Below are 72089 nucleotides of genomic sequence, written 5' to 3'. Positions count from 1 at the left end.
AGCGACCCTCCTCGATTGAGGCAACAACCTACCTTTTTTTCTCCCAATGTTCTAGTCATCCTTATGGCCAAAGGTCTCACTAGTACACAAAGATGCATGTATCCTTGCAATCACCATGAAAACTCATAACAAACACTTACAATGCATGCATGGCCACCCTCCCATGGGGCCATCCCTTACCTTTTGGTGTTCTTTAGATTTGAAGTGGTCCTTCTAGCCTCCAATCCCCTTGCTGCCAACTTTGTTACTCAAAAGAAACCTTAAGACAACAAAGAGACTAAGCCAATTTTTGAAGAGAAATAAAGAAACTAAAACTTTACACACCATTACAAGGAAGAATTCTTACATTTTCTTCCTCCTCTTTCTTCTTCTCTTTTCTTTCCTTCTTTCCTTTCTTCTTTCCTCTCAATTTTTCCCCTTCACGATGGAAGACTTCTTCCAATTCCTCTCTTCAAATTTCCTTTTTATATCTCTCAATTCCAAGATCCAATCCTAGTCATTGGATTTAACTTTATGAGAACAAATCTCATCCCTCCAAAGTAGCCAAATCCTATCCCTTCCTTTTACTTTATGAGGATAGATCTCATCCTTCTAAATTAGTACAATCTATGTGCTTTTGGGAGACTAAATTCTAGCCATTGGATTTACTTTGGAGATTAAATCTCCACCACATAGAGAAAACAAAATTTATGCCATCTCAGAGACTTTAATATAAGCCATTGGGTTATCTTTCACCTTTCTCAAGACTTGATCCCAACTATTGGATCCACTTTTATCTTCTAGCTAAAATAATTAATTTCTCAAGATTAATTTAATTTGACTATTTTTACAACCCATCACGTGAGAGATATAAATCATTCTATTTTACATTTAAACAATTCTCCCATTTTCATCCATTAATGAGAGACTAATTTAGTTTCATTTGCATTTTCTTTTAATCCCCATAATGATGACTTTCATAAATGCAAGAATAACTATTTTTCCTTTTTCTTTTTGGATTAATATAACACTAACTTGGCCTCCACGTTTCAATCCAAGCCATCCATTAATTCTCTAATTTCTCCATAAATTCAAGAGAAAATTCCACACATAGAAATCCCATAATGGAATTATTTTTCAAATTACCAATTTACCCTTAATAGAAATATTATCTATTTTACTAAATTGCCCCTTCCTAAGGCACCTTTAGTTCCATTCATCCATTTTTCTCCTCAAGGGCATTTTTGGAAATTTTCATAAATCTCCATTCTTATTTGTTTTCTTCTTTATTATTTTACAACTCTCGTAACATCGGGTGTTACATTCCACTCTCCTTAAAAAGAATTCCGTCCTCGAAATTCACTTTTCCCACTCATCGACTTCATACATAGGCACATACCTAATCAGTTGGGTAAACTTAATATCATATTGAGACACTGTCATTTCTTCTGTTTGCTTCAATTTCATAAATTCCCAAGTCTTCTCTTCTCTCCAACTTCGAGGAAAATACTTAGCATCAAAAGCTTCCTTAAATCTTTCCCAAGTCATAGGTTGAGCTTACATAGGCCTTGGTTCCTGGTTTACTTGCCTAGGTGTCCTTTGTAAAGCCCACCGAGTCGATTGCCACCATCTCCCAGCTTCTTCCTATAACATGAAAGTGGCACAATTAACCTTCTCCTCATTATTGCATTGCAAATGTTGGAACAACTTCTCAATTTGCTCCATCCAGTACTCATCCACACTAGGGTCATCTCCCGCCCTTCCTTTGAACACCGAGGGTCTTTGTCAGCGATACTGATCCAGTACATGGGGGTTTGCCTTGGTGGCTCGTTTCTTGCTACATGCATTAGCATGTTCTCTAGGATCATTTCCATTCGATCAAGCCTATCTTCACTAGAGCCAAATCCCTTTTCTCACCGTCCATTGCTCGTGGCATGATTCCCAAAGCGACCATGGTAATTGCTATCGTTATCTTTCTCATCTCATCCATTGAGATTCATGATTCTCCAAGTATTCACCATCTGAAAAGAAAAACCAAAACATTTTCTATTGAAGAATTCATCACTCAAAGAGATAAGGTTCTTTACCAACACTTTCCAATCACCTTAACCATTGCTAAACTTTCTTAGAGGTAACCTCAATCTCGTGAATGGTTTTTGGGTCCCATGCGATTGCCTTAGGCGTAACCTACCTATACGTCTCATCTCAAGATCGTACCCAGACTCTTGATCATCATATGTCTTCTTTGCACTTATATACTATCATCTACAAAATTCATACCACCATCCTCCAAATTCATAATAACTCTACACATATTGAACTGTAAATCAAGTCCCAAATCGGGGACAACTAAAATTTCTAACTCGAAACTTTTTCGAGGCTCAAGACTACACCTTGGCCATTTCATCCTCTAAGTTAATACTAAACCAAACATACATGACTCGTTCCCATGACTCATTTCCTCAAGGTAACCTTACCTCAATTCTCATATCATCAATTTCGAGATCCTTATTTCAATATCCTTATCATTGAAATCTATTTTTTAGAATCCTTAAATTATATTCTCAAAAACACTTATCGAACCATCCTAGGTTTCTTATTTTGGACCATTCCCTAGGATCCTCGATCTATACCAAATCATTCATACACTCGAACCTTGATGATTCATACCATCATTCACAAACCTAATCTTGACAACTAGGTTATGTCACAACAGACTAACCATCCATGACTCGATCATTCTCAATTTCCAATAGTATCCCTGAGTCTCTAATCATAGTTTTTATTAAGTTTGCTTTGATCAGAGTCCCTTAAATTTCAACTTCGCTCTAATACCACTTGTAACACCCTGCTTTTCTCAAGCGTGGCATTAACTTGGGATTTTGGGAGTATTTTGATTTTTCACATACACTTAATCAATTCCCAACAATCTCGTTCTACCTTCTTAGCATATTAAACTTAGTAATCAATAAGCTAAGATAAGTAACACCATCACATATGCAGAAGCAAGATCGAAACCTCAAATAGTACATAACCGTAAATGCTTTATTTATAACATAGAACCCGTACCCATTGTTTAACATGATGTCTTCAAAACAAAATACATAGAGACTTATCTCTCTCAGAAGTAATAATTTAATACCTCAAACATAGTCAAAAGATATGCTAAAAATCACCTACGTAAACAACAACTACATCTCGATAACCTCTTTTCCCTTGGCACTGCTGCTTTCACTTGGAACGTTTGAATATTCTAAGGACAAAGTCCAAATTAGATATTGAATCATCTAAGTGGAGATTCAAAAATATTTTCATGAATATATGCAAGACCATGAATAAACTGACATATCTTGACATGTCCTAGTCCAAGAAAATCTCATACAGGGCTTAACCCATACCACGAGGAAAGGGCAATCTCTCTAAAGGCAACATAACCACATTAACACATTGACATAACACATCACAACCCAACCCTCCACAAGAGGATCACATCGGCGCTAACCTTGGGAATGCAACGTTCTCCTCGGAAACAATTCTATTGCTTAAAGGAACCTAGAGTGGTATCCACTCTCAACCCTGCCACTTGTGGACCATCCGAGCTGGTGTCCACTCTCAGCCCCGCTACAAGTGGGCATTAATCCTTGGAGCGCATCCTAAGTGCTATCTCAAGGGCCACATCCCAGGTTAATATCCCACATCCCACATGGACAATACATAATTAAACATACCAATGCCACTGACACATACCATGATTTGATGCATTATATAAATCAACATTTCAATGCTCATAATTTAATACACAAAATTCAATGCATATGAATCAATAAAACAGTTTTGGGATTGAACCACCCACATGAAACCAACCATTCGCAGGTTAAACCATTTATATGAAGCTAAATCAAGTTTTCAGGAGAACCGCTCACAATAAACCAAATTTTAGGCAAGAACACTCACAATAAACCAAATTCTAGGTTGAACCACTCACAAGCCAAAACCATTTGCATGAAACCAAATCAAGTATAGGGTCGAACCAGTCACCTTGAACGTAACTCAAAATACCTCAATTCTCGTGCCCAACCTCGATTCTCATGCTAGGGCTCAAATAATTGTACTATTATTTAATTTGAGCGTCAATGTACACTGGCCATCATATTTATTCAAATAAGTATCAATATTTATTCTTTCATAATTTTCTCTTATTTCTTCTTATTTTTCCATTAATAATTCCAAAATAAATACCTCATCAAGGTTTTTCTCAAATTTTCCACCACCATAATTCATAAAATATTTTTTTCAAAATAATAAAAATAATTTCAGCATTTAATACCTCACGCGTTAGGTGCATGTACTACGTGTGAAGACTAGCATGTGCACTTCACACGTCAGTCATCTTTTCTGACTTTGGCCACCGGCGAATGCTGGGTTTTGCTCCTACCCGATTCTCCTTCACAACTTGATCACAAAAGTGCCTTTGAATGCTTGAAAAAACCACCGAAAGTGGCTCAACCGGCCGTTTAAAGGTTCGACCGAGGCTTCCGTTGACTTTTTCAGCAACCTTTTGAAACCTTCTCAAATCTAAATGAAAGCATACCAAACTCTTCAGAAAAATTCTACAAGACACGAGGAACAAACTCCCCTTATTCTCAACACTCGATTCACCTTCTAAAACTTCAAATTTGAGCTTGAATTTGATGAAAAACCCTCAGCCATCAACCTCTTTTTATACTTATTTTTTAGCCTCGAAACTTTTGTTGTTGTCAAATCCGAGGTCTCGAATGCTTTAACCAGCCTTAGATCAACCTAAATCCTCCATCATTATCCTCAAACGAGGGGATCACAGAGGCTGAATTCCCAGCCATCTCACGGCCGTAATTTCAATCAAATCGATTGTCTACATGGTAGTTTCTTTACCGTGGGTATGCCCTGACGACTCTAAGCCTAGCCTTGATGCCCTTGAGTCCCTCCTAACAGCACTCCTGCGGTCAAAATCGGTGATGGAAGAAGCGGCTGGTGGCTAGTAGTGTTCACACTGCTAGTCTTTTAGAAATTACACTTTTGCCCCCTTCGAACTTCCAAATTCCATTTGGGGGTTTTCATGTAACCCTTTGAGTTTCTAAAAATTCCACAATGAACACTTGAATTTCTTCTGTCACATTTTATCCCCCAAGTTTCGTTTTACCACTTTTAGCTAAGATTCATAAATTACACTTAGGCTCGAAAATCACAAGTAGGTATATCCTCTAAAAATTCCCATCCAAATCTACTTAAGGGTTGTTCCTACTGCAAAACTTGAATTCCCTCATGGTTCCATTGACTTTTCGAAAGTCCCTTACGATCATTCGATTTTTCAGGCTGAATCATAACTATACCGAAAACTGTCTTTGTTCTGATTTCTTTTAATGCCATAAATCTCGTCTCAAGATGGTCGTCAATGACGTACCTTTTTCCTTAGATATTTACGTTTCGAGGTACTCCCTTCCATTGATTCAACAATTAATTAACTAATTTTTCAAGTCAATTTTTAGTTCCTTGAACTTACTTAACACTACACAATATGGGGTATTACAGTTTGAACCCTGGTTGTACTTAAGAGCTCATTGAATAAGGGAAATTTCTTGGTATGAGCTTCATTAGGTACCATCATCACCTGCTTTTTCTCCAACGTTTCTTCTATGAGTCTTTTAATGCCTACTACGCTAAGTGACCCTTGTTCTACTTCTTCCCTACGAGAAGGAAGAACATAAAGGGCCCTAGAGGGGGTACTTTCTACTATTTCATCGTACATAGGGTCTTTTTCAACTCGTCTACCACATTGTTTTGGCAGATCTGCCAGTTTGGGGACCCAGATATGTGGCCTTGGTGTTCCTATCCTTATCCCATGTTGAGCCATCCTCGAGGGATAGTTTTAACGTTCTCATCACCCACCTCCTGTGTTCGTGAGCCCTATATAGGGAATGTAGATATCAGGCATCATTTCCCATAGTAGGGTTGTGATCCCCTACATTCTTTTCATGTTCTCTTCATTGTTCTTCCGAAGCTTTTCATTCTTCTACTTTAGTTCTTCATAATTCTTTTAGAGTCGCTCATAATCAATGAGTAAAACCATGGGAGGTGCGATTATGGATGGACCAGGGGGTCCGTTTATGGTCACAATTGGATTTCTTTGGGGAATTGATGACTGTTCCAAAGAGTCTTGCTCTTGGACTGCAAGCACTGGGGGTGGGGCGTGCCTTCCTTGTCTAACTATATGTGCCCCAAAATTAGTGTACCTCTCCTTACTCTGATTGTCCCCTGCCTACGGCCTTGACAACTGGAATATCCCCCAGTCCCGCAATCTAATTGCACCCCAACTGGGGCCTGTGTCTCGAGTGAATTGTCACCTCTTGGTTGGGTTCCAAAAGTCTTGGCGATGAAGGTCGTGCTGGGCCGGACTCTCCTGTGGCCCTTGTCCTAGAATGGGTGTTTCTCAGCACTTGGGTGGGCAGGTTGCCCAAGCCAGTTGATCTCGTGGCTTTCATCATCTTGGCTTTTTGTTGTGTTTTCCATAGACGACGCTAAATTGTTGTTGCCAAAAATATAACAATTAGAATTTTGGTAATGTAAGGGAAACTTGCGTGCAAGGTCAATAGGGATCGTCTTTGAGAGGATTGTGGCCAAAATGACTGTTACTGAGAGAATTGTTTCGAGATGGTGATCTTCCAAATCTTGAGGTTGTCTTATAGGCCTACTCTCTCAGAAAGGAAAAGTAGGGGCTATTGAAGGGATCTTCCAGAAATGAAAGGGATCTCTCGAAAAAGGTCTCCCAAAGAATTGGATTGTCAGGCGAATCAAGTCATGAATCGGCTCTTAGAAAGAATTTTCTATACCTTTCGGAGAGGATGAGTTCGGCTTCCGAAAAGAAATTAAGACTTCTTTTGGGAAGGTGTTTTGATGAACCCGAAAAGGACTTAAATCGTCTTGGGAAAAAGGAGTTTGGCTTCCAAAGAGAGCTGCAACACAAAACAAAAGGTTAGAAGGCTTGCGAGGATGTTTACCCATAAAAACCCTCTGACGCTCAAGTTAATATCTTAAAGAAAAGTCTTGAATTTACTGATGATCCAAAAGTCCATTTTTATCACTGTAGCTTGGCTTTTATACGGGCTCGAATTTTGAAATCTCGATGAGGACACATGTCGAGGATCTAGAAGGGCACATGTCCTCACATATTATCTTTCAGAAAGAACCTCTCTCTGAAAGATTCGATTTGGATCTCACCTAAAAAAGTACTCTCGGGTGTCCCCCGAAATACCCATTTCTGAGAGAGCCGGTTGTTTCTTGCACAAAGGGATATTACTAATTGAAAAGCCTTCTTCCCGAGAGATCCTTTTTAGAGACAATAATCTCTGCCAGAGGTGGTACAACACTTAACAACGACAAATCCCTAACACTGACATACAAGACAATTGTATTGCCTCTAGTCTAAGGACTAGTAACACAATCGAAGCCTATGATAAATCATAGATCCTCTCAGCCAGGTGATCTGTCATGTGTGTCACATTCAGTAGATGTTCCACTAGCATTTATTCACATGTATACTATATCCATCTCATGGATTATGGCATGCGACTCACCATCCTTTATCATTAGCATCTCATACTAGTCAAATATAGTATCCCACATGCCAGTTTGTACTTAACTAATCATAGTCCCCTTTTGAGAAGTTTAAGGACTGAGAATTAACCTTAAGATATCCTTAATACAAAGGTCATTTATCACATATTCTTAATACTTAAGAATAAGTCCTTTAACATGAAATCTAGAGACTTATTCATATATAATGATTAGAGAGTTATGAATAAAGATATGACCTGAAAATACAAAAAGATATTTTATTATGTTTACAAGAATTACATCATTAGTCCTATTATTACAATTTCTAAATGCCATCTAAATCTAATATTAAGGCACTAACACTAACAAGCAAAAAGGCGGAGCATCGGAGGAGTGAGAGGATCTGTAAGACAAAAGATAGTTAGGGGGCCCGCTCATGGGCCCCCCTATGTGTAACGCACCGCTCCCACCTACGGGTGTTACTCACGAATAGCCAACTTACTATTCACACGCTAGGGCAAAGATGAAGAGACGGCTACGTTTCAACGGGAAATGACCTAGGTGGGAACTAGGCTTTGCCCTCTCTTCGCTCCGCTCGAGGGTCCGGGAATTATCAATCGACCTATTAAACCCGAGACCTCGCAATCGTCACCCCTTCTCGAGCTCTTTAATGAAGGCTAAGGGTGACCTACCAGGATCAAAAGGAAATAAGCTAACTCTCTAGCTTAAAATAATTTATGGCATAACGCCTTAATTATAAGAAAATAGATTTTTCCTATCTTTGCCCCAACCATTAACCCATTTATCTCACTTCCAATTCCTTTGGAAAATATTTGGATTAATCTTTCCTTAGAAAAATTTAAATAAATTTTTCCTCATTAAAGCTCAATTGATTTTCCCTTTTATTTATTTCAAAATTTCCATAATTTTCCAACCATTAGGAAATTAATTTTTGAAATACAAATCTCAAGCATCCTCATCCAATTTCAAAATTTTAGAAAAATAATCCATTATTTAATTTCCCAAAATATAGAAATTTTTCCCACAATTGCCTCAAATTTACATTAATTTAAAAAATTAATTTAGAGGCTAAATACTCATTTATTTATTTATTTATTTAAATTATTTCAGAATTTCATAATTTATCAGAAATAACTAAATAACCCCAAAAATATAAAATATAAAAAAAAAAGGAAACTTCACAGCAGCCAAAGGGGGGGCGCAGCAGCAGCCGCGCCCCCCAGCGCGCGCAGGCCGCGCAGGCCCCGCGCGCGCTGGCCGCGCGCCCACGCACGCTGCGCGCGGCCGCGCCAGCCTCGCCCTGGCGCGCCCTTGGCCGCGCCAGCCCACTGCCTCAGCCATTTTTTTTTCAAAAAAAAATATATATATATTTTTAAATACCATATTTTCCAGAATACATTTCCATACCAAGGGGCTTCCAAAACACTCAAGTTTACCCCTTTTTAACCACATTTACATACATTCCAAGTTTAACAAAATAATACAACACAAAAAGACAAAACTACATAACCATTACACATAGTTTCCTCTTTGCTTCAATACCTTCACCCTTGCAAAACTCCCTTTCCCTTGGATGATTCTCCACCTACATTGAGGTCAAAGGACCTTATGAGCCAATGCTCAGTAAGGGTGCTATGCAAATGTAAATGAAGTATGAGAAACATAACATGTAATGCAATGCAATGCATATTAAGGGTAGTTCTCCATGCCTTCATAACCACTTAGGTTAAGGCACCAACCAACCCCTCACTCCCCTCACAAGTCCTCCTTATGGCCATAGGTTCACTTGGGCACACAACATGCAAAGAACCATCACATGCAACTCATTCATACATGTACAAATGCAAGCAAAACCCCTCCACTTGGGGCTATCCCTTACCTTGTTTCCTTGAAGCTTTACACTCTCACAAGCCAAGAATCCCTCTTAGACTTTGAAGCTTCAACACCTCCACAAGCTAATACTCACCCTTAAAGAAAAAATAACAAAGGGATTTTAGCTCTTAAATACAAGCATTCAACTATATCAAGGGAGAAAATTAGGCTTACCTTTGCTAGTCTTTCTCTTCCTTCCCTAGACTTGCTTGCTTTCTTGCTTCTCTTCTTGCTTCTTCACTTCACAAATGGGAAAAAGTTTTGAACCAATTTCTCACTTCCTATTTATAGAGCTTTCTTCTTAATCCATGCCAAATCTCAAGATCACATCCTAGCCATAGATTTTTTTCTTATTTCAAGAGACTTAATCTCTACCTTTGAACATTAGCACAATCCTTGTGCTTCTCCCAACTTAAATCCTAGCCCTTGATTTTAGGAGAACTCTTGCCTAGATACAAAAGAAACACAAATCCAAGAGACTTATCTTATTAAATCTCATCCCTTGATCTCTCTTTGGAGACTAAATCTCCTCCCTTGGATCAATCCCAATTTTCCATAATTCTCCATTTTCCAATTAATTAAATCAAGACTAATTTCCAAGATTGACTAATTTCCCAAATTTGCATTTAATTTAAATCCACAACTTTTCAAGCATTTAATGGAGACTTAAATAATTTCTTTTTGATTTAAATTTAAAAGCTCTTGAAAGACATAATCTAATTTCTTTAGCATTTATTTAAATCCACCATTTTCCAACATTAATGCTTGACAAATTTCTTTTTATTATTGATTTTCTTTTTAATTTTCTCCATCATGGCTCTCATTAATGCTTGAGAGACTAATTTCTTTTTCCTTTTTCATTTATTAAATATCCCTCTTGGTTCACAAGATCATGCCATGTGTCACCAAATTCTCTCAATTAAATAAATCTTTATTCTCCAAATTAAATTAAATCTCTTCCATAAGAACTTGCCAAGTGTCATCAATCTAACCATACTTGGTTTTCCAATTTAATTCCTAATTATCTATGCACTTAATCAAGAATTAAATTCTCCAACATTTATTCTCCAATATAAATAATTTCTCCAAAAATAATTTATCTTCCTTTGGGATAAAATTCCAAATTACCATTTTGCCCCTCACAAGACATCCAATATTTCATGGCATTTTCTTTAATTCAAGGGCAATTTTGAAATTTTTCATAGACTAAAATTCTCTTAAATGATAAAATTTATCATGACTCTTTAAGGGTATTACACTATGTCTAAGTCAATACAAGTCATATAGAAGTAAGAATATAGTATGATGTAGTATGCACTGTGAGGAGGTGCACGGGTGAGCAATATGAGTGGACAATGTAGATAAACTCCTTATGTAGGTGATATAGAAAGATATTGTAATACCCTATATTGCGTAGTGTTAAGTAAATGAATTGGAAATTGGTTTGAGAATTTAGTTAAGTAATTGTCGAATTGATGGAAGGGAGTACCCCAGAATGTAAATATCTAAGGAAAAACGTATGTCATTGACGAGTGTCTTGAGACGGGATTTATGACACTGAAAACAAATGGAATAGAGACAGTTTTTGATACAGCTAATTTCGAGCCTGAAAAATCAAATGATCATAAAGGATGTAATACCGGAGATTTTTAGATTCAAATATTTGAGAAAATAGGACATTTCAAAGGATTATAAAGTCTAGAGATAAAAGTTCAATTTCTGAGTTGAGGGTAAAATCGTAGATATTGAAGTTTGGATAAAAATGTAATTTACCTAAAATTTTGGGGTATTAGCGTAATAAATCCTTTCTCTAGGGGCATAAGTGTAATTAAAAAATAGCCCAGGGACCAAGTTGAAAGGGGTCTAAGTGCAATTACCTAGAAAAGTTTGGCCAAAGTATAATTCTTGAAACCTTTTTCCTAGGGCCATCTGCCAGATTAAGGATAAAGCCTCATGATGATTTTAGAGATAAGGTAAAGCCTCATGGTGATTTTAGAGATTAAGGATAAAGGCTCATGATGATTTTAGAGATAAGATAAAGTCTCATGATGACATTAGAGATAAGGATAAAGGGTTATGATGACTTTAAAGATAAAGATAAAACTCATGATGACTTTAAGAATAAGATTTGGATAAGATTTGATTGGATATGATTTGATTTGGATAAAGAATTGATTTGAATAAGATTTGATTTGGATAAGAATGATTGGAAAAAAATTTAGAAGATTTGGAATAATTGTAGAAAATCTTAGAAGATTTGGAATGATTGTAAAAGATCTAAGAAGATTTGGAATGATTATAGAAAATCTTAAAGATTTGGAATGATTGGAAAAAATCTTAGAAGATTTGGAATGATTGTAAAAGATCTTAAAAGATTTGAAATGATTAAAAAATGTTATAATATAATGACTTACTTGGTGGCCAAGCTTCAAGGCCTATAAATAGGAGGCACCATTTGGAGAAGTTGGGAGAAGAAATGGAGAAATAAGAGATTAAATGTTGAATTCCTTGAATATATACGATGGTCAGTGTACGTTGGGACTCAGGTTTAAGAACCATTGGAAGCCTAGCACGAGAATCAAGGTGGGGCACAAGATTCAAGGTGTTTTGAGTTTCTTTTAAGGTGAGTGTTCTTACTTAAAAACTTGATTTATTGTGAGTAGTTCTATCCTGAAACTTGACTTTGTGTCTACCTAAACTTGATTTGATTACATGCAAAAGGGGTTTTTGTTACATGTGAACGGTTTAACCTGTGATGTGGCACTTGAGTGATAGCACTAGGGAAGCGTGCCAAGGATTAATGCCTACTTGTGATGGGGGTTGAGAGCGGATACCACTCTTGCGAGTCGACAAGTGACAGGGCTGAGAGTGTACACCACCCCGGATCGGCTTAAGTGGCGGGGCTATGAGTGGACACCACCCCGGGGCCTTTGAGTGGTAGCATTATTTTTGAAGTGGACGTGGATTATTAGGAATAGTGTTAATCATCTTGTGGCTAGGGTTTGTGTTTGACGTGATCCGAAAGCTTTTGAGGTGAGATGTAATCCCTGACATGATTATGGGGTGATTCCCTGGGTTCCAGATGTGGTAACAATGGTTTTCCGTTATGTCAGGGTAAGGCGTTGATGTTGACCTCTTAAGCTAGGATGATGTTATGCCAATATGGTTATGTTGCCTCTAGAAAGATTGTTCTTGTCCTATGGTAAGGGTTAAGCGTTGTGTGGGATTCTCTTGGGATAGGGCTTGTTGGGATGTGTTGGTTTGTTTTATGTCTTGCATACATTCATGAAAATATTTTTGAACTCTCACTTAGATGATTTAGCATCTTATTTGGACTTTATCCCTAGAATATTCAAACATTCCAAGTGAAAGTAACGGTGCGAAAGGGAAAAGAGATTTTCGAGGAGTGACGACGATTAGTAGTTGGTTCATAAAATGTCTTTTGGATTTTATGTATAATATCTCGGTGATGTCATGTTAATGATGATACGATTTTCATGTTATGAATAAGAAGGTTTCGGTTATGTACCGTTTGAGGTTTTAATCTAGCTTTCTCATTTTGATGATTTACTTGTCTTAGCTTATCGATTCTTATTTTGGTATGCTGAGAAGGTGTAACAAGATTGTTGGGAAATGATTTGTGTGGAGTTTATGTTGGGAAAAAAATATATCCCCGAAATCTTACGTTATCTAACGCCCTTGGAAAAGTGGGGTGTTACAGATATAAAGAGAGATTGGGCAGCCAAAATGGTGTGATTGGGATAGGTGGTTGGCACGTGACGTGTGGATGCATGGAGTGCGATACTCTTATTGCACCTAGTGATCTCAAGGTTAGGCATACATGAAGGGCCTTGTTGAGAACACCCCCCATAGGAAGGGTCTCAAGAGAAAAAAAGAGCCTTATGAGGCTGGCATGATCACTATAAGGCGACAAAGGGTGGCATGCCCCATTGGTCATTGAGGCCGAGTCTCTGGATAACTCGGGTTTTTTGGAGAAGAATAAAATTGTACTTTTGTTTTTGAAATGGTTCCTTAATGATTAATTGGCAACCCATGGGATTAAGAGCTTTGATTGGGATAATCAAGGAGGATCATCGTGGTTGAATTAAGAGGTGATTTATGAAAAATAATTTGTTTGTGATTTATTAATGATTTACGGACGTGAGGAATTTAATGGAAAATATTTAATTTATTGTATTTCTAAATAAAAGGGAATTAGGGAAAAAGATTATGGAATTTCTTGGGTTTAAAATATAATTTGAAGTTGTTATAAAAATTAATTTGTTAAGGTTATGCAACGAAGAAGCTAGTGGCCTGGCAGTTGTGTGTGTAGTGGTAGTAAGAGGTCTTGGGTTCGAGTCTTGTGAGGAAAATGTTGGATTTTATTTTCAGGCGGCTACGCGCGTGAGGGGCAGCCGAGGGATACGGGTTCGAGCCAAGGCGTGTTTGCGGGTAGGGGAGAAAAAGGCTAGAATTATTCTTGTCACAAGGCATCAAAACAATGTTGTTTTAAGGAGGTCACGCGGTAGCCATGCTCAGCTACTAGGAAGCCTTTCCTAGGCGGCCAAGTTGTAGTGCTTTTTCCCCACCTATTTAGGCTTTTTCAGCTGTCGATTCCACCCCCACTATAAGAAGAAAAATTACAGAAACTCTACCAGTTTATACGTGCAAGGGAAAAATATGTAAGTGAGATATATCTAAAATTAATTTGGTGGTATTTATTGAAATTATTCTCGTGCCTTACTATATCATTTTATGATAATTTTGGTTAGAGAATTTCAGGACGCGACATCGATAATTTTGATAGTTCAAAGAAAATCTGCAAATAGAATGATAAACGTAAATTCAGTAAGGGTTTAATATGTTTTGTGTGTAAATTATTTCGCCATGACTTACATATGAGGATAGGGGAATGCCTAGCCATAAGGCTATGGATTTCTGACCGTGTGAGTCTCGAGATGGGGTCCTAGTAGAAACCATTTGGGGCCACCAAAATCATTTAGGGTGCGGTGGATAGGCCTGCATGTATAATTCACTTCACATTTTTCTATATTTATCATAAGGTTTAATTCACTATATTACATGTTGCCTTTATTAAGTCTCAGGACTTACCCTATTTTTTTCCCCCACTAACTGTATAGATGGCTCAGGACCTAGGAAGGGGAAAGCAATACTAGCAGATGAACCATCGATTGATGAGGATTGCAAGCTGTGAGAGAATTTGGGTCGAGTTTATGTGTTATTTATGTAATTTATCTATTTTGTATTAGACTTGCTGGAGATGGTTGAGACTCATGTTAGTGGAATATTGTGTGTGTTTGTTATAAATTATTTTAATTGTAGGAAATTGGATTTTATCCTAAGGCCTGGTCAGGTGTGAGACTTGAGTTCTCGTCAAACAAAGGCAGCGAAGCCTAGTCCCCACCCAGAGGGCCTATATTATATTATTTCTTTTGTTGGTAGGGCCTAACTGACGTTCAACATAGGCTATAGCTATAACCTTGGGTTACGGTGGCACCCGAGAGTGGGGTCAGGGTGTCACACGGGTCTTCAGGTGACCTATGCGTGGGTGAGACTTATTAATCTCCTAGCTCTATCTCTGTAGATGCGAATTCCCAAAATATAGCTCACATTTCCTAAATCTTTCAGGGAGAATTTATTGGACAACCATAATTTAATTAACACCAACAAGCTAATGGCATTCCCCATCAAGAGTATGTCATCCACATACAAGATCAGAAAGGCTCACGCACTCCCATTGACTTCTTGTCTATACAAGGTTCATCCGGATTTTTAATAAAATCAAACTCTTTGATCTCATTATTAAAGCGAATGTTCCAAAACCTTAAGGCTTGCTTAAGACCATAGATGGATCTCTTAAGCTTGCACACTTGATTTGCATTGGAAGACTTAAAACCATGTGGTTGTTTCATGAATATATCTTCCTCAAGATAACCATTCAAGAACACCGCTTTGACATCAATTTGCTAAATCTCATAATCGTAGTGTGTTGCTATGGCTAGCATCGTTCTGATGGATTTAAGCATCACATCTGGCAAAAACGTCTCTTTATAGTCAATACCATATTTTTGATGATATCCTTTCGCCACCAGTTGTGCTTTGAAGGTTTACACTTTCTCATCAGGACCAATCTTTCTCTTATATATCAATTTGCACCCTATAGGAACTATTCTTTCAAGTGGATCTACTAGACTCCAGACTTGGTTGAAATACATAGATTCCATTTCTGATTGCATAGCCTTCTGCCATTTCTTAGAGTCGAAGTCTAACATTGCCTCTTCATACTTAGTAGGGTCAACATCTTGATTGCTATCTCCATATAGAAACACTTCCTATATCTTCTCCATCACAAAGCCATATCATTCCAGTGGATGAGATACTCTACTAGATTTACGTGCCTTATGTGGAATGACAATACTAGGACTTGCTTTTTTTGGATTGACTTCTTCATTGGGCTTGACTTGTGACTCAGAAAATACCTCTTCTAGTTCTACTTTCTTCTCGGTGCCACTCTCTTGAAGAAACTTTTTCTCTAAGAATATGGCATCCCTACTGACCAACACTCTTTGGTTGCTGGGAAAATAGAAATAGTACCCTTTGCAATGCTCAGGGTACCCCACAAATCTTCCTTTGCTATAATGAGATTATAGCTTATATGTCTTGAGTTTCTTATATAGGCAGGACAACCCCACATCCTAATATGCTTAAGATTGGGTTGCCTTCCAATCCATATCTCATATGGTGTACTTGATGAATCACATGATAGTTCTATGATTCAAATATAAAAGTTTTGGTTTTAATGATGAAATAAATCTCTCGCTTTTGCAAAATCTCATATATTAAAAAGCGATTTGTCATCTCCAAAATCAAAGCGTAGTCTCTTTAGAAGAAGTTGTAAAAAGGCCATTAGGTATAAGCTTCTGTTTTAAAAATTCTGTAAGCCATCTGTCGACTAGTCAATATGATCTGTCGACCGGTTTTCAAATTTTGGATCATCTGTCGACCGATGGTTTTCCATCTGTCGACCGACAGAATGAGTGTTTCTTAAAAGACCTTCATCGGTCGACATAAAGAATCTGTCGACCGACTTCAGTCTATCTGTCGACCGTTTTGCTCATTTTTGCATATCTGTCGACCGATTAAACGATCTGTCGACCGTTTCGATCGGTCTTTAAAAAGAACGGGCAACCACCCGATTTCTCTCTAAGCCCTAATTTCTTTCAAAACCGATTCTCCCTCTCTCAAATCGTTCTTTCCTCAAGATTCCTTCTTTCGTTCACCAATCTCTCTCATTCATCATCATGACGCGCACAAAGAATCCAGAAAAGGAAAAGGAGAAGGCCTCTTCAAGTCATCCTCCGAACTCTATTCCTCGACCCAACTCTTTGAGAGCATCCGTCAAAATGAAAGGTATCTTCAAAAGTTTGAATCTAGAGAGGTACTACTTGGACGATATCTGGAAATCAACTTTTTGATAGGTATTCAGTTTCCCTACCTTAGCACTTTCAAAGATTTGGATGGTGGAATTTTTTGACTACACATAGGGATATTCTAGAGGATGTTATACGAGCCTTTTATTCAAATGCTGACAACCTATTTAATGGCCGAAGATCGGATATTCGGTTTAGAACCAACATAGGCAAAACCCACTTTGAGGTAAACCTACCCTTAATTCAAGATCGCTTTGGAATCCCTCAAGGAGGAGAAGATTATACTGCTTGGACACAAGACCTTGTTAAAGCCTGTAAAGAAGTATATGAAGATGACTCCATTGAGTCCCATATAAATGAAACCACTAGAATGAATTTGCATACTAGGATACTGCATTTAATCTACTGTCAAATGCTGATTCCTAGAAGTGGAAATTTTTCAGAGGTTACCAGGATGGATCTATGGCTAATGCAATGCATTATGGCTAAAAGAAGGCCAAATCTTTCACTTCTCATTGTGAATCACATGATAGAATATTTTCGAGGAAGTAAGCGATCACTGCCCTATGGAATGGTATTAAGTGATCTTCTAGAAAAAGAAGTAGGAGGTCTTAATGGGGCACGAAAGATTTATTTAAACCCCGCACAGCATATAAATAGCAATACAGCCATAAGAATAGGCTTTGTGGCTCAAGAATGGGGGATTTGGGTTCGAGGCAAAGCAAGCAAGAAAGGAAGACTGCCACTCCAGTTGGGCCCTCTTCAGCTGATGATCTTATCCATGGCTTAGTCGAGCTCAAGTCAGAATTTTCAAGCTTTAGAGAAGAAGTTCGACATGAGCTACGGGAGCTTCATCGTCGCCATGACGACCTTTTTAATCTCATCTCATCTCGTCTTCCAGCTGCCTCATCCTCCTCTTCATCATCTGAAGACATTTAAACATTTCTCCTATGTATCACACATTTATTACTTGCTATTGAAAAATAATGTTTTGTGTTTATCCTTATGATATTTGCTATCTTCTATTGTTAAACAATGTTTTGTGTTATCCTTATGCTGAAAGGTTCATTTCTTTGTTTATGTGAATGCTTTTATGATTAAACCTGTTTATGGCTATTTCAATGAGTGATTGGTTAAAAATTGAAATTTCCACTATTTTGGGAAATAAACCGTCTTTTAGCTTAAGGGGGAGCGTTGCTTAATATTGGATCCCTCATTGTCCTTAACTTTTTGAAATATGACAAAAAGGGGGAGATGGGTATATGGGTATATAAAATCACTTTGAAAATGGAGATTTTTCAAAATCTAATAAAGGTTTTATCATCATCAAAAAGGGGGAGAATGATGAATCACATGATAGTTCTATGATTCAAATATAAAAGTTTCGATTTTAATGATGAAATAAATCTCTCGCTTTTGCAAAATCTCGTATATTAAAAAGCGATTTGTCATCTCCAAAATCAAAGCGTAGTCTCTTTAGAAGAAGTTGTAAAAAGGCCATTAGGTATAAGCTTCTGTTTTAAAATTTCTGTAAGCCATCTGTCGACTGGTCAATATGATCTGTCAACCGGTTTTCAAATTTTGGATCATCTGTCGACCGATGGTTTTCCATCTGTCGACCGACAGAATGAGTGTTTCTTAAAAGACCTTCATCTGTTGACATATCACTTTTCATCTGTCGACCGATCTTATATTCTATCCTTGATCTGTTGACCGATGCCTATGCATCTGTCGACTGGCAATAAGGGTCGTCTGAGAATAGGCTTCATCTGTCGACCGATGTTCAAACATCTGTCGACCGATCATATATATTTGCAAAGATCTGTCAACCAATGCCCTTGCATCTGTCGACCGACAGAATGCAAATCCCTGATGCCTTCTTATGCAATCAAGCCATCTATCGACCGATGCCTATGCATCTGTCGACCGACAGAATGCTCGCCCAAGGAACTGTCGACAGATTCAAATAATCTATCGACTAGAATTTGAAATTTTACCTATCTGTCAACCGATGATTTGCATCTGTCGACCGTTTTATTCGCAGAGACACATAACGGCTAGTTCAACTTTTGTTCCCAAGTGCTCCTTCCACTACCAACGGGTGGATTCATTCATGGGCTTTCAAGAGGCTATATATACTAGTCATTTGCAGATATCAGGTAACAGAAAAATCGATCAACAAGCTCCAAAGTGCTAAAATTGTTGTTGTGCTTCATTGGTAAAGTTGTTCTCCTTTAAGGCATTGAGTTTATTTTGAAATCAATTCTATTTTATGCCCTGTCTTAATCTTTGAAGAGAACTTGTAACTGAGAAGATTGTCTCTCAGATCCTCTTGTATATTGTAACATTTTATATCATCCTAGCTTGTATTGCTAGTGGGCTTACTTTGCTTGTAAGAGGTCTAGAATACCTAGATTTTTCTAGAGGACTAGGTGGTTCAAGCAAGAGGTTTGTATCTTCCTAGCTTAGTGCTAGAGGGCCTATCAAGTGTGATAGGAGAGTTATAATATTTTACTTGAAAATCCTTAGTGAAGAGCTAAAGTAGTGGATTAGGCTTAGTCAAGCCGAACCACTATAACTCACTGTGTTCTTTTATGCTTGTGTCTCTTACTCTTGATTTTCTTAGGCATTTCTTTATTTCCTTCTTGGTCCATAGATTTAAAGTTCTTCATTAAAAATATAAGTTCATAGTTTTGAGTCTTGTATTCTTCATTGTCAAATCAAGAGTGTTTTAATACAGTTGATACCTTATCGTGCTTTCTCAAAGTCTTAAGATTTAACTAAGCCATACTATAACTCATTTAATCAAAAGATTATTTAAATATACCAATTCACCCCCCTCTTGGTATTTCCCATTGATTCGTCAAATCTAACAGTACTCTCAATAAATTTACTAGGAGCCTTGTTATGGAGATAGATTGTTGTGTTTAAAGCATAGCCCCATAGAGATAATGGTAGATTGGCAAAAACGATCATTGATCATACCATATCCAATAGGGTACAGTTTCTTTTTTTAGAAACACCATTCAACTGTGGAGTTGCATGAGGAGTTAATTGGGAAATAATGTCATTGGCCTTAAGGTACTCATTAAACTCCATACTCAAGTATTCTCCACCTCGATACGATTGAAGCATCTTAATACTCTTTCTAGTCTGGTTTTCTACTTCAACCTTAAACTTTTTGAACTTTTCAAAGGATTCAGACTTGTATTTTATCAAGTATACATAACCATACCTTGATAGATCATCAATAAAGGTTATAAAGTAGTGATAACGATCTCTTACCATTATAAAGAATGATCCACATACATCTATGTGAATTAACCCAAATACTTCACTGGCTCTCCCATTTTGTCCAACAAAGAGTGACTTAGCTATTTTTTCGAGGAGATAGGATTCACAAGTTGGCCCCAGTTCAAAACCTACTGGATCGATTAATCATCTTTTGGTCAATTTGCTAACCCTTCTCTCGTTAATATAACATAGTCTAAGATGCCATAGGTGTTTAAAGTTAGCACCATCATTGTGAGAATGCTTCCCGTTGCTAGTGGATGCAACATTTAAATCCCTCAGTCTGACACTCTCATGCAACTCTAATATATAAAGACCATTCACCATAATGCCCATGCCAACTACATCAATAACATAATGAATATGACATGCATTAGCAGTAAAAGAAAGTTCATAACCGTCTCTTACAATTCTTGGAATGGACAATACATTCTAAAAAGTATTAGGTAAAAATAAACAGTCTTTAAGATTAAGTACATGCCTAGAATAAAGAGTAATAGAAGCTGTCCTTATAGTTAATGGCTTCACTAGAGCTCCATTTCCCACTCTGAGGACAACCCCCAGAAAGGGTCTCGAGACGAAAAAGAGCCTTATGAGGCTAGCCCGATTGCTATAAGGTGACAGGGTGTGGCGCGGCTCAAAAGTCTTTGGGGCTGGGTTTCTGGATGACTCGGGTTTTCGAGGCTTGCGTCTTTAGGTGACCTGTGCATGGGCGGGGGCATGGGTGAGTCTTTGATCAACGCAAATGGGTTTTCTGCGTGAAAGAGTTTTTGGGTTGCTCGGTTGGGTGTTGCACAAAGAAGTCTTCGAGCACGATTGCTGAGGGCGCGCACAAGGCTTCTACTGGTGGCTAAAAGATCCCTTAACAAGGTATTGATCGCCCCTATTTATAGGGCTACCTGCCATGCCCTATCTTATTTCTTTTTTTCTTATTTTATTTGTTATTTATTATTAACTTTAGCTGTTTCCTTTGGCTCCGTAGGGTGGAACCCCGACAGATGATTGTTCAGCCATAGGCACGCTTCTCGATGACTTTTTCAGGGACTTTTCCAGGGGAAACTGTCTTGAGGGCCATGCTACAACAAAATTGTTATCATGGAATGAGAGCAGAAGAAAGGTTTTATGATTTGATCTAGGTAAGAAACTCTATAAGAAGAATAGAAGTAAATACTTCATTTGTGTGGAATTAAATTGAATAACTATTGATTTTAATTAATTATTTAATATTTATTATTGTTATTAGACAATAGATAATAAATATTGATCAATATATTTGATATGATTTGAAAAAAATATAAATTAATTTATGGTTATTTAACTATTGTATAGATAATTAAAATTAGATTATCAATCAAACAAATTAAATAGGATTAGTTTAAGTGAAATCAAAATATCTTATCTTTTCTTTTGTCCATCTTGGTTCCTAAGCCTTTATTTAGTAGTGAAGGGTAATAGTTTTTAATGTTATTTTATAATTATAACAAATAAAGGTGTCGAGTTATTAAAAATTAGTAGGTTAAAAGTTGGGTCTAGAATGAGTATTTTTTCTTTTATGATTTAGCTTTTATTAAGGTTTTAAAAAAGTTAATTTTTTAATAAAAAATACGAAATAAAAACAAGTACCATGAACTAGGAGACGCTTCGCAGGTCTCGCAGAAAGCAGTGGGAGAGGAATTTGGGTATAGGCTTTAGGGCCTCCACTCAACAACTCGAACTCACGGCTGCAGAGAGCGTCTCTCTCGGCGTGGTGGGGTTTGGAGCTTCTTTTCTTCTCTGATTTTTTTTTTTTTTTTGGTTTTCCGAGTGGAATGATGGCGGAGGAGGCGGTGCGACATAGCTCCAACGCCGCCGGAGCAGAGGTGATGGAAGAAGAAGGCCGCAGCATGGAGACGCAGATAGAGCGGGCCATGCGCTGCCGTGTCCGTCATTTCAAGGAACAGGCCGAGTACGCCCTATCCCCCCCCCCTCTCTCTCTCTCACTAGTTACTGTAGTTTCGTATTTGAATTCCCTATATATCTCCAATTGCACATACATACATATGCACACATACAACAAGAATATCTCTCCGAGTGTTTGTGTTTTGAACCTTGTGGCTTGATTTTAATTCTATCTACTCCTTGAAGTTCTTCTTTTGGGCACATAGCGCGAAACTGAATATTTCGGAGCAGTTGTTTGGTTAATTTAATTGTTATATTTTGTTTCGGTTGGTTGTTTTTGGGCCCTCTGTAAATGTAATTCGGGCTTGTTATATCAGGTCAAGCTTTTGATGTTTGTGCACCAAAGTTGGTCTTTTAATAATTATTTATGCTTGTTCAAGTGTTATCCCCAAGATTTATTGTTTCACGTTGTCTTTGTCATCTGATTTGGATTTATATCTATCTTATTGCCTCTATTTATCCAGAAGGGGGAAAAACCCATATGTGTTATTTACATTTGTTTCTTTGCTATTTAATTTTGATCTTTTATATTGCATTATTCTTTGCATCTGTCACTGTTTTACATGGAAAATTATTCTTTCTACCTCCTTTCTCTTTCTTTTCTATTTTATAAAATTGAATGCGCTAAGGCCAATTTGCTGAGCCCATCCCTAAGAGGGAGTGAATGCTTTGATCTCAGTAGTTGCTATTCTGGATGCAGTTCTTTGACTTTTGAGGGTGTTCGAAGGTTATTGGAGAAGGACTTGGGGTTAGAGACATATGCGTTGGATGTACATAAGAGATTCATTAAGCAACGTCTGTTGGAGGTACTTCCTTTGAGTTAAATGCTTTTGGTTGGATTTTGAATGGATACTCACCCTTGCATTTTTCTGAATTAAACTGTTTCTGTCTTTGATTTTTTTGAACTTTGTTCATACTCATTCACATTTTGCTTTTGTTTAATAGTTGTTTGAGAATTGGATTTATATCTTTATTACTGACATAGAGCTTTATCCTTCAACTCTAAATCTGTCATATGGCCATCCAATGTAGCTGAGTAGGAAACTGAATGGTTAGAACTGATAATAAACCTGAATAAATACTCTCATTGAGAATGTAAGTTTCAAAATCTGATTTTGGGATTGATTTTTGCAATTTTCTGCAAAATTGCTCAAATACCACAACCTGTGGGGCAAAAATCAGGCCTTGAAAAGAAGCGAAAACGAGATTAAAAAAGAGAACCAAATGCTAGTTTTATTCACCAAAATTCAGTATAAATCTCCATTACAGTGTTCAGGGGAAAAAGAAATCTCCATTACAGTGGAATATATAGGTATAATATCAGAGTGCAAGCAAGCATAGGCTAAAACCATTGCTTGATATAATATATAAATAAAAAAAAAAAAAAAGAGTACCAAAAAACTTTCACCAAAATGTTTGTAGAAATCTCCATTACATGGGCCTGTACAGTTACCAGGATACAACCTTGATTTTTCAGCAAATGATGCTTGACTTCATAGAATACCACCAACCAAGCAAGGTGATTCTTGAATTAAATTTAAATGACAATTTGATTTTTGAATATAATTTATCAATGTGATACATTGGCGTTCTGCTGGGATAGCTCTGAATTTTTTAATGTTAAATTCCTGTGTTTATTCCTTCTACTTGGAATGCCCACAATTTGACATAAATTTCTACAGATAATGTCAAGATGAGGTTTGGGTATCAAATTATCTGATTTTTTTATAGCCTCTATTTGACCGTTGATATTTCATATGCATGGGGCAGAATATGCTTCTTTAGACTTTATTGGTATTTATGTGCTGGAAGTGGAGGAAATTGTTAATAATTGTTGTCACAGTTTATGGTGTCAAGAACCATTTGTTATTTGATTATCTTTGGATTTAGAGTTTGTGAAGGAATTCTCTTGATTCTTCAATATTTTCAGAATGAATTTACAGCCCTATTTAAGGTGAATCTTGACACCAATATCAACCTACTAAGGAAACTAGTTACAAAGGAAATATGTACAATTTGATTCATGAATAATACCTTCCTTGATAAAAAAGGAAGAGAGATTTTGATTGAGATAATCCTTGGCATTATTTGATTGAAACCGTTTGATTTTTGCTCCAAATTGAGAAAAATCATTTTGTGGAATTGAGAAAGTAGGTAACTAATGTCAGATTTGTCTTTCATCAAGAATAGCCAAGTAGTTCTAGTGTAGTCATCAACAAAAGTAACAAACCATCCGTCCCCATGAGTATCGGAGATTTTTGCTGGCCCCCAAATATCAAAATACATCAAAGTAAAAGGCTAACTACATTCCATTGAATTTTTAGGAAATGAAGTATGATAATGTTTTGCAAATTGACACACCTCACACTAAGGCATAGCATCCCCAACTCAAGTATTGGTACAATGGACTCATCTGCACCTTGTCCACGCCACTTGGGAGTACCTTCTAGACCTTCTCAAATAGTTCCCAAGGGCAGCTAACCTACTCTAAATTCTTGGGGATAAGAATTTGTTCAAGGGGAGGGGAATGTCATAACCCCAGGGGCAAATTTGACTTTTGGTTATAGTGCATCAACCACTTGTAATAGTGAGTTATTGCTATGCAAGTTGTACCCCTTCGATTATGCCTTTCAGCCGAAGGGAAGAGCCTATAAAAGGCTACCATGTAAGAGGATGGGAATTATGTTGAGTAATAATAGAAATTCTTTCCCACTCATTTTTCTATCTAATTTCTCCCCCTTCCTTTTAAATTCTCCCTCCAAATTCAGTTAAGGGGTAGAATGGAAGAGCGATCACGGGGGGCATGTGTTGGCAAACAGATTCCGTTGAGGAGTGGGGAAGCTAACAACATATAAATACGAAAGCAAATATAATGGGGGGGGGGGGGGGATATTTTTTTGGTGGTGAATATTGTGGGAGAGCTTGGACCTCTTGAATGTCCATTTTTCTTTGATTTTTTTTTTTTTTTGAAATAAGTGAACACATATATGAAATTAATTTAAACCATAAGAGAAATACAACAATCCTTAGAAAACACCGGCCCCACCTACCAATGATTTGAAACAAGAGAATTCCATACAATCCATCTGCCCACTAGCCATTAGGGCGACCATGACCACCCAAAACTGACTTCATAGCTAACTAGCTTAGAAGAGAGAGAAGAACTTATTGGCCAAGAGCAGAAGCAGACATGATGACCTGGTCCACAGAGTAAGGGAAAGATGACTCCATAGCCCTAACTCAAGCCACTAACTTGGCTAGCACCAAGTTAAAGATATCAACCGCACCTGACAATCGATCCTTGAAAACTAACCTATTCCGTTCCAGCCACACCGTCCATAGTCCTGCATATAAAAGAGATTTCTATACCCTCCTTTGCCCTTTACCCCAAGCAAAATAATCCCACTGGTCGAATAGACCCCCAACCGATCTCGGACAGATCCACTCATAGCCCTACCATCTAAAAATTTGTCCCCACAAGCACAAGACAGTCTCACAATGGACGAAGAGGTGGCCCATAGACTCTGGGATAGAGCCACAAAAGACACAAAGGAGATTGTCCTTTGTGTTAATTTTCCCCCAAATGACTAGCCACACAAACAGCTCCACTTTTGGAGGAGCTAAATTGCCCCAAACACAAGCTGCCACAGAATTCTTTGATTTTGTTAATTCTAGCATTATAATTCTCTTCTCCTCAGTAATACAAGTTAGACTATTATTAGAAGCCCATCAAATATCTTCACCCTAGCTTGAGGGGAAGTGTGGATATATCTGTCTTCTTAGCATTTAATCCCTTACAATTTAAAATATGTACAGCTAGGCAGATTTACAGATAGCAAGATTTGATTTGTTTTTAGTTATTTGATTTTAAACTTTCCTTGTTGGCTGATTGATCAATCTTAGGAGATTGATTGATGATTCTTAGGAGTCCAATCCAGTAAGATTTGAATGGATTCTTCTTGTATATATACCCCTTTGTACTGTGAATGAAATATGAAAAAATACTTTCAGTTCTACACTAATATAGAAAAAATATCTATGCATCCATATCTCGAGTGAATCCTCTAATTTCATTTTCGAGTAATTCTTGAATAGGTTGAATGTCATGGTTTAGTCCATTTTCAGATCTCAGTTGTGATCTATTTCTAGCCAAAGTCTAGTCATCTGGTTGTAATACATGGTGATAGACGTATGCCCTTGCTTGGTAGAACTAACCTGGTTCCTTAATTCATAGATCAGTGTTGCATCCCCCTTCTTGGAGTAAGTCTGCTGTAAATTTTCCCATATTTCCTTTGCAGTGGTAAGAAACATCAGATTCTTGCTGATATCTAGTTTTATGGAGTTCCATAATCAGGACATGATTATTGAATTTTCTTCATCCCATGCCCTGTGTCACCCTAAGGTTTGTTAGGGAATAAGTCCTACTTTGTATGTTAGTTAATCGTTGTATAGGGGTGGGAGTTGGCCGTAACAAACCCTTGCCTGCTGGTAATTCTGTTAGGGTGATATAAATGTAATCTGTTGGAGGGAAGGGTGGTTATGGAATTACAAAAGTACCTTTTGAATCTATCTCTCTCACGCTCTTTCCTTTCTCTTTCTTCTCTTTACGGCTAATTACCATAACCGTTCAAGACCAAACCTTAGGACTTGACATTGTGGTATCAAAGCCGGTCGAATCGACTGTGGGTGACCGGAGGATTGCAATGAACAAAGGCAAAATTGAGTTGGAACAAATGGCCGAGGGTGCATGGACGAGGTAGATGGAAGCATGGATGGAGACGGTCGAGTTCGAGATGCACCAGACTCAAGAGGCGATGACCTAGACGCGGGAGGAATTGGTCGCGATGAAGGAGGTGATTCAGGGGGATTCGAAGAGAACTCGTAAGGCGTTGGAGCAATACGGGCAGAGGCTGAATAGCGTATTAGGCATTTTATTGTCCTTGCCACAGTTCTAGCTCTCGCCGGAGTTCCCTCCTAAGGGCAATTCGGAACCTTTACTGTCAACCCAGGAGCATGCACCAAATCGAGACCATTCGGAGGCGGAGGAGTTTCGGCCAAATCAAGAAACCTAGGTGTGGAACCCTTAATATGTTCCTCATAACCATACTCTTATTCCATGTCTAGAAATTCCTCTATTTGAGGGGACTAAGCCTAGGTGGTGGGCGAGGCGTTGTGAGAGATTCTTTCAGTTGTATAAGGTGCCGGAGGAACAGAGGGTTACCTTGGTTGCAGCCTATCTAAACGATATGGCTGATTATTAGTACCAAGGGTGGATCCAAGATCACGGCCTTGAAAAGAATTGGGATGTTTTTGCGGAAAAGCTGTGTGCAAGGTTTGGGGAGAGGAGCATTGGGGATGTAATTGAGGAATTCAGTAAGCTGAAATAGGAAGGGTCAGTAGTGGATTACCAGACATAGTTTGAAGAATTGAGAGCCATTGTGTGCTTGGCTCAGCCAGGGTTAAAGGAGCAATACCTGGTCTTTATGTTCATAAGTGGATTGAGGGATGAACTCCGTTCAATGGTGAAGATGATGATGCCCGCGATAGTGAGTTAAGCGGCTGAGAAAACTAGGCTCCAAGAGTTGACATTAGAAGCAATTTTCAAAAAACATGAGGTGCCTCTCAAACTGAGAGTGGGAAATGGCCAACTTGTTGGGGCTAATTTCAAGGCCATGCCTCCACTAGTGACTTAAGGGACACCTAAGGGATCGTATAACCCTAGTGGTCCCAGGAATGCGGTTATGGAACAGAGGCGACAATTAGGACTTTGTTTCAAATGTGGCGACAACTATAGTTTTGGGCATCAATGTAAGAAACAATTAATGCAAATGAAGGGATCAGATGGGGAGAAAGAAGAAGAAGAAGTAGTGGTTGAAGAAGAAGAGTGCCTAGGGGAATTGCAAGATGAGGAAGGGGGTGAAATTTCATTTCATGCATTGAAGGGTAGTCCCATGGGGCAAATCATTAAAGTAAAAGGTCAAGTGGGAAAAACAAGGCTGATGGTGTTGATTAACAGTGGGAGCACCCACAGTTTCATCAGTGAAACTACAGCTAAAAGCTTGAAATGGCCTTTAATAGCAACTACTCCCTTATCCATGACAATGGCTAATGGTAATAAGATGTACAGTCACTACAAGTGCATGGGTTTTAAATGGGTGATGCAGAGTCAAGAGTTTGTGGCTAATCTTAGGGTTCTTGAGTTAGGGGGATGCGATATTGTCCTCGGTGTTGACTGGATGAAAACGATTAGCCCCTTAACTTTTGATTTTAATAAGCTGGAGGTGATTGTGGACGTTGGAGGCAGGAGACTTACTTTGTTGGGCAGCCTGGAGCAGGGTGAATGCAAGTTGATCAAGGGTAGTAAGCTACAAAAGATGATGATCACTGAAGCTGGATGAATAGCACAGTTGTACTCTATACAAGCTGTAGCAGTGGAGGAGGATGCCAAAGACAAGGACGGCCCACAGCCAGTTAATCAGACTACTGAATCTCAAGTTTCTAAAAAGGTACATCATTTAGATACCTTGCGCCTACTTTTGATGGATTTTAAGGACTTGTTTGATGAGCCTCATTCTTTGCCACCTCAACGTTCTTTGGACCATTCCATTCCTTTGAAACCCCATTCGGACCCTATTAATATCCGGCCTTACAGATATTCTCCCATTCAAAAATTTGAAATCGAAAAACAAGTCAATTCTATGCTGAAAACCTCTATAATTCGTCCCAACCAAAGTCCATATGCCTCTCTTGTACTCCTTGTCAAGAAAAAGGATGGTACATGGAGATTTTGCATCGATTATAGGCAGCTTAACTTAACACTGTCAAAAACAAGTTTCCTATACCCTTAATCGAAGATTTGTTGGATGAATTATGTGGTGCCAAAGTCTTTTCCAAGCTGGATCTTAGATCTGGCTACCACCAAATTTGAATGGCACCTGATGACATCCATAAAATTGCTTTTAAAACACACCAAGGGCTGTATGAATTTACTGTCATGTCCTTTGGTTTGACCAATACGCCCGCTACTTTTGAAGCTTTAAGGAACCGTATTTTCCAACCCTACTTGAGGAAGTTCATCCTTGTTTTTTTTTTGATGACATCCTCATCTGTAGCCCTAACTTTGAACAACATATTCTCCACCTTCAAATTACTTTTGAAGTCCTTAGGTCTCATCAACTGTATGTCAAGTTGTCTAAATGTGCCTTTGTTGAAACTGAAGTGGAGTATTTGGGCCACATTGTGTCTGGAGATGGAGTGAGGACTGATCCCACTAAGGTGGTTGCCATGGTGGAGTGGCCAAGGCCAACGGCTGTAAAAGAGTTGAGGGGTTTCCTTAATTTAGCTGGGTATTACAGGAAGTTTATCCGGCATTATGGGTTAATAAGCAGACCTCTGCACGAATTACTCAAGAAGGATGCCTTCCAATGGAGCTCTAGAGCTGAAGCCGCTTTTGTAGTACTTAAAAGGGTCATGACTGAGGCACTGGTGCTGGCATTGCTTGATTTTACTAAGGGCTTTATTGGGGAGACGGATGCATGTAATAGTGGGATAGGTGTTGTCCTTATGCAAGAAGGGCGGCCATTGGCATTCATTAGCCAAGCTTTAGCTCCAAAACACTTAGGATTGAGCGTTTATGATAAAGAGCTACTTGCGATATTGGGAGCAGTGGAGAGGTGGCGGCATTATTTGGAGGGGTCACCTTTTGTGATTAAAATAGACCATGAAAGCCTTCAATTTTTATCACAACAGCGGTTGCATACGCAGTTACAACGTAAAGACATCTCAAAACTTATGGGTTTGGACTTTACAATCAAATATCGGAAGGGTAAAGAAAATGTGGTTGCTGATGCATTGTCAAGGAGGGATGAAATGGGCAACTGTCATGCAATATTTGCCGCCCATCCTGCGTGGATTCAGGAACTGGTACGAAGCTATGACACCACTGAATGGATTAAAGAGAGAGTGGCCCAATTAGCAGTGTAGCCTGGGAATTCTCAAGGGTATACCTTAAATAATGGGGTGCTTCGTTACAAAGGCAAATTGGTGATAGGAGAGGACCAAACACTTAAGGAGTAGGTTATGAAGGCCTTACACTGCTCACCAGTTGGGGGACATTCCGGGGTACGGGTCACCTATCAAAGGGTGAAACAACTTTTGTTTTGGCCAAGGCTAAAGAGGGATGTGGTGCAAATGGTGTTGTCTTGTGGAATATGTCAACAATGTAAACACGAACAGGTTCCTTACCCAGGCCTGTTGCAGCCCTTAGCAGTCCCTGAACAAGCGTGGGAGGAGATATTAATGGACTTTGTGGAGGGGTTACCAAAATCGGAAGGGAAGGATGTGATCTTGATGATAGTGGACCGGCTAACCAAATTCGGCTACTTTAGTGTCATGAACCTAGGGTTCATAACAGGTTTAAGAAGTAATTGGGGTGGGATTGAATTGGGGAAGAAGTCATAATTGAAATAGAACTGATAACAAAATGATTGGAGGAGGAAATGGAGCAGAAATGGGGGGAAGAAATCAATAGAAAGGGAGAGAGTAATAGAGAGAAACGGAAGGGAGATTTAGAGAGAAATGTAGAGAGGAAAATCAGAGATTCAATATCAATTTTAGCATATCCTATCCCATCCGTTTACATAGCCTTATATAGGCATATTTGCTCCTAACTAATTGTATAACAACATCCATGTGCTTATAACCAATTGTTAAAATATTTTCTAACAACTATTATCAACCTATTACTATATTGCCCTTCTATAGATTCTTGGGTCATGACAATTTCTCCCTTCTTAAGTGAGTTCTTGTCCCCAAGAATTTGTAATAAGTAGCCATGGCTCTTCATCCAATTCCAACCTTCTCTATTTGGTTCATTCTTCTTTCCTTCTTCCTCATTCTAAGTCTCTTCTTCTTTATTTTTAGGTTCTCAATTGAAACAAGAATGATAATCATTGCAGACAAAGCTGCATCTTCCTCCAAAGAGTAACATTCCATTTCCCTTGGGTTTGCAATAGCTACCAAATTAAGGTTGCTAGTAACCATAGTCTGGGGATCCAATATAATGTCAAAACCTGTCAATGTATCCACATCAAATGCCTTCAATGAATTTTGCCACTCCTTGTCACAGGTAGCAGCTGGAATCTACAACCCTACATCCTTCAAATGTCGATCATTCCGAAACTTACGCAACCGACCAGCTACCACATATGTTTCCCCCTTTTCATCATCTTCGTTGTGTGTTGTTTTGAATACAGAGGGTTGACTAACTAGTTCTCCAGCCATCTGTTCGTCCTTCAATGTAATAGACAAGCATTCAGATTTGCCAACTGGAGGAAGAACCAATACAGCAATGGGAGTTTTGTTCCCTTTGACAAAATCTTTGACTTCTTCAACTGCCTCCTTTAGCTTTTCCCCAGCTACAACTGGCTTCAAGAATTCCTCACCACTTTGAATCTGTTGTTGGTGGATAGAGCTACTATCAAGGTCATAATTCGCAAGAAACTTGCCTTGGCTGGAAGAGAAATCTGCAATCTGGCTTAACCCTTCATTTCTTTCCTGCCAGCCCTCATTCGGCACATTCAAGTGTATTAACTCTTGCCTTGGCTGCTCCCTTTTAAGAAACTCCTCCTTGTTAAAACTTCCATGATAGTCATCAAAGTATTTGGTGGAAAAACTGTAATGATACTCCTTAGATAGTATCATTGCAAACTCTTGCAACTTCTCGCGTATCATAAGACCAAATTCCTTGCTCGCATCATGTATCTCATTGCTTGTCCCTTTGTCCCTGTTGCTGCCAACTGAAAATGCAGCCTCCTTTGGCTGCCATTGAGGCTCCATTCCAGCTGAAAAAAAAACTTTCTTCTGTTGCAATTAAGACTCCATTGGAGTCCTTTGTGCGCCACTTCCCAAGGCTTCACGAGCAAGACATTCCATTGAAAATGTAGCATCCTTCGGCTACAATTGAGGCTGCTCTTTTGCATGAAAATTAACCACTGAAAATGCAGCATCATTCGGTTGCAATTGAGACCCCATTTGTGTCACGTGTGCCCTGCTTCCCATGGTCGACATCTCACGGACATGACACTTGGAAGACCAAGGAATAGGGATTGTATACATACCGCTCTTCACTGATTTGCTGCCATTAGTCATTGAACTTCTAACCGCTGAAATTGATTGCCCCGGCCTTCAACTCGGATCTGTCGCAATTGTCGGAGCTCACTGGAATCTACTTTGCACTTCCAACTTCGCCCTCAGCTATCAGCCCAAGCTCAATCTCCACGTGTCGAAATCGAATTTCTGCTTCATCCTCAATTGCGCATGTTGATCGACTTTGATGCAGTCGACACAATTTGCTGGATTCAAGCCAAAATCCGTCTGACCCTCCTTCGCATGCTAATTCCGTGCAAGACTTATTAAAATTCACAGTCGTTCGTCAACATCTTGCCTCGCCCATTCCAAATCTATTGCTGGATCACCTTTGTAAATCACTGTTGGAGATTAATCTCCCAACATCAACCACCTTCCAGATCACTGGAGTCACCGAACCTACTCTGCCTAACCACCGACCGCAATTGACAACGGTTGCGTCTCCTACTTCCTCGTCCGACTCACTCATGAACCTCTTGGTCGTCTGCGTCACCGCCTTCGACGGACTCCCACACCAATCGCAAATGCTCCTTAGTTCGTGTCCCACCTAGCCGTTGCTTCTTTCCGGTACTCGAATCCTTCCCAACCCGGTTGGTTGGTGTTTTCGATTGGGTTGATGTTCAATGGGTTCGCCCGGAGGTCTGGGTAAGGCCGATGACTGCCTGATTTCTAGCCCAATTTGCGATCGCTTCTGATTCCAGAAATCACTAGAACTCACTGCTACTCTAATCGCTACACCCACTGTATTGCGACACTCTCGATTCCAACCCATTGTATTGCGTCACTCCCGAGTTCAAATAACGACACCCACATGACCGCTAATACTTGGAATCCCATTCCAATCGCGACCTTCTGGGTCGAGGACCACTATCAGATAGCTCCTTGTATTCACCTAGGTTGCCGAGAATCGTGGCTGTACCTCACCTCCTCTATCACAGTAGGATATGAAAATTCACTAACCTGATCGTCCTTCGAAGTTGTCTTTAGCAACTGAACTCGCCTTCGACTCTGATTCTGGAGTGGCGAATTGCAAATGCTGTTCCTCTTCAAGCCGAACCTGCTGCCACAGTTTCCTTCTCAGGCCGTGGAATCAAATTCCGAGGTTCAGCCAAAAATCACCTAGAATCGAATCACCCAATCATCGATGTGGCCGAAGAACCCTGACTCTGCTGCAATCTTCTTGGAGCCACTGTCGGAACTCACCAATATTCACCGTCGGAACTCGAATCAAAACCACAGCCAAGGATGGACTGCTCTGATACCATTTGTCATGAACCTAAGGTTCATAACAGGTTTAAGAAGTAATTGAGGAGGGATTGAATTGAGGAAGAAGTCATAATTGAAATAGAACTGATAACAAAATGATTGGAGGAGGAAATGGAGCAGAAATGGGGGGAAGAAATCAGTAGAAAGGGAGAGAGTAATAGAGAGAAACAGAAGGGAGATTTAGAGAGAAATGTAGAGAGGAAAATCAGAGATTCAATATCAATTTCAGCATATCCTATCCCATCCGTTTACATAGCCTTATATAGGCATATTTGCTCCTAACTAACTGCATAACAGCATCCATGTGCTTATAACCAATTGTTAAAATATTTTCTAACAACTATTATCAACTTATTACTATATTGCCCTTCTATAGATTCTTGGATCATGACATTTAGTAGCTTAACCCACTCATTTACAGCACCGGAGGTGTCTTGGGGTATTCCTAGATTTAGTGGCTAAGATCCATGGGGTGCCAAAGTCTATCATGTCTGACTGGGATAAGGTTTTTACCGGTCGTTTTTGGCAGGAATTATTCAAAAAATTGGGGGTAGGATTGCATATGTCAACTACATATCATCCCCAAACCAAGGGCCAAACGAAGCAGGTTAATCAATGTGTAGAAGCCTATTTGCGCTGCATGTGTTTCACAAAACCCAGGAGTTGGAATAAGTGGTTGGGCCTAGCTTAATGGTAGTACAATTCCAGTTATCACATTACCATTAAGAGGAGTCCTTTTGAGGCAATGTTTGGGTACAAACCATCCCTCCTACCCGCGATATCAGGACCTAATCCCACTATGGCTACTGTTGGCGATTATTTTTCACAAAAACAGTTGTTGTTATCAATTATGAGGAGGGAATTAGCCATTGCCCAGAACTGTATGAAGCAAGTGGCGGATAAAAGGAGGACTGAACGATTGTTTGAAGTGGGTGATCAAGTCTATCTTAAGGTCAGGCGTTTCCTCCAGCATCCTTACACCACTATTCTAGCTTCGAAGTTGAGTTTTAAGTATTTTGGGTTGTTCCCTATTCTGGGCAAAGTGGGAACCATGGCTTATAGGTTGCAGCTTCCAGAGGGAGTACAAGTTCATCCTGTTTTCCATGTCTCATTACTCAAGCCAGCTAAAGGACCACTGCCCAATGCCAACACAGATTTACCTCTAGTAGCAGAGCAGCTGGAAGAGGATGTAGAGTCTCGTGCCATTGTTGAAAAAAGGGTTATATACCGGGGAAGCCTACTTATCACTCAAGTTCTTGTTCAGTGGACTCATCGGCCATTGGAGTATACCACTTGGGAGAACTTGCTAGAACTTTTGCAGCAATTTCCCAGGGCTGTCGGACTCCTATAATTCTTGAGGACAAGAATTGATTCAAAGAGGAATAAGTCCTAAGGATAGTTAGGGAATAAGTCCTACTTTGTATGTTAATCGGTGTATAGGGCAGGAGCTGGCCGTAACAAGCCCCTGCCTGCTGGTAATTCTGTTAGGGTGATATAAATGTAATCTGTTGGAGGGAAGAGAGGTTATGGAATAATAGAAGTACCTTTTCAATCTCTCTCTCTCTCTCTCTCTCTCTCTCGTTCTCTTCTCTCTTTTTCTCCTTACGGCTAATTATCATAACTGTTCAAGACCAAATCTTGGGACTTGACACCCTGAAACCTGGATTTTTTCCTTTGGGCTAGGATCAATAAGATGCCTTACTTCCCTCGTCCCTTGAGAAATGCGTGAACTACCCGGCTCCATTTCATGTAGTTAGTTCCATCAAGCCGGTAAAAGGGATTTATGCTTTGGAAATCACTCCCAATGCCAGCTGTGTTGATAGTAATAGGTGTTAGAATTATTAGTATAGTTGTACATATTTTACATGTGTTTTATTTGTAATTATTAGGCCTTGTAATTAGCTTTATGTTAAGCCCATAGATTAGGCCTATTATTTCTTTAATTGCTTGCACAGCCTATTATAAATAGCAAGGTGAGAGAGGCTAATCTTTCATGTTTTTCTCTCCAAATTATTCTCTCTAAATAGGTGTGGCTAACAGTTCACTCATAGTAGCAGAGATTGAGTCTTGAGAAATAGTTGACATACTGTGATAGAGACGGGAAAATGTTCAAGGATGACTGCAATGAAGATCGATCTGTAGGTCTATGGTGGCGGCAATGAATGAAGGTGAAAAAAGTTAAGCACGACTGCAATGAAGGCAGATCTGGAAGTCTTTGGCAGCGTCAATGAAGGCTGGAGAAAAGGATTAAGGAGGACTGCAATAAAGGCAAATCTGTAAGTCTGAGGTGGTGACAATGGAGGTTGGAGAAAGGAAATGAAGGCCAGAGAAAGTTTCCCTCGAACGACGGCTTTGATACCACAAAGGAATTCTTGTGATTTTTCAATATTTTTAGAATGAATTTACAGCCATATTTAAGGTGAATCTTGACACCTACATAAGGAAACTAGCAATCAACCTACCAAGGAAACTAGTTACAAAGGAATTTTGTACAATTGGAAACTACCTAATACAGAAAAATAATCTATACATTCTATATCTTGGGTAAATCCTCTAATTTATTCAGCCCCTTTAAACAATTTGATATGGTTTTATTTAATCAATTGCCCTTTTTTTTAATTTTTTGCCATTGTTTCCAATCAAAGGGGAATGGAACTTGGGTAGTAGTATTGTTGTTAAACTCGCGAGTCAGCTCATACGATTTTACGAGTCATCAAGCATAAAACAAGTCAACTCACATGTAGTATCGGTTTTTGACAGAATCGGAGCAAACTCGCAAGTTAAATTGGTAAACTTGGTAAACTCGGACCGAGTTTACTTTTGCCCCCAATTTCAATCAATATTTAGTCCCAATTCTCAAGTCGGACTGAAACATACTGTGCGAGTGTAGGGCAGGGGCCGAATAAGGGTGGAACCCTATTCGGCCTAGGATTTTCAGTTCGATTTTGGACTGAAAACCGTGTTCCTTGTTTCAATCAGCCCCTCGTCGAAGAAAAGAGAAGAGAGGAGAGGAGGGGGAGATCTGCCTACCAGCTTCGCTTGATGGATTTGAGAAGCCACCTGAACTCCCCTCACCGATAAGTTTTCTGTTCTCCTTTTGTTTTTTTCTATTTGTTTTTCCTCTTTTCCTTCTTTCTTCGCTGAGCTTCTTCTCTTTGGGGAAGCTCACCGACCCCTCTCTCTCTCTCTCTATCTATCTCTTTACACACACACACACACACACTCTTATCAAACGGATCAAATCTGATGTCTTAACTGGATCCCCAAATTTGATTCTCAAGTTCAACTTTAACTTCATCTTCAAACGAATTGGGTTTTCATTTGTTGTTCGGTTGATTCTTGGATGGGCTGAGCTAGTTATGTTGATTTGATTTTTTTTTTTTCTTTTAATTTTTTTGTCTTTCTTTTAGTGGTTACAGTTGGAGCCCTAGAATTCATGTAGGCGACCTAGTTGAGTTCAAGCTTGTGTTGTTGTTGTTTACTTGGAATTCTCTACTTTCCTCTTTTTTTGTCATTATTTCTTGTCTGCCCAATCTTGGTATAGAACATCTTATATGCAAAGACTGAACCTCAAGTTTTGGCTTACTCGTTTATCTTTTGGCCAACCTCACTTGGTGGGACTAGGTCTTGAGATTGTTCTTGTTTTTGATATTTATCTTTGGGCAAATGACAAGAAAAATTCTGAAGTTTTCCAACATTTACTAATTCAACTTCAAAACTCTTTGAGCAAATGATACAGGTACATGTATTTTATTTATAATAAGGATTATGTCATTATGAATATATATTTACATAAATTAAAGGGTATTTTTAATTATCCGTAAAATCTTACGATTTTACAATTCGATTTTATGGACCCTCTTACGATTCCACTTAAAATCTCGATTTTAACAACCATGGGTAGTAGGCCCTCTTTACCTTGTGTGGAGATAGAGAAACAATCTGATCTTTGAAATGTCTCAGATGTCAACACATATTCTACCGCAGTTTGGCCGTAGCCCCTTCATTTTGATTGTAGGGGGTTGCTCTACTACTTTTGTTCTATCAGAAATTTTTATGATGATTTGAGTTTTTTGATGTTCTTGAGGGGATAACCCAGCAGCTCACAGGGCATTTTCCCAAATGAAGTGACTTGAGTTCAAGTTCCATGAACTAATAAATGGAAAAGAGGGCTAGGGGGTTGGGTGAGAGGAAGATGATTTGAGTTTTGGGTGAGAGCTTTGTTTTTGTGCAGCAAACTGTATGCCCTCCCATCCATGGATTGCATCTGCTTTCCTCTATTTGGATCATTGGAAGTAATTCTTTGTTTTTTTTGGTCTATAACAATAAATTACTGTATGATGTCTGATTGCATCAGTTGACAAAGAGGTAATTAAGAAGCCAGTTAATGGATGTGATGCTTGTTTTTGAGAGTTATTAATTTTGAGTCTGATAGTTGTTCTGTAAGGGATAATAGCTGACTGGCTAGTGTAAGATTGAGTAACTGGAAACTATAGTTTAATGAAATCTGTAAATTTTAGCCTGTGGTTGCCTTGATTTTGAATATGGAATTCGAAAAGATATTCATTTTGGCTGAATACTTTTGCTGTGACCATTTCATCATCGGCAAAAGTTTGTTTCCTGAAATTTGTTGCTTAGCAAATTGAACATGAATCTTCCGTGTAACTGAACAAATTACAGTTTTCCTTGATTTTGCTTATTTCACTAGTCCTTCATGTTTTATGAAGTTGAAGCCTTATTGTCCAGATCATCTTCCTTTTTCTGGGCCCTTCAGTATTTTTATGTGTCAAATTTTTGGTTCACTTCGTCTGGTTGCCAATGAATTTTAGCTTCATTTTATGGAATTATGAGATATTTGATTAATATACTGATTTTCTAATTCATACTCTAGTGCTTGAGTGGTGGTGATGATGACCATGCCTCCAAGAATTCAGCTGAGACAGTGGAGAATAATGTTGCTACTAGCAAAGCCGAAGAGGCAGATTCTCCTGGAAAGGAGCAAGTGAAGAAAGATGAGAAGGAAACTATCTCTGAGGATGAAGAGAAAATGGATGACTCTCCAGTAATGGGCCTTCTAACAGGGCACAAGATAAACAAAGTTCAAACGGAGGAAACTCAAGTCATTAAAACGAAAGAAGTTCCTAGTCACAGCAAAATAAAAGAGGCTATTAAAAACAGAGCTGCTTATCTGAAAGATAATTCTGAGTATGTTGTCATTCTCTGAATCTTCAAATGACCAATGCTACTAACATTTTTATCATCTGATGGTGGTTAATTACTGTTGCTACTGCTACAGCTGCTTCAGTTATACTTCTACTGCCTGATGCTACTGTTTTATTGTGTTCTTTTTCAAATACATATCTGTTCTTGTCCTGTGATGGAAGTTTCAACTGACTTCTGTTGTTGTGAACTTGTGTGGTTAAGATGAATGAAACAAGTAATTGGTGCTTCTTTTCATTCCTTTTGTTTACAATAGAAAAATTACAATGGCTGGAGTTCGTCAGCTTCTGGAGGAGGATCTCAAGCTTGAGGAAAATACTCTTCATCCCCTAAAGAAATTTATAAGCGAGCAAGTAGACGAGGTCAGTGAAACTTGTTCAGCAGTTATCCCTGGTACTTGAAGTTGGAAATAAAAGGATCTTGTGTTCATTTTTGTTGTTGTTCATCAGGTATTAAAATTCCCAAAAGTTTCAGATCCTGCAAGCGGTGTAAAGAAGAAAGCTTCTGAGAAAAATTCTAATAGAAAATCATCAAAAAGGTACAGCAGTGGAGAAAGTTCTGATTCTCTAGAGAGTGAAAGTGAGGAAATAGAAGATGAGGTAAAACAAAAAAAGAAAGTGGCTCCGAAAAGACAAGTTCAGAAATCTGAAGAGCCCAGGAATCGTAAAAGACCAGCAAAGGAGACCAATATCTCTAGGAAGAAGCGTAGCAGGCCAGCAGAAACTTCAGAGGAAAATAGTGATGAAGGAGCTGGTGGGAATGCATCTGAAGATGATCAATCTCAATCCTCTGCTGAAAAACCTGTCAAGGTGATGACTTCTTTTTGTTCTACTTTTCTTTTTCCTATAATATGTTTGATACGCTTTTTTTACCTGAAAGTTTTTCTTCTTTACAAGTTGCAGAACAAAGATGTAGCAACTCCTGTATATGGAAAAAGTGTGGAGCATCTAAAATCAATAATCAAATCTTGTGGAATGAGGTTGTTACTTTGACTAGCCATTTATAATCTGGATCCCTGAAAATGTTGGCATCTTAAAATTTTTAGCATATTTCACAGTGTACCTCCTGCAGTTTATAAGAGAGCCAAGCAGGTTTCTGAGAATAAACGTGAGGGCTTCCTAATAAAAGAGCTAGAGGAGATACTTTCAAGGGAGGGGTTATCCGCAAATCCATCTGAGAAAGGTGAGCATTATAATGACATTTATGGTTTAGTGACCACCTAAATACATATTGCCACAAAATAGAAATAACGAAAACTACTCTCTTGCTGAATTAAGAAGCTTGAGATGACTACATAATCTTCTAATATTTCGGTTTGGCCAATGTAGGATCCCTTTTCCTTTCTGGCCCTTTATCTATCTGAGCCAGGCAACTAAAAGAAGAGGGCTTCAGTAGGGTAAATAGTAGGGAAATCCATCTTGTTCTGGATTATGTCTGCATGACTGAAACAGAATCATGGAAAGCCAGATCATCAAAATTCCTGTTACATGTAGTTAGAGGTTTTCCCTTGATATCTTTACATGGGCTGCATAACACCTTCACTTCCTTTCTCTTTCTCTATGTATGCGTGGATTTATTGAGAGGTGGAGGCATGTGTTGTGGCTTCTGTCTCTCTCTCTCTCTGGATTTCTTTTTCATTATCTTTACTAACGCTTCTTTCTTAGAAATATGAGAGCATAGTGCCCAAATTTAAATCGAAAGGTTCATTTGCAGGAAGCCAATTTTGATAGGCCATATGTCTTAGGATCCATTCTTGAATATCTTCCATGATGAGAAGTGAAGTAAGATTGAATCAATGAAATTACTGGAAGAGTGGTGCTCTATATACAAATTTGGGCGTCATGATGAAACATGGAAAGTGACACCCTTGATTTGAGAAATTGAAAAAATGGAGATGAAAGAGGGCTCACACACCCTAAGGTTAAGTTACACCTTAGGTATTTTAAATATATGTAGCTACAAAAATGGCTTTGAATCTATTCAAAATTTCAAGGTTAAATTACCCTCACTCGCCTTAAGGTTAGGTGAAATTCAAGGAACACCCTTGATTTGAGGAATTGCAACAGCCTCTCATGTTGTTAAAAAATGTGAAATGAACACCACAGAGGTGTTGGTCCAATGGTTGGATGTGCGCTTGGTGAGGGGGAGGGGGTAATCCGAGCTTAAGGGGTGAAGGGGCAAATGGTGTTGCCACTGCTGCGACTTGGGGTAGGGTCAAGCTCAACCAGGAGTACCTTGGTCCTTGGTCTTACCATTTTAATGAGCAAAAGGGGAAAAAAAAAAAATTGAAAATGAATTATCTCTCCTATATCACTGTTTCTCCCACGTCTTTCTCTCTCCTCTCACTGTTTCCCTCTCTTCTCCAAATAACAAAACAATAAAAAAAAATTGCCAGTGGCTGCCTGGCCACTAACCACCAAACCCATCATAATCCAGCACTGGCTGGTCACCACCAGTAACTTTTTTTTCCCCCCTTAATTTTTTTTTTTTTTGGGGGTGGGATGTGGGGCAGGGATTGTGGTGGGGAGCGAGAGGAAGTGGGGGAACCCAGCAGTGACTGATGGGCATAATCCAACCATAACTGGGTCTGCTACCCCCAAACTAGTCATTGCTGGTTCCAGCACAGCTGCTGCTGCTGGAGAAGAGAGTAGAGAGGTAGTATGGGCAGAAGAGTGGCATTTTTGATATTGCAGAAAATTTAATGGCAGTCAGTAGTGCCAGGGACTATAAATACTTGTTTGGAATTAGACCTAGACACACAGCGCTCAGACTCAAGAAGCTCCGCCATGCCTAGCCGGAAAAGGATGGTGTGTGTGTGTGGGGGGGGGGGGGGGGGGGGGGACAATGTGGTCACAAGTTGTCCATTGCCAAGCAGGGCACAGAAGCTTGGCCTGCATGTTTATTATGTGAATTGCAGAATCTGATCATTCCACAACTTTTGCTCCGCAGCTTAAAACCTGTGCTTTTATGAGATACTTTGGAACCATCTGAAACACCAACCTTCTCCTAAACCAAAAGCCAGCACAGGGGCGTGTAAGAACTCCTCTGAACTTCAGGCTAAGGGATTACAGCTCTTTGTCTAGAAGCCCTGACAAGATAGGGCAGACAACTTCCTCCTTCAGTTACCATCTTTCCTGCTTCCAACTGTTACATGGACAATGATATGCTTATTTAAATCAGAAAAAACGGACTGCTAATGGTTATGTGGCCACTTTGTTTGCATAACTGATCAATGTGCATTTTGAAGATATTTTTTGTTATGCTTTATTACTTCCTGAAAGCCAAGTTTTCCTTTGGTCATCCAGGAGTGATTAACCTGGCACTTGAATGTAGAATAAGATGTTGTAAATAGACATTTGTCTGACACTTCTAAATCATGGATGTGCTGCAATTTTGAATTATTAATTGCACTATATTTTTGCTCAGAAATTAAAGAAGTCAAAAAAAGAAAGGACAGAGCTAAAGAACTTGAAGGCATTGACATGAGCAACATTGTTTCAAGTACACGGAGAAGGTCCACAACTAGCTTTGTAGCGCCTCCAAAACCCAAAATTCCTCTTGAAAGTGATGCCAATGATGCAGAAGGTACTGATAGCAGTAACAATGAGAGTGATGCTGAAAATGATGACGATGATGACGAGGACGATGGTGATGAGAGCCAGAGCGAAGAGTTTAATGAAGGTAAGCATTTTTCCCAACATTCATTTTGTTCTACACAGGTGATCATTTTATGAGCTTCAAGTGTAGATGGCAGTTTTCATGAATGTGTATCCTTTTGTTAACAATGCTTGATCCATGTGGATTTCACTCTTTGCGGTTGCATACTTGGACAAAATTTGAGCAATGTATCTAGGTTTTGATTGTAAATAAGTTACCAGATTTTTTTTTTCATTTTTATTTTTCCCTCACTTTTGAGATTGAAGCAATATTACAATAGTAATCAATTCTTATAATATTTATAGTTGGAGCATTTATGCTCCTCGTCCCCACTCCCCACCTAAAGAATTAGAGAGGAAAAAAACTTCTTATAGTTGGAACTATTTGATGCCCTCTAAGTCTTAGGGTAAATTTGACTGCTAGTCCTTGAATTTTTGCACTCTGTAACAAATTGGTTTCTGTACTTTAATTTTTGTCACCACAACCACCAAAATTTTGATTTTTGTTAAAACTCAGTCCCTTTTTGATTTATTGTCAAATTCTATTAACAAAAATTGGCATGATATACCAATTTGTTATGGAATGCAAAAGTTTTGGGATTAGTAACATCCCTATTTTCTTACAACCAAGTTTTTTGCACCGACATTCATGATGTTAGAATCCTAGAATAAATCCAGATTTAGAGGGATTGATTTTGGTAAACTTTCTGTTCTTATTTTTTGTAGTTTCTTATTCTTGTAGTTTTATATTCTCGTAGTTTCCTATTCTTGTATATCCTAGAATAATGGGATCTTAATGATCATTCTCTCTATATTGGATATTCTGATTGCTTGAATAAAATCAAGGTATTCATTAGATAAAACCTTTGTTCATGGTATTAGAGTTTTTTTTTTCCCCCCTTCCTTTTTCCCTATAGGTTTCAATTCTGGTTTAGGTGCTGCTCTGATTCCCTTATGGCAGCCAATACCTTTTCTTTGTCTACAACAGATTCTTCCAGAGCCTTTGCTGTTTCCCACCCTTTTGCTAATCCCATACCAAACCTATCATCAACCCTTGATTCTTATTCCCTTCAAATCACACAGTAACAAACTCAATGGCACCAATTTCTGGGAATGGTTCCAATATGTTTTGCTTGTCATGAAAGACAAGGCAAAAGTCAGCTATCTCACTAGTACCATTCCTATGTCTTCTCCAATTGCCAATCACTCTGCAACTTGGGATGCTGAAAGCTCTATTGTCATGGCATGGCTCATAAATTCTATGGAGTCTAGGATAGGAAGGACTTGCCTTTTCTACAAAACAGCAAAGGATATATGGGATGTTTAAGAAATTTATTTTGACCTTGAAAACACAGTTCAGTGTTTTAAAGTTTGATTTGCTTTTCGTACCACCAAATTAGGGACCATGTCAGTCACATAATACTACAATGTTTTAGCCAAACTTTGGTAGGAGATGGACTTGTTCTATAATCGCTGTTGGCATTGTCCCAAGGATGGTGCCATGTATAATAAAATGCTAGAGAAGGAGAGGGTCTTCAATTTCTACATGGCCTCAACAGTGATGTTTGTGAAGTTTGTGGTCATCTCCTTCATACCAAGCCTCTACCCTCCATCCATGATGCCTTGTTGAAGTCAAATGTGGGGAGAATTGCAAGCGAGTCATGCTCACCTATCCTCCAAACCAGCCATCTAACTTAGGCTCCCAAAACTTTGCTTTAGCTGCTCACCATAGTGATATACATCCAATTCCACTAATCAGAAACCCAAAGGTAAACAACTCTAGTGTGACCATTTTAACAAACCCTACCGCACTAGGGACACATGCTGAAAACTTCATGGCAAGCCAGCCCTCTAGAAACCAAGAAGCCAACGAGAACATCATAAGTCCGCTTACGCAACTAAATCAATCACTAGAACAACAACAACAACAACATATCCAGTCTTTATCCCACTATGTGGGGTCGGCTACATGAATTCTAGACTTTCATGTATTTCTGTCTTTTGTCATATCTTCATTGAGGTCCATATACTTCATATTAAACTTTAATGTCTCTCTCAAAGTTTTCTTAGGTCTGCCTCTACCTCTTTTTTTGATTAATTGTTCCATTTCATCAACTCTCCTCACAGGAGAGTCTCTTGGTCTCCTTCTCACATGACCAAACCATCTTAGTCTAGTCTCTCTCATCTTCTCCTCTATTGGCACTACTCCTATCTTATTACGAATAACTTCATTTCTAATTTTATCTTTTCTTGTATGGCCGCATATCCATCTTAACATCCTCATCTCCGCTACGCTCGTCTTTTGCTCATGTTGGTATTTGACTGCCCAACATTCTCAGCCATACAACAAAACTGGTTTTATAGCTGTCCAATAGAATTTTCCTTTCAGTTTTAATGGGATTTTACCATCACATAACACCCCCGATGCATTTCTCCATTTTAGCCAACCTGCCTTAATTCTATGTGTGACATCCTTGTGAATTTCTCCATCTTTTTGAATCACTGATTCCAAATATCGAAAATAGTCTTTTCTTTATAAGATTTAGTTTTTCAATTTTATTATAACATCCTCCACTCTTGCTTCTTACTAAATTTACATTCCATATATTCTGTTTTCTTTCTGCTTAATTTAAATCCCTTAGATTCTAAATTGTTTATCCATAACTCAAGCTTGGTGTTTACTCCTTCTTTTGTTTCATCCACCAATACTATATCGTCTGCAAATAACATACACTATGGCACCTTTGTCTGAATATTTTTAGTGAGTTCATCCATTACTAAAGCAAATAAGTATGGACTTAGTGCAGAATCTTGATGGAATCCTATTGTAATTTTAAACGGTTCAGTATCCCCTCCGCATGTTCTAACCCTTGTCTCTGCACCATGATACATGTCCTTAAGGGCTTGTATATAGGGTATTCGGACTCCTTTCTCCTTTAAAACCCTCTATAATACTTCTCTAGGGACCCTGTCATAGGCCTTTTCTAGATTTATAAACACCATATGTAGGTCCTTCTGATGATCCCGATACCTTTCCATTAGGCACCTCAGTAGGTATATAGCTTCCATTGTTGATCTACCAGGCATGAAACCAAACTGATTTTTCGAGACCTCTGTTTCTTTTCTGAGCCTCTGCTCTATTACTCTCTCCCAGAGTTTCATGGTATGACTCATTAACTTAATTCCTCTGTAATTTTTACAGTTTTGAACATCTCATTTGTTCTTATATATAGGGACCAAAGTACTCTTCCTCCACTCATCTGGCATATTTTTTGATTTAAGAATCGCGTTAAATAATTTCGTTAGCCAGGAGATGCCCTCTTCTCCCATGCATTTCCATGCTTCTATTGGTATATTATCCGGTCCCACTGCCTTATGATTTTTCATCTTTTTTAATGCTTGCCTTATTTCATTTGGACTTATGCGTCGATAAAATGTATAGCTCACATTCCCTTCGGAGTTACTAAGATGTTCCAACCTAACTCTTGTGTCACCATCATCATTGAATAATTTTGTGAAATACTCCTTCCATCTCTCCTTAATCGCTCCCTCATTCACTAATACATTTTGATTTTCATCTTTTATGCATTTCATTTGATTTAAATCCCTTGTTTTTCTTTCTCTTGCTTTAGCTAATTTATATATATCCCTTTCTCCATCTTTTGTATCAAATCGTTTATATAGATTCTCGTATGCTTTTGACCTTGCTTCACTAACAGCTTTTTTTACTGCCTTTTTTTATTCTTTATAATTTTTTTGATTTTCTTCATTATTGCACTGATATACAGCCTTATAGCAATTTTTCTTATTTTTAATTTTCAATTGTACTTTTTCATTCCACCACTAAGACTCCTTAAGGTTAGGGACTCTACCATTTGTCTCTCCAAGCACTACCTTTGCTGTGTTTCTCAGGGCATTAGCCACTTCTCTCCACATTTGGTTTGTCTGTCCTTTTCCATTCCATTCTCTTCTACCCCTTAATTTTTCTTTGCAGATTAGTTGTTTCTCCTCTTTTAAATCCTACCACCTGATTCTTGGATTTTGTTTTATGTGATTTTTTCTCTTCCAATTTCTTACTTGGACGTCAAGTACTAGAAGTCTATGTTGAGTAGTCAAACACTCTCCCAGTATCACCTTACAATCCCTACAACATACCCGGTCCTCTTGTCTCATGAGAAAGTAATCTATTTGGGTGCTTGATGTGGCATTTTTATATGTGATTAAGTGTTCGTCCCGTTTTTTGAACCTAGTATTGGTTATGATGAGCCCATATGCCATTACAAAATCTAGAATAAACTTACCCTCATTATTAATTTCTCCGAATCCATACCCTCCATGTACCTCTCTATAGCCATTTTCATCTCTACCCATGTGACCATTTAAGTCACCTCCTATAATCACTTTCTCTCCTCTTGGTATCATTTGTATGAGTCCTTCTAGGTTCTCCCAGAATTTTGCTTTTATCTCCTCACCTAACCCCACTTGTGGTGCATATGTACTAAAGATATTCATAGTCATTCTTCTTAGAATAACCTTCACCATAATAATTCTATCCCACGTCCACTACCTCATTTACTAAGCCTTTATCCATAATGATCCTCACTCCATTTTTTGCTTGATCATTTCCTGTGTACCATATTTTATATCCATTTTCTGACAAAGTTTTTGCTTTCTTCCCTACCCATCTCGTCTCTTGAAGGCATATAATATTAATCTTTCTTCTAATCATCACATCTACTACTTCCATAGCTTTGCCTGTTAATGTTCCTATGTTCCATGACCCAATCCTTAATCTATGATTTTGTTTTTGGCTTTGACTTTGAATTTGATTTTGTTTTTTATTTTGATTTTGTTTTTGTTTTTGGTTTTGATTTTGATTTTGTTTTTGGTTTTGGTTTTAATTTTGATTTTGATTTTGGACTAACTTCTTTACCCACATCCATCCAAGCAAATGCGGAAACCCTTGCTCATTTGTCACTACATCCGGGCGCCGATGCAGCGGTCCTAGCTCACTTGACACTACACGCGGGCAGTGTAGCGCGTCGCTATGAAGGGTTACACCCACGCCCAAACGTTTTTTCATAATTTGTCTAGGGTTCATGTTTTGGATCTGACTAAGTTTTACGTTGACTGTCGGTTACCTAACACAACCCTTCTCCTTTATCTGGGCTTGGGATCGGCAGTGGATAACATCTCCAGACGGAGTTAACTAAATCAATCATTGAATTTGAAAAATTGAACCCTCTTTTTCTATTTACCATGGATCGGATGGAGCTTTTGCTAAATCTGTCAACCCAATCCGAAGTGCCTAGGGAACCCAAGCCTACCCCACCAACTGCCACAACTATTGTTGCTCATCGAGGTACCATTCAATGCTCCTTCTTATCTCATACCCTTTCAGACAATTGTTGGATTATTGATACAAGGGCATTCGATCGTATGACTGGCTCATCCACATTATTTTCCACTTATGAAGCCTATATTGTTATTATTAAGATTGCAGTTGCTGATGGGAATATATTTGGTGTTGTTGGTCGCGACACTATTGATCTCCCTGGGTTAAAATTGTTTTCTACCCTTCATGTTCCTTGTCTTCAATGCAATCTTTTTTTCTATTAGTAAATTGACTAAGGATCTCAATTATGCAATAATTTTTTATTCTTCTAATTGTGCATTCCAAGACTTGCCCTTTGGGGAGGACGATTGGCAATGCTGAGGAGCAAAATGACCTTTACTACTTCTTGATTATAGGTCCTCCTTCGCCTTAGTCCCTTAAATCTTGTCTACTATTTCTAATTGTGATGTTATGTTATGGTATCAACGCCTTGGCTACCCTAGCTTACATTATCTTAAAACTTTGTACCCAAAATTATTCGTTAATAAAGATCTTGGTTCTTTTCAATGCGAGCATTGTGTTTATGTTAAATCCCCATGTACACATCATTCCCCTCATCCATACAGATCTTCCCAACCCTTCCATCTTATTCACAGTGACATTTGGGGGCCCGCTTGTTTCTCAAACCTAACTGGTACTTGCTGGTTTATTACTTCTATTGATGACCACACTCGTACTTGTTGGGCTTATTTAATGAAGGATAAATCTAAGCCTGGTTCCATATTTCAATAGTTTCATAAGCTTGTTATAAATACTTTCCAATCTTCTGTTCATATCCTTTGCATTGGTAATGGTAGGAAATATTTTGCACAAGAATTTAACCAATACCTTCATGATCATGATATATTTCACCAAAGTTCATGTGCCTATACCCTTCAATAAAACGGGATTGTGGAAAAATCGCCATCTCCTTGAGGTCACTCAATCTCTCATGTTTACTGCAAATGTTCCACTTTTTTTTTTTTTTTGGTGAGGTTATTCTCACCATTGCCCATCTTATAAATTGGTTGCCTTCTAAACCTCTCAAATTTTGAACCCCCTTGTTGCTTTTCCCATGATCCGACTCTTAAACTTTCCTCCCAAAGTGTTTGGCTATACAATTTTTGTTCATAATCATCTATCTCACAGCAACAAACTTGCTCATAAGGCACTCAAATGTATTTTTGTTGACTACTCTCACACAAAAAAGGTTACAAGTGCTACTCCTGTTCAACCAAATGATTTTATGTCTCTTCCGATGTTTTTTTTTTTTTTTTTTGAAAGTTTGCCTTACTATCCCAATCCTTCTCTTCAGGAGGAGCCATCTCATGAAGAAAATCATTGGGATCTGTTTATTTCACTTCCCATTTCCCTTCCATCCTGTCCATCCCATATCCCAACACTAAAACAATCCTCTCCTCCTTTGCTAGACTAACTTGAGCCTATTCAAGTAACAAGTCAAGGGGAGAACCAAATGCTTCAATTCAGCCTATTAAGGTTTACTCAAGAAGGTTGAGAGCTCATCCACAAAGTCATTCCTCTGGACTAGAGCCAAGTCCTTTTTCGGAATTCACAAGAGATAGGCTACCACAATAGATGATCTTGATGTCAACTATTATAAGGAAAGGGGTAAGATCTTGTATTAAGCATTCTATTTCTAATTATTTAACTTACTCTAAGTTGTCTCCTAAGTACCTGGCCCTTACCACTATGATTGACAAAGTGGAAATTCCAGCAAACTTTCAACTTGCCCTTCGAGACCTTAAATGGGAAGAAGTTGTCTTAGAGGAAATGAATGCATTGATTAATAGCGAAACTTGGGATATTGTGGAACTGCCTAAAGGAAAGAAACCTATTGGATGTAAATGGATTTTTACTGTGAAGTGTGGTTGGATGGAAAAATAAAGGGATACAATGCAAGGTTGGTTGTTCAAGGATTTACGCAAACTTATGGCATAGACTATTGTTGGAATCAGTGTTCTAAAACGCGGCCTAGGCGGCCGCCTAGGCGGAGCCGGGGCGCTAGGCGGCCGCTAGCCGCCGCGATTATGGCCAAATCAGCCACCTTAGGCGCCAGCCCGGCTAATCGGTACCGGGCGGCCAAGGCGGACGCCTAGCCGCGTGAATCGCCTGGCCAAGGCGGACGCCAAGGCGGCCAAATCGGCCGCTGGGCCGCGTGAAGCATTTAGTATTAATTGATTAGGATTTTGTATCCCTTACCCGTTACCCCTTTCTCTCATTGATTTCCTCTTCTCTCTCGCCCGCACCACCATCGACTGTCAAGCTCCATCTCAGCCCAAGGCCGCCGCTGCCTCCAGCTCCATCGCGACCTCCTCACTGCCTCTACGCCGTCAAGCTCCATCCTCGTTGCCGCGTCCTCGCTGCATCAACGCCGCCGCCGCTGTCAAGCTCCATCTCCGCCTCTGCTTCTGCTTCCACTTTCGTTTCCGACCTCTCTCTCTCTCGTGCGCGCGCGTGCTGCTTCCGCTTCCACTTCCGATCTCTCTCTCTCTCTCTCGCGCGCGCGTTGTGTTGTTGGGTGTTAGTGTTAGGTTTTATCTTATTTGATTTTATTTTTTATTTATATATTATATATATATTTCCTTTTTTATGTTAACTATATTAAATATATATATTTTTTCTATTTATATGTTAGATATATATATTTTTATACCTATTTCAACTTTAATTTAATTGAAAATAACATCAAGACACATCACAAAATTAAAAAAAATAAAAAAAACTAATAATTTTCCTAAACCGCCTAGGCCGCCTAGACCCGCCTAGGCTCCCTAGGCGCTAGGCCCCAGCCTGGCGCCCGACTAGCGCCTAGCGCGTTTTAGAACACTGGTTGGAATATCGAGAATAATGAATAAATTGTAGAGTATATATTAAAAGAGTAGTTGTAAATAATAGATTGATAGATGATTGATTAAAGTTGTTATAAGTGTTAGTTCTATATAATGGCAAGTATATCCCAAGAAGGGGGGGGGGGGGTGAATTGGGATTTGAGTAAATTTTTCAATAACTTGAAAACTTTTGGCTTGCAGGATACTATGTTTCGAAACTTGAGGAAGTATGTTTTGAAATAAACCTTTCTGTTAAGTATGTTTCGAAATATAAATGAGAGTATGTTTCGAAATCAAACTTACTGGCAGGTATGTTTCGAAACCTACTAAGGTGTGTTTCGAATTAGTGCCCTTTAGATTTTTAAAAATGATTCTTTTAAACAACATGAAAAAGAATAACAAGTAGGAACGAGAAATTAAGTACACACAATATTTATAGTGGTTCGGCACTTGACTACTCCACTACCTTCAAGTTTATCCACTTGAAGGATTTGCAAACCACAATCACTTTTACTAGCGATCAATGATACCAAGGGTTTTACCACGATTCACCCTAAAACCTTACACACTGAGTTTTTACGGACTCAACTCAAACCTTTCAACAAGATAAATAATACTCTTTTACAATCCAACAATTTTGAACATAATTAAAACACCTTACCAAATAGTTATAGCAAACCTATTGGTATGGAATGAGGAGAGCTTGAAGAAATGAGAGCTTTGGATTTGACTTGCTTCTCCTATTAGTACCACAATGCACACCAATGAGTGATTGAAAGGAACTTCTTTGAGAGTTCGTTAGAAGAGCTTTGTTCACTTGTGTTTGTGGCAAAAATCTTTTGTAGATGTGTAAAAATTGTGTATGCTTTTGAGAGAGTCTTCTTGTCTTCAAAGAGCTGATATATATAATAAATGGATAGACTTTTGGCTAATTATAACCGTTAGAGACAAGATAAGAAAGTAGGTTTCGAAATATACTTATCAGGTTTCGAAACAACTCATTTTTACACAGAGATTTCGGAACACACATAACATGTTTCGAAACATACAGCCTTTACAGCTGGATATGCACCAAGAGACAAAATGAGTGGAAGGCTTCTCTTTAAAAAACAAAATGATTAGGTTTTATTCTCCACTTAAAACATACCTATATTTTGAACATTAGGGTATGGGTATAATTTCAAAAATAGATTATTAAAATAGCTTTTCAAATAAAGTGCAAAGTCATGACAGATTTTTGAAATTCTTCTGACAGAGATAGATGTTTCGAAATATGAAAAGTAGGTTTCGAAACATACTTCAGAAACATGTTGAACAAGGATACACTACAGACAAAGGTTTTGAAATATACTAAACAGGTTTCGAAACACAGGCTTAGATTTCAAATAGATTTCGAAATACATCATATAGATTAAGCAAAACTTGAACCTTTTTTTAATATACATCTTGAAACAAGTTTAGAAACATGGCATACTGATGTTTCGAAACATGAAAACTATGTTTCGAAATACATCATATTGAAGAGCATTTCGAATCAACATTACAGAACTATGTTTCGAAACATGATGAGATAAAAAATGGATTTTTAAAACATTTGACCTTTAGCGCCAAAACACTAATCATACATGTTTCGAAATATGAAACTTATTTCGAAATATGAGATTTTCATATGGTTTTTCATCAAGCACATTTTCTCATATACTAAAAAATATGATACAACAATAAGGATTGTACAAAAGTCAAAACTTTCTATTTTCTAGGATTGTCTAATTCCTTGATTGCTGTATATTCTAAATGGTAAGGTTTTAGATCTTTTGTCTATATAATTTTTACAGAAGAGTATTCCATATGAATGAAATTCTTCTTTCTTCTAAAAACTACCTTTTGTTCATGGTATCAGAGTCAACGACTCTACTTGTCGAATCCTTCCCGTTTGGTTAAGTCATCTATACTTACCAGTTCCTGGTCTTATGGTGGACAACACCTCCTCTTTTGACAACCTTTCTTCCATTTCCTTGATCTCTGATATTCCATCTCAGCCTATGACTTCCATCCCTTCAAACCTTGATTTCCATTCCCTTTAAATCACCCAACACAGATTGAATGGGACTAATTTTTGAGAATGGTTTCGATCAATATTGCTTGTTATGAAGGGTAAAGGAAAGGTGGCTATCTTGATGGCTCACTTCCCATGCCTCCAACAACGGCACTTCACTACTCAACTTGGGATGCAGAGAATTCAATTGTGATGGTTTGGCTCATCAATTCCATGGAGCCAAAGATAGGAAGCACATACTTGTTCTACAAAACTGTAAAGGATATTTGGATAGCTGTGTAAGAAATTTATTTAGACCTAGAAAACACTTCACTATGCTTTAAGATTTGTTTTGCCATCAAGACTACTCGACAAGGTACTATGTCAGTTACTGAATACTACAATGTCTTAATAGAATTGTGGCAGGAAATGGATCTATCCTATGACATAAACTGGCACTGTTTCGAAGATAGTGCCAAATATGCCAAAATGCTTAAGAAGGAGCTGGTGTTTGATTTCTTGCATGGACTCAATAAGGACTTGGATGAAGTACACGGACGACTCCTAGGTTCTGATAAGTCTCAGATCTGGAATATATAGTAAGAGTAAAAGAAGTTTGAATAGAGAGATAATTTCAAAGGAGGGAGAGCTAAGAGAGAGAAAAGAGAGGGAAAGAAGTTTTGGAGGGAAAGAATTAGTGTATTATCTCACATAATTCCCATCCTCTCCCATCCTCTTACATCTGGTTCCTTTTATAGGTGCCTCTTCGATTGTAACTTCCTAATCGAAAGAGTACAAGCTGCCTAAGCTTCAACTGCTAAGTACAACAACTGCAACAACTTTTATTTACTAGCACCAATTACAATTATACCCCTGGTCTTAGGGTCGTGACATTTTTCCCCTCCCCTTGAAAGCTTTATTGTCCCCAAGAAAGGACAGAAGATGAGTTGCTCGCGGAAATTGTTTTAGTAAGTCCAATAGATATTCCCATGTGGTGTTATCTGGGTGTGAGTGACTCCATTAGACCAAAACTTGTGTGAGTGGAATGATATCCTTGTATGTGACCCTCTTGTCCACAATGGCCTAAGGCTCCATTACTACTTCAATGTCTTCATCCCTCGGGGGAAGGCTTGGGCTGATAGTGGCCCTTGGTTCCACTGCTCTCTTAAGTAGTGATACATGGAACACTGGGTGAGTTGGTACTCCATCTGGCAGCTGCAATTTGTAGGCCAATTTACCCACTTTCGCAATTATAGGAAATTGCCTAAAACAGTGTTTTTAAAAGCGTGCCAAGGTGCACCAAGGCGCACCTTGGGTGCTTGAAAGCATTCCAAGCCGGTGCAAACCAAAAGGCGCGACAAGGCGCGTCTTAGGCTTTTTAGTTGTTTTTCAAGTTTTTTATTTCACTGTTTGTTACTTTATTTAATTTTTTTCTGTTTAGGGTTTAAATTTATTGTTTCAACTACAAATTTGACAATAAGTAAAAAGGCTACTACTTCAAATGCTCTAATTGAATTTGATCTAGATGAAGATGGATAGGGAGAATTGAACAAATTCAAGGCATGGAATAACAAAATGCAACATTAAGTCACCAAAATAGCACCCCCATACATGCAACCATCTTTCTTAGGCTTCTGTATATCACCTATGATCTCCAGATGCAAGAAGTGGACAAAAAGGGAAAAAGAAAATTATATTTTCATAGGCCCAAGTTAAATAGTGGCTTTTCCTTAGTTTCCCATCTTCCTTGATTGTGTTTCATTTACTTCAACATTGTTTTGTTAAAACTGTTCAAGTCTCGATTTTCTTAAGATTATATTATTACAGTAATAAAAAGTCAAACTACACTCAATATCCAATGATCATTCTATTGGTGTGATCAATATTTATAGACACCATAGAGGTTGAGTTTTCATTATACAAAGAAAGATGCAAATTCAAGTCTAGTATATTACCTACCAAAACATAGGTATTCAGAATTCTGCCCTGGCAGTACATCAAAATGGTCTACTTCACCAGAAAACTCAAAAAGTAAAGACTTCACCTCTAGTGTAATTACTACAATAAGTCTAATCACACCAGGGAAACTTTACGGTAAACCTACAAACTGGAAGTCAAAAAAATACAGGGACCAACCTAAACTAGCCTATGCTACTGAATCATTACTTGTTGTGAGAAGCTTATCAATTCTCTTCCATTTACTGCAGAACAGATGGAGATTTTGGAAACTCTATTTTCCCAATCAAAGGTGTTCTAAGGAACCTGCACTCTCTAGGAGAAAAGAAAAAGGAAATTGTCAGGCCATTATTGCAATTGTTCTAGACTGGGTGAAAGATATATCTGCGAGCTATGAAATGACTAGTTCGGCTAAGGATCTCTTGGCTCAACCAACCATTCAACCGGTCGGTAAACCTAGTTATGCACTGTCTACTAGCTTAATCAGGTTTAAGGATAGATTGTTGGTTGGGGAAGATGAGCAAATAAAGGACCGAATCTTGCAGTCCTTACACGACTCTCCTTTGGGGGACATTTAGGCCTAAGAGCTACCTACTCCTGGGTGAGGCAACTATTCTTTTGGCTCAGCCTTAAGAAGGAGGTGACCGCTTTTGTGTTGTCTGTCAGCGCTGCAAACATGGGCAAGTTGCCTACCCTAGCTTACTTTAGCCATTGGATATACCTAAGCAGGCTTGGGTTGGAATCTCTATAGATTTTGTGAAAAGGATTGCCCAAGTCAGAAGGCAAAGATGTTATTTTGGTGGTGGTCAACATGCTTAAAAAGTTTGCTCATTTTTTATATCTTGATTCACCCCTTCACAGTCCAAGAGGTTGCTCAAATATTTTTGAACTTTATTGTCAAATTACATGGGTTCCTCAATCTATAGTATCTGACAGGGATAAAACTTTTACCAATGTTTTTTGGTAAGAGCTGTTCAAAAGTTTGGGCCTATCATTCAGAGACTGATGGTCAAACGGAGAGGGTAAATCAGTGCTTGGACGCCTATTTACGATGCTAAAACGTTGGAATAGGTGGTTATCCTTGGCTCAGTGGTGGTACAATTTCTGTTATCATAGTTCCTTGAAGAGGAACCCTTTTGAGGTTTTATTTGAGTATAAACCACCTTTTTTACCTGTTGTGATGAATTACCCTAATTCAGTGACTATGGTTGATCAATACATGCAACAACTGCAAGATATGCTAACACTGATTAAGGAGTTAGCCACACCCAAAATCGTATGAAGCGGCACGCTGACAGAAGGACAAGTGAAAGAGTATTTGATGTGGGTGATATGGTTTACTTAAGGGTGAAACGTTTTCAGTAGCATTCATTTTCTAATTCTCCTACCTCTAAATTGAGTCCGAAATACTATGGACCTTTTCTAGTTGTGGCCAAGGTTTGGAAGGTGGCCTATCGTTTGCAACTGCCAGCTGATGTGAATGTCCGTCATGTTTTCCGCACATCCTTGCTAAAAAAAAAATCAGTGGGACCAAATAAGGCCACTAGTACTAATCTTCCTCCAATGGATGAAGATCTTATAGTGGAAATTAAGCCCCTGGCTATCTTGGAGAAATGGGTGATTTATTAAAATACATTGCCCACGACCCAAGTTTTGGTGTAGTGGTCTCATTTGCATCCGGGCCACACCACTTGGGAATACTTGTCATACGTACTTAAGCAATTTTCGATGGCAGCCCAACTAGTGTGATTTCTTAGGGACTAAGAAATATTTTAAGGAGGGGGAGGGGGGGGGGGGGGGATGTCATGGCTCTAGGGTTATAACATTCTTTACAACTTATTGCAATTACTGCATTGTACCTTGCTGTAATATTTTTGTTGCTGTTACAACTAGTACCTTTCAATTACAGTTACAACTGTAAGCTAGAAGGCCTATAAATAGGCTACTACTTGGAGGATGGGAATTTAGTGTGAAATAATAGAAGAATTCTTTCCCTCTAAAAATTTCTCTCTTCCTTATTTTTCTCTATTCTTTCTGCTCTCTCTCTCTCTCTCTCTCTCTCTCTCTCGATTTCTTCCTAAATACCTAAACAAATCCTAGGTCAGGTCTAGGAACCTAACAGATAGTTTATGTAGATGATATGGTGATACCTGGTGATGACACTGAAGAGATAGAAAGGCTCAAGAAACAATTACAGGCTGAATTTAAGGTCAAAGATCTCGATACACTTAAATATTTCCTCAGCATGATCCAATTCAGCATGATAAAATGAAACATGTGAGAATTGACTAGAATTTCATCAAAGCAGAGATTGAAAGTGGAACTGTTGTCATATCCTATATGCCTACTAAATCACAAGAAGTTGATGTTCTTACTAAAGCTTTATCAAAACCAGGATTTGAGTCATTTGTGAGCAAGTTGGGAATGATTAACATTTATTCACCAGCTTGAGGGAGAGTGTTAGAATCCTAGAATAAATCTAGATTTAGAGGGATTGATTTAGGTCAACTTTATGTTCCTATTTTTTGTAATTTCCTATTTTTGTATATCCTAGAATGATGGGGATCTTAATGATCGTTCTCTATATATTGTATATTTCAATTGCTTAAATAAAATCAAGGAAGGTATTCATTCGATAAAACCTTTGTTCACATGACCTTCAGTGTTTGGCATGAACAAAATGCTTCTTCGTTTTGGGAACCTCCACTTAGTCAAGCATGATTTTGAGCCAGATTTTCTGCTAGGTTGCAGTTGCACCAAATGTACACACTAAGAGCGCTTTAATTCGTAGTAGGGTGCTCAATTTGCATTGGCAAATGAAATGGTTCAATTTGTTGACCCAGTAAGTAGGCAGTATTAAAAGTTTTAGGCTAAATCTAAAACCTATGTTATTCTAAGTTACTGAAAACGATTTATTAATTAGTGAAAAGTGGATCCACTTAATTTTGTATTGCAGAACACTGGATGTTCTTTTCTAGAAAAGCCTTGGATAAAGTAACATTTTTGTTGGGATAATTATATTTTCTATACTTCGTTGGCTCAGTCGGTATACCATGTGTTTGGTTCAATGTTTCATATGTTTGCTTGGTCTGATTATTCCTCAGGTTGCGTGATTTTAGCAACCATTTCTGTAGTTTCTTCTTCTTCTTCTTCAATCTTTTCATCTATTATTTATTTTTGCTGCAGATGATGATGAAGACAGCGATTAAATCCTTCATAAGACAGTAACGGGAGCCTCAATTGTGGTACAACCATGCTATGTATTTTATGTTTTCGTGTTTTGGCCCCTTAGTTTTCATTAACTTGTTATTGGGGACTAGTAAGCTGTGATAGTATTGTACTTACCTATTAATAGGGGGGCTTCAGGTTAGATTTAGTAACTCAGGCAGTGCTTAAATCTTGAATGAATTGTGATTGTGCAGTGCATAATAAGCTGGATCATTAGGCTACATCTTTCTGCTTCATTATGCGTCCTCCATGTAATGAAATATTGTTAATGTCACTCATGCCTAGTTTTTCCCTCCCATGCCATCCATCCCTTTTCAGGGTTGAATACTTACCACCTTTTTCCAAGTGTAGTGTTGGCAAAGACAACTAGAGAGAGACACTCATCAATTAGATTGATATTGTCTAAATGGCATTGGTTTTTTGCGTTGCCTAGACTGCCTTTTCCCATGCAGAACGCCTAGCACGTTCCGTCAAGTGTGTGGCCAAAACCAGCTAGAGCTCTCCATCCATGCCCAAAGCTTGGATAACATCCGGTGCTCTTTCGTTGTTAAAAATCTTAGATTTGATGTTAGTTGGGATAACATCCGGTGCTCTTTCGTTGTTAAAAATCTTAGATTTGATGTTAGTTGTTTAAAAAAAAAAAAAAAAAAAAAAAGGTCTTATCTAGCAAACTTACTTAGAAGCATGATCTTCCATGAGAGCATCAGCAGCATAGTTTTTATTTATGATAAAAAGAGTCTCAAATTGGGCTCCTAACAATATTGAGCATTAGCAGCATGGTTTTTGTTTGCCTTGTACCTACCTACCAATTGAGATTCACAAATTGGGTTCCTAACAATATTTTTCTCCAAGCATTCACAGCTACAGCAAGTAGTTGGTTCTTTTTTGCAAACGAAAAACGATAAGACTACGGTCCAAGGACCCTTAGAACAAGCAAGACACATCATGTGGTGTGGTGCGGCTGGCTGCTACTGCAGCGTATAATGGAATGGGTTGAGTTGAATGAACCAATCAATCCTTGTGGGTTGAATTGAAGGGGTCAAGAAGGTATCAATCGCCTTCCTCTCCCTCTGCGAGGATGCGTCTCACTTCATTCGCCAGTTCAATGACATGCTTGTCCTCGCATCCTGCAAGGATATAACACAAAAAAGTGAAAGCCCTTTTAAGGACTAAAACCGAGCAAATAAATAAAAGAACAAAAATAATAATAATAAAAATAAAATAAAAAATGGTCCTGGAGACGTACCAAATTGAAGAAGAGCCTTTTCAAGTTGAAAAAGATAATCTTTGTTGGGTCCTGAGGGGCCTTCCGCATGGATAATTTGTCTGCAAAAATTAAAATAGAAAAAAAAAAAAGTAGAAATTGAGAGAGAGAGAGCAGCGATCTGAAATGAATCTCACATATAATTGATGTGCCGGACTACTAGTCCTAAATTGAAAAAATTCAAGCACGTTGGTAGAAAATACAAACCGTGCAATTTCTTCAAGCAATGCAGGGCCCAAGTAGTTTGGGTTGAGCTTCCTGTCTGGAGATGCTATGTATCTAAACAATAATGAAAATGGCTTTAAGTTTGGATCCCTGTTGTGTTAAGCACTATTTAAATTGCTTTGCGGTAGCAGCCACTTACACCATTACACCAGAAACAGCTGGCGCCAGAGCCATTGAATCCTGAAACAAACGTAAATTAATCTCAGCATTGGATCTTTCTCAAGGAAAGAATACAACAGAATATATTGATTGCAATGTTTCCAACTCACCGTGAAGAAATCTACATAGGTCTTCTTGTCGTATTGCTTCTCCCTCACCTCTAAATACTACTTTGAAGCATCAAAATATTAGAAAATATAAATGTGTGTGTGTGTGTGAGAGAGAGAGAGAGAGAGAGAGATCTATTCTATACACCTTTCATGTCCTCTGTCAGTAAAACAGGCATGTAGGACCAAAAAATAAACCTGAAACTGGAATCACCATATTGAGTTCCTAAGGCACCATGGTTGGTTTGAGACAATGACAATTGGCTCAACCCCATGAAAACACTCTTTTCTCCCTTGTTTTTTCCATGGTGATAATTTCCTTCACAAGGAGACCATAGAAGGGAATGGAATGGAAGTACGTGTTTACCAAAATAGGAAGAGGATAAAAAGAAGAAAAGAAGGAAACTTTTAGATATGATATGAATTACAATCTCATAGAAGAAATAGCCATGGATATGGATAACTGGCGAGCTGGAACGGATAGAGTTGACTCAACCTAGTGGGATCAGGGCTTGACATGTTGATAATTTCCCTCACCAATGACTTTCTTCTTTTCCCTCATCAAAGCCTTCAAAAGCTCATCATCGATGGAGCAGCGACCACTTGATGACCTGTGGCAAGAAGGCCTCAAAAGATTTGTGGGTTTGTCAATTAATACAAGAGAACCATGTCCCAGTATTTTACTATTATCCTACTCCAAGTAATGTTTTGACTTGTAAGATCCCTTGTACTACGGCGCCAGATTATTTTACTATTCTCCTACTCCCAAGTAATGTTTTGAGCTTATAATCTCCCATGTAATACGGCCAGATACAAACTCCTTGAATACAAAAAGAAATACTGGTTCAAGTATGCAAGCTATAATAGCAAGCAATTCAGAACCATTTGATCATCATTTCATCCATAGAGCATAAACTTTATTACCCCAAATGTAAAACTAGGAAGGTTTTGATCATCCCATCCTTTAATAATCTGATACAGCTATTCTATTTTCGTTTGTGTTCCGGCTACAAATCTGATGGATAAAATGCAAATATTTTCTAAATGATTTCCACACTCAACCAACCGAATGTGAGAACTTTGTGGAAAAATTAGTCCTTGAAGAAACCAAGGAAGTATTATAATTTAGTATAGTAGATTCAGGCCTGCCGAGGAGGGGGCATGGGTTTATGATGAAGAGTGGAATTCAGGAATCTTTTCTAGAACTACCAGAAAAATGGAAGGATTGGTGAACCTTAACAGGACAACAAAATAAAGCAACAAAAAGAGGCATAACATGATTTTCTGGGAAAAGCTTATTGTATTTCTGTAACAGTATAAAATAGAAGTATAGATATGTTTTAGGAGTCACAGGTGCTCGTCAAATGTAGCAGTTAGACCCTTGTTAAAACTTGGCTTATACATTGTGGATGGTCGGCAATTTGAAAATGAATGCTAAATTTGACTGTTAACTAGTGAAATGAGCTGAATTCTTGAAAGCATACTTAAGAATTCATTGAATCCGAAGGGAGATGTACAAGGCAAAATATCTACTCTTATCTTCTAAAAAATAGGAACAAATTCAAATTTAGATAACAGTAACTAATATTCAAAACATGCTAGCCTTTATTTTCTGATTTCAAGTTTCAATCTCTCCCTTGAATCTTGGAGCTTTATCCTATCTTCCAAGCTTCCTTATCTTTTAAATCTTTATCTTATCTAACCACCTTATCTTTTCTTTTTAAACTTTAAACACCCAATCTCGTCCAACGCTCCCCTTCAAACTGGATAATAGATAGTCTTGCCATGGCTTTTGTAGACACACCAGCCACTTGACTCCTTGTAGGAATATAGGATAGATTAATTCCTACTTCCTCAATTTCTCTCTTTATAAAATTTCGATCTATTCTCACATGCTTTATACGATCATGCTGAACTGGATTTTTAACAATATTAATCGCTGATTTACTATCACTTTACACCTTTGCTTGCCGTGACAAAGAAATATGTAAGTCCTCCATCATCCTTTCTAACCAAATTACTTCACAAATTCCTTGAGTTATAGTTAGGAATTATGCCTCAGCACTGCTGCGAACAACAACTAACTGCTTCTTACTTCTCCATGTAACCACATTTCCCCATACTTTGGTACAATAACTTGAGATTAATCGACCATCTTCAATAAACCCTGCCCAATTTGCATCAACAAAGCCCTCAATTCCCCTTTCCTCTGTTCTCTAAAATAGTAATCCTTTTTCAGATGTCCCTTTTAGATACCTTAGGACATGAAAAATAGCATTCATGTCTTTGAGTAGGAGAATGCATATATTGACTTATTACACTCACTGCATAGGGTATGTCAAGCCTTGTAAGGGACAAGTAGATTAATTTTCTGACTAACCGTTGTATCTTTCCCTTTCGAATGGGACATCATCATTGATTTCTCCAAATTTTTAGTTATTTTCTAGGGGTGTTCCAGCAGGTCTACACCCTAACATTTATGTCTTCTCTAATAAATCCAATGTATATTTTCTCTGTGAGATGAATAGACCTTCTTTACTCTGAGCCACCTCCATTCCTAGGAATACCTCATTATTCCTAGGTCTTTAACTTCAAATTCAGCTCTCAATTGCTTTTTCAAGCTCTTTATTTCTTGCATGTCATCTCCTGTCACAATAATATCATCCAGATAGACAATTAACATAATATTCCTTCCAATTGTTGTGTGTTTTATGAACAAAGTATGGTCTGCCTACCCCTGTTTATACCCTAGTCGATTTAGAGTCATGCTGAACTTTTGAACCAGGTTCTGGGTGATTGTTTTAACTCATATAGAGACCGCTTAAGTTTACAAACCTTTCCTCTATCAACTTTATGCTCAACCAGAAGGAACCCGCATATATATCTCTTCATCCAAATCTCCATTAAGAAAGGCATTTTTAATATCAAATTGAAATAAAGGTCACTCTAAATTAACAATAATAGAGAGTAATACCCTGATAGAATTCAGCTTAGCCACAGGAGCAAATGTCTCTTCATAGTTGATCCCATAGGTTTGTGTGAATCCTTTGGTCACCAATTGAGCTTTATATCTTTCAACACTTCCATATATATGATGTTTTACTGTGAATACCCACTTACATCCAACTACCTTCTTATTTGAGGCAATTCTACTATATCCCATATATTATTACCAACCAGGGCTTTCATTTGTTCTAGAATAGTAGCCTTCCACTTAAGATCCTTCAAAGCACACTGGATGGTTTTGGGAATTTCAATGTTGTCAATACTTGCAACAAAAGCCTTGAACTGAGGAGACAATTTCACATAAGTCAGATGATTAGAAATAGGGTATTTGACACATGACCTTACCTCTTTTCATAGTGCTATAGGAACAGTCCAATCCAAATCATCCATCCTTATTATGTGTTGTCCTCAGAAAGACCAACCTCTAGATTTGATGGATGACTATGCTGAGGTTCCTAATGGCCTTTAGGCCATCTAGAATAAACTAGAAGAGGATTGTCAAGACTTGGAGTTAGAAGGTGAGTGGCAGGGACTGGTTTATGAGTAGGGATATCGGGCATAGGTGTGGATCACGAGGGTGGTGCATAGAGGTATTAGGAGAGGTAGGAGCTGCTAGTATGTTCTCAAGAGTTGATGCTGATGCTCCCTCTTGAGAACATACTGGCAGTGTAGAATCAAGCAAAGGAAGAGAGATGAGAGGATTCCAAGGCCACTTTGTACTATTAGTCTCATCTAGGGAAGATGTAGGAGGATAAAATGAGCGATCCTCATAGAACGTGACATCAGAGGACACAAAAAATTTGTGGGAGGAGGGGCAATAACACTCGTATCCTTTTCGGGAAAGAGAATACCCAACAAAGATACACTTAAGTGCCTTTGGTTCAAGTTTGGTCCAAGAGGAATTGGTGTTGTGAACATACATAGTGCAACCAAAAACCTTAGGAGAAAGAGAAGGAGATGGACATTTGGACACAAATCACAGACGGTGTTGAGAGGAGTTCTAAATTGCAGGGCATTAGAGGGAAGACGATTGATTAGATAAGCGACTGTAAGAACAACTTCCCCCCAATAAGAATAAGAAAGATAGATAGTGAACATCATAGCTCAAGCCACCTCAAGCAAGTGTCTGTTTTTTCTCTCAAGCACTCCATTTGTTGAGAGGTGTACGGACATGAGCTTTGATGAATATGCCATGGTCAAAGAAAAAGTCAGTGAAATCATGAGAAAAGTATTCTCAGTCATTATCAGTTCAAAGAACATGAATAGGAGTTTGAATCACATTCAAAATGAGTTTATGAAACCTTTTAAAAGTGTTACTGACCTTTGTTTTTTCTCTCATAAGATAGAGTTAGCAAACTCTAGTATGATCATCAATGAAGGTAATGAACCATCAAGAACTCGAGCTATTGAGATGTTTAGAAGGACCCCAAATATCACTATGGATCAAGTGAAAGGGTTTAGATGGTTTATAGTTTTGTATAGAATAATGAGAACGAGGTTGTTTTGCTAGAGTACACTGCTCACATTTAAAATATTGTTCTTTATTAATGAAAATGTGAGAATACAAGGATTTTAGATATGGGAAACTGGGGTGTCCTAGGCGTTTATGCCACAATAGAACATTGGCATTAGTTGTTACAGTAAAGACAGCTTTATTGATTAAAGAATTTGAATCATCTTTTGTCATATAGTAAAGGCCATCTCTAGCCTTAGCACTGCCAATCATCATCCCAAAAACCTGGTCTTAAAATATATAGTAGGATGGGAAAAAAGTTACACTACAATTCATATCTCTTCTAAATTTACTAACTGATAGTAAATTGCACTGTAATCTCAGTACATGTAGAACAAATTTCAACTTTAGTTTTGATAAACACACTGTTCCAAACCCCAAGGCATGAGAGGTTGTGCCATCAGCCATAAAAGTATCAATAGTTGTGTTACAAGGTGTATAATCCATCATAGAGTTAGCTAAACTTGACATACGATTTGATGCACTAGTATCCACTATCCAAACATGTTTAGGGAGCTTTTGCAAGACTAGTGAGTAATGAGGAATACCTTGTAGGACTATTGAAACTGTTGGCTTAAGAGTAAAAGGACTTGAGGGGTTTATACCTTGATTTAGATACCAATAGGTTTAGATTTGAGTTGTTCCTAGATTCAATGGAGACTTCAACAGCATAGGCTAATCTGGTTGTTTCCCTCTTTTTTTGCGGCTTCCAATTTGCTAGTTTGCCATGAATCTTCCAACATGTTTCCCGTGTATGGTACGGTTTGTTACAGTGGTCACACCACTGCTTGTCCTTCCACTAATTTTTTGACAAAGTATCCACCTGTTTGACAGTAGCAAGAGTAAAGTTTTGATGACTTATAATGGAGTCTGTTTATTGGGTAAGCATCACCTTATGCTTACTCTCCTCTCTCCTTACCTCAATAAACAATTCTTTAGGTGTAGGTAAAGGTTTAGTACCCAAAAATCTTCCACGAACTTCATCCAAATCAAAGTTAAGAAAACAACAACAACAACATATCAAGCCTTTATCCCACTATGTGGGGTCGGCTACATGAATTCTAGACTTTATGTGGGTTAAGCCCCAAATCAAAGTTAAGACCATGGAGAAAATAAAAAACATGATCTTTTTCTAACATTTAATTGTATTTTGTGCTTTTGCCACGAACCTAGGGTTCATGATAGGTTAAAAAAGGAATTGGATGGAATTGAGGGAGGGAATTAAGGGAGAATAGTATAGAGAAAAAGATTTAGGGGGAAACGAGAGAAAGAGAGAGAAATTGGAGGGAGATTGAGAGAGATTTTAGAGGGAAATCAAGAGTATTCATTCAATCAATTTAGGCATAATCCTTCCAACCTTAGTTGTGGCTTATATAGAGCCTAACAGCCTCCCACATCCTCCCATGTGCAATATAACAACTAGCCTAATTGCCTATAGAATAGGACAAATCCCTATAACAAAAAAAAAAAGGAAAATAAATTACAATTATTATTTATTGCGTGTCGACTCCTACTACTATATTTACTAAACTATCCTTGGGGTCATGACAGCTATCAACTGAACACTCCCAATTAATAGTGTAGAATAAATCTATCTCATGCCATAATTCAACCAAAACAAATATAGTATTTTGTAACATTTAGATTACATTGTCTAGTTGTATGAATGGTTGAATCTGATCTTAAAACATTGAGAGGTATCTCTAAATCTGAGTGCATTTCTTGAACTGCATCCCAAATCTCCTTTGTCGTCTTGAAGAAGAGATAGGTTCTACCAATCCTTGCCTCCATCAACTTGATAAGCCATGCCATAATAGTTGAGTTTTCTGCTTCCCAAGTGCCATAATTGCCTGTTGTGGTTGGTGGAGTAGGAATTACTCTTGTCAAGTATCTAACTTTTCCTTTCCCTTTGATTACAAGCAATATCGATTGAAACCATTCTTTGAAATTACTTCCATTTAACTTATGTTGAGTAATCTGTAAAGTATGGTTATCAATAGGATTTGTAGAAAAATTTGGCAGAGAATGAGGATTAGGAGAACTCATGGCTAAGGCTTCGATTATGGTTGGGTTTGGTAGAGTTTTGGCCATGATTATGTAAACAACCTAGACCTCAAGATCTAAGCGACTAGGATCTGGCTCTTATACCATGAAATAAACTGAATTCTTGAAAGCATACTTAAGAATTTATTGAATTCAAAGGGAGATATTTATACAAGGCAAAATATCTACTCTTATCTCCTAGAAAATAGGAACAAATTCCAATTTAGTTAACAGTAACTAAAATTCAAAACATGCTAGCTTTTTTATTCTAATTTAAAGCTTGAATCTCTCCCTTGAATCTTGAAACTTTATCCTATCTTCCAGGCTTCCTTATCTTTTAAATCTTTACTTATCCAACCATCTTATCTTTCCCTTTTAAACTTGAACACCCAATCTCATCCAACTAACGACAAAAATAAATAGGGATGCATTTATTTGCATTTGAAGTCATATAAGCACACACCCTCTTGCTGTGTCCTTAACGTTTTATTTCTTTTGTGTCAAACCTTTTAGATATCTAGGTGGTTCTCAAGTCTTCTAGTGCATTTGCTCAACTGTATATGTTGACTCTCTGACCATGTCCCATGTAACATAGGTATTCTGTGACGCGAATTTATATGGTATGCTTATGCCTTATTATCAACACATAATCATATACTATAAGTTCAGGGCAGATATTGGTTGTAGAGGATTCGAATTGTGAATTACCTCTAATCAGTTTAACGAAAAAATATGAGTTCCATTATCATGGATATGGTTTCAACTCAAAGCGTAACCCACTATTGGTTTGAAATGATACCAAGTGAACTTTTTGCAATTCTACCAAAGCCCACGACAATTAAGTAATAATCTAGGATCAATTTAAAAGTTACATAAGGGCCATCAAGAACGGGGGCATTTGATGCAATGCTGCAGTAGAACAAGTTGGAGATTTGCTTTGCTTATTCCTATATCTTGCCAATGATCAAACAGGAAGTAATATAACCAAGTACCAACCTAGCCATATGTCCTTTGAAGCAATGTGCTACAACAAATTGATGACACTAAGTCCTTTTTCTTTTTTTTGTCTTAATAACATTGAGTACGACAGAAAGAAAACTACCAATAACATGTTAATAATTGGTGGCCTCTGATTGTCTGGATGAGAACTGTCAAATACTTTCCAATTCAGAAAGCCTATTGCTGTTTTAACCCATCCCAAAATATTAAGTGACTCAATAAAGTTTTGAGAGAAAGCTAGTGCATCAGGAGGAGATAGAAATCCCAAGAGATCAAGTCATAACCTTACCGTCAGGGCAGTCTCTTTATCTTCCTTCCCAGCAATCTTGTAGGCAACTCCCCACTGTGTCCTCACACAAAATAAATTTATCAGATTCACATGTTTCTAAGATTTGAAACTTCCAAATTGAAATAAATTAAGTTATTGTGCTTAATAATACAAATAAGCTAAGGGATAACAAGGGAACGTATGAGAAACCATTAAAGAGGCCATGTGTAGACAAGATAAAACACTTCATATCTAGGATACTTGCATTTATTCGAAGTTGGTGATTTAGACATATTCTTCAATGTGAAATAGGAAATCGTTGTCCTTTCGATAAGTGTGTCATGTTACTCGTCTATAACTTCCATAGAGAACAAAAATATTGGCACATGAAAAAACTTGCACCAATTTGGTTTTTGTTTGCAAGTGCCAAACTAGTATTTTCTAGCTTGCTCACTTCTGAAAATTGAATTCAATCATTATGCTATTACGACTAAAAGTGCGAAAGCACGTGTGATTCAACAACAGTCACTTCATGCAAATAAACCAGAGGTCAGATCTGAGCCTAATTCAACCTCCTATCTCCCTAAAATGACTAGATCAACCGTGGAAAATAGCTTACACAAAAATGACGGGAGAAAAGCACAAGTGACGGGAGTGTTAGAAAGCAGGACATCTACATAAATGTTCAAAAAACGGTGCAACATATCAGTGGAGATCTAGAGGCATCATCAGCATTGACCAATATCTCAAGGCACATATATGTTGATATTTTGGAGGTATATAGAAGACTCAATGACAAGGTTTATTAAGAAGTGGGTCAAATGTTCGGCAGAAAGTCAAGCATATCAGTGGAGATCTTGGGACATTATCAGCATTGAGCAGTAGCTAAAGGCCAGATACATCTTGATGTTATGATGATATATAGAAGACTCAATGACTACATTCCAAATTATCAACTGTAATTTAGCTACAATTGATAGAAATTGTTATCCTTCTTGACAATCATGGAGCTATCTTCAGCACCTTTGTGCCTTTCCAGCATTGAAACAATTATTTTTGTCATGTATGTGCAACTCAGAAAAGTTTCCCCAACCTAAGTGAATCTCAAATTATTTTGGTCATGCATGTGGCAACTCAGAAAGGTTTCCCCAACGGCAATGGCAGTTATAAAGAACTCCAAGCATTTCAAAGCTGGCAGTTTTGACAAAGGAAGTCTTTGAGATCAAAGGAATGATTATGTTGAAAAACTAAATGTTTCTAACTATATTGCTATCCTATGGGCAAACAAATGCACTCAAACCCTACCATGACCAAAATAATTTGATTGTGCGAAGGCTGTTTTTGGGTTTCAGACCATGGTATTAGGTTGGATGGCCTTAACCACCTTGTTTTCTATGATGGCCATAAACTGCAAATTGTTATTGGACTCACATGTGGGATTTCTATTATATTTGTATAAGCATGTACCGAAGATGTTAGTGTGTCAATTTTGAATTATTGTACAAATGGCTGAATATGTTTAAAATTTATTCATATACTCGTGAGAATATGCAGTTGAGTATTTAAATCCATTGGATGAGGTGTGACTCAAAGATGTTGACGTACCATAGAGACTACTCAGAAGCTCAGTTGGAAAGGTCTAGAATTTGCAGCAAGCTTTCCATATTTTCTCAAAATGATGTCCATTTTGATATAGCAACCTCAATATTGTGGTCAATTATTTTCTTGATAAGGACGGACATAATATACAGCTGATTGCCTTTGCATGAAATCTTAGATATAAGAGGAGAAAAAATGATGATAATATCTAAGCATGACCTTGTAACACAGTTAATTGTCTAGCAAGAGTTCAGCAAAAGGAGCACTGTGGCTAACAGGAGTTAGATGGTGGTGGATGTTCAGTAAACAAGGATTGGTTTTTAGCAAGATAGTGAACGTAAAAGGAAATTCTGGATTCTAGATTAACGCCAAAACTTATGAGCATAAAGAAGAAAGTTTACAAGCATAGAGAGATTTAGCATGTCCAATTGTTTAGAGTGGGTTGGAAGAATCTAATAATACTGAATGAATGGAGTAAGAGCAAAGTATTCTTTAAAAGCAAGAGGTGGCACCAATGATGACAGATTGCAAAGTTTTAGTTCCTTGTGCCATCGGGAAGGTATCGCTGTAGAAGAGAAAAAGGTCGGAAATAGTTCCGGAGCGAGGCTAGATAGATTCTAAATCAAGAATAATCCTTGAACTTTCTTCATGAGATGTTAACGGCTGAACCACTGCCAGTAGGGGGTGAAATTTACCTTCTCCTGTCATAGAAGGGTTTGAATAACTGGGTATGGGGATTTTGGTAATTGGCAGGTTAAATTTTCTGTCTTTGATTTATTTTTTCCACAATCTTGTCAACAACAGAAATGGGTAGGGGAGTGGGTAGCGGAGTAGGCCTACGCGATACCAAGAATACAGAATTAAGAATTGCGAAGTTTACAAGTTACTGTGGATTAAAAGTTATTTTTGGTGCATTTGACATTGAGAAAGAAAGAACTTGAAATGTAAATTCTTTATGTGGTCTAAAAACAGGACTGGCAAAGAGAAATATCACCCACCGGATCAAGATCGAAAAATCTTGCAATCTGTACTTGAACTTGCTTAAAACATCTATAGAGAGTAAGGCAGAAAAATCATCCAAGTACTCAATTTTACTAGCCATTCTAACAGACCACTAGAGTCTTGACATCTTTTTGCACATAAAACGATCCAACCATTTGGAATCCACCAGAACCAATGTGTGTGTGTGTGTGTGTGTGCGCATATCTTTTGCAATGAAAGATTTGAATAAAGCTGCAACTGAACTAACTGGGTTGTTAACATTACTATGATTTGAGTAGAAAAAAAACCCAAGAAACAATAGAGTACAGAAGAATTTCATTAAATTAAGAATATGAAACCTTAACCATAAAATTGCATTTCCTCCCTCCCCCGAAAGATTGTATTTGGGAAACAGAAGAATTTGAAGAAGAGAAAGAGTAGTTTACGGAGGAAGTGGGTTTGGAAGGAAGAGAGAAGCGAAGGAACTTACACAAACCTCTCGCGGAGCAGGTTCCAATGTGACAGTTCTTCCTGGGTACTCTGGCGTCCCTCGGTGGTCTGTACTTCCTGCAGTTGCAAACCAAAATCCCCACCAACCAAATCTTTCCTCAATCAAACTAAATGCAACAACAAACAAAGAAAGAAGGAAATTTACAGGTAATTCAGAGAGCGAGAGAGACCTTGGTAGAAGACACGGCGATAGCCTTTGATGAAGCCAACGAGGCGATCGTCGTAGTTAAAGCCTGCCTTCCATATCAGAGATCCATACCCGAATACCCACATAACCATTCTCCTTTTCACTTCTTTATCTTCAAATTTCTGTCTTTTACAAACCAGAGGATTGAGATAACAGTCTCTCTCTCTCTCTCTCTCTGGCGTGCGTGAGTTGGAAATGTTCAATTCTATTCAGTTACAGACGAAAAGCGAAGAGAAAAAATCTTGTTGACCCAAAGAAAGAATCGAGTGAAAATAAACATTATTTTTTTTGGTAAATTTTCCCAGCCTGTCACTGGTAACCTATGTCTTTCAAATTATGCCACTAGCCTCTCCTGTGAGGTCAGTTATGATACTTCACATATCTTTCTTGTTTAAGTTCCAATAATTAATTTTCTTAAAAATTTCAAATTATCCCTATCTCACTATAATTAAATGAACACTAGTCACCACCATGGCATCATCATTGATGCACTCTTTCGAGTTGGGTGAAAACACCATGATAGGTTATTCTAGACAAGATGAATCATCATAGTATGATTATCTTTGAAAGAACCCATTGATTGCAATGGGTTTTTGGAGAAAACATTTATCAATTATAATGATCTCAAGATAAATGTATTAAAAAAATATCTCAAATTATGATTAGTAAAAAGATAAATGCATAAAAAACTTCAAATTATGACAATTACATCATTATTTTCATTAATTTCTTTAAAATTTATTATAATCTATATGAATGATGAATGACACTAACCAAATTCAATCCAATAGAAATCCATAGTTGATCCTTGCAATGAAAAAGGGAGAGAAAGGAACTATATATATAAATAAATAAAGATAGAGAGACGGTCAATCTACTTCTTCTTTTCATTTTTCCATTTTCATCCGATTAGAGTCGGCCCAACCAGTTTGGGGGCTTTAGGAAAAAAAAAAAATTTGAGACTTTTTTAAAAGCATTAATTTTTTCATAAAAAAAATAAATAACACATTTTTTTAAAAAAAATTCATCATTTCATTAAATTAAAAAAAAAGTTAAAGTTTAATCTACTACAAAATTTGTTAATTTTTTATTTCAATCAATTACATAATTGATGTCATTTTTTATTTTTATTTATTAATTTAAAAAAATTGAAAACATCGTTTAATTTTACTAAATTTGTTTTCAACATCAAATTCATACTATGGGTAAAAAAATATTATTGGTAGACCTACATTAATTCAATTATTACAATTATTAGTTATAAATTAGATGAGTAATTTAATTAAATATTAAAAATAATCTAATGATTTTTTTTTAAATTTACATTAGATCCATGAAAAATGTATTATAAATTTA

General features: G+C 38.0%; 2 protein-coding genes across 5 annotated transcripts; one reads left to right on the top strand and one right to left on the bottom strand.

The window, feature by feature from the left end:
- The first annotated feature begins 21848 nt into the window (after nucleotides 1-21848).
- On the top strand, nucleotides 21849-58108 carry LOC127809463 (uncharacterized). Its single transcript, XM_052348264.1, has 9 exons — nucleotides 21849-22149; nucleotides 22843-22948; nucleotides 38446-38759; nucleotides 39031-39136; nucleotides 39224-39583; nucleotides 39677-39753; nucleotides 39832-39956; nucleotides 42201-42455; nucleotides 57831-58108. The coding sequence occupies exons 1-9, from the start codon at nucleotides 22013-22015 to the stop codon at nucleotides 57851-57853; spliced, it is 1503 nt and encodes a 500-aa protein (XP_052204224.1). The 5' UTR covers nucleotides 21849-22012; the 3' UTR covers nucleotides 57854-58108.
- Nucleotides 58109-58569: 461 nt separating this feature from the next.
- On the bottom strand, nucleotides 58570-70980 carry LOC127809464 (gamma-glutamylcyclotransferase 2-3). Of its 4 annotated transcripts, none has more exons than XM_052348267.1 (8): nucleotides 70717-70973; nucleotides 70533-70603; nucleotides 67478-67531; nucleotides 59631-59687; nucleotides 59501-59541; nucleotides 59344-59415; nucleotides 59119-59198; nucleotides 58570-58999 (listed from the first exon to the last, which is right to left on the bottom strand). In XM_052348267.1, the coding sequence occupies exons 1-8, from the start codon at nucleotides 70823-70825 to the stop codon at nucleotides 58923-58925; spliced, it is 561 nt and encodes a 186-aa protein (XP_052204227.1). In that variant the 5' UTR covers nucleotides 70826-70973; the 3' UTR covers nucleotides 58570-58922. The 4 variants fall into 4 exon arrangements, with proteins under 4 accessions (XP_052204227.1, XP_052204226.1, XP_052204229.1 ...); XM_052348266.1 differs by having other exon boundaries at nucleotides 70527-70603; nucleotides 70717-70965; XM_052348269.1 differs by lacking the exon at nucleotides 59631-59687 and having other exon boundaries at nucleotides 70717-70980.
- Between the last annotated feature and the right edge of the window lie 1109 nt (nucleotides 70981-72089).

The sequence above is a fragment of the Diospyros lotus genome, chromosome 9 (assembly GCF_014633365.1).
Source record: "Diospyros lotus cultivar Yz01 chromosome 9, ASM1463336v1, whole genome shotgun sequence".
NCBI classification, from domain to species: Eukaryota; Viridiplantae; Streptophyta; class Magnoliopsida; order Ericales; family Ebenaceae; genus Diospyros; species Diospyros lotus.
Note: the sequence above shows the minus strand (reverse complement) of the source record. Positions and strands in the feature narration are given on the sequence as shown.

Bases quoted from the DNA above. Each gene is read 5' to 3' on its own strand.
- LOC127809464 (XM_052348266.1), bottom strand. From the start codon at position 70,825: ATGGTTATGTGGGTATTCGGGTATGGATCTCTGATATGGAAGGCAGGC. The intron at 70,604-70,716 runs GTCTCTCTCGCT...TTGCAACTGCAG, and splicing joins TCGCCGTGTCTTCTACCAAG to GAAGTACAGACCACCGAGGG. The intron at 59,542-59,630 runs GTGAGTTGGAAA...CGTTTGTTTCAG, and splicing joins CCTATGTAGATTTCTTCACG to GATTCAATGGCTCTGGCGCC.
- LOC127809463 (XM_052348264.1), top strand. From the start codon at position 22,013: ATGATGGCGGAGGAGGCGGTGCGACATAGCTCCAACGCCGCCGGAGCA. The intron at 38,760-39,030 runs GTATGTTGTCAT...TGTTTACAATAG, and splicing joins TATCTGAAAGATAATTCTGA to AAAAATTACAATGGCTGGAG. The intron at 39,584-39,676 runs GTGATGACTTCT...TACAAGTTGCAG, and splicing joins CTGCTGAAAAACCTGTCAAG to AACAAAGATGTAGCAACTCC.